Below are 72,089 nucleotides of genomic sequence, written 5' to 3' on the forward strand. Positions count from 1 at the left end.
CTGTTGCATCTGTAGGGAAGTCCCATCCGCTGAAGGGTGTATGTCTTCGGTGAAGAGGGCTTTTCAAGATGAGATGTAGTCATAGTCAAGATGAGACGATGTCGATCTTGAAGGAGGAAAATTCTGAAGAAAGGGTGATTGAGTGCCCGCTTATATAGGCCAACTTCGCACGTAAAGGGGCGGGTCTCAAAACACCATTGCCAATCACAGGATTGGCATTATTATGCAAGGGCTTTTATCACAATGTTGAGTGAACTGCAATCGAAAGGGAACTGCAGGTAAGGTTTTTTATAACATCGCTTCACTCTCTCTCTGGTGCAGCGATGTTATAAAACATTTTGAGTCAGCTTTTCAAATATTGATGCAGATACTTTTACACCTCATTCCCCATGTTTGTGTATGTGTGCAAATAGACTAGCTACAGTTCATTATAGCCTACTAGAAGGCTAATATGTGTGTGTATATATATATATATATATATATATATATATATATACATATATATATATATATACATATATATACACACACACACACACACACACTACCGTTCAAAAGTTTGGGGTGATCTTAAAAACCTTTTGATCTGAAGGCGTATGCTTAAATGTTTGAAATTAATTTTGTAAACAAAAATATAATTGCGCCAACATATACATTTATTTTAATTACAAAACTAAAATTTTATTTAGAAAAAAAAAAGTTTTTGAAATGGATGACTTGGACCGAATAATTAAGAAAAGCAGCCACTAAGTGCCCAACATAGATGGGAACTCCTTCAATACTGTTTAAAAAGCATTCCAGGGTGATACCTCAAGAAGTTGGTTGAGAAAATGTCAAGAGTACATGTCTGCAAATTCTAGGCAAAGGGTGACTACTTTGAAGATGCTAAAATATAACATAGTTTTGATTTATTTTGGATTTTAAAATAAATAAAACATAATTCCCATATTTCCATTTCCATTATTCCATAGTTGTGATGACTTTACTATTATTCCAAAATGTGAAAAAAAATAAATAAATAAAAATAAAATAAAGAATGAGTATATATATATATATATATATATATATATATATATACAGTTGAAGTCAGAAGCTAACATACACCTTAGCCAAATACATTTAAACTCAGTTTTTCACAATTCCTGACATTTAATCAAAGAATTAAATTAAATTCTTAATTTTAAGAATGTGAAATGTCAGAATAATAGTAGAGAGAATGGATTATTTCAGCTTTTCTTTCTTTCATCACATTCCCAGTGGGTCATAAGTTTACATACACTTTGTTAGTATTTGATAGCATTGCCTTTAAATTGTTTAATTTGGGTCAGATGTTTTGGGTAGCCTTCCACAAACTTTTCACAATAAGTTGCTGGAATTTTGGCCCATTCCTCCAGACAGAACTGGAGTAACTGAGTCAGGTTTGTAGGCCTTCTTGCTCGCACACGCTTTTTCAGTTCTGCCCACAAATTTTCTATCAGATTGAGGTCAGGGCTTTGTGATGGCCACTCCAATACCTTGACTTTGTTGTCCTTAAGCCATTTTGCCACAACTTTGGAGGTATGCTTATGCCTGACCCCTCTATCATATTCAGACTTAAGACTGCTTTACATGCAAATCACAATTATGGTGACAATAATCAAACACATCGAGTTAAAAAAATGAGCCTTAAATTATTGCTACATGACAAATAACTGAAATTGACAACACCATAAATAAAAGCAGCAAACAGTAAAAAAAGAAGAAGAAGAAAAAAAGAAAAGAAAATTAAGACAGCAACACTGCAATTTGCATAATTTATTAATGCCACAGTGCATGCTGGAAATCTGAATACGTGAGCGTGATGTGCATAGTTCTCTTGACTTATATATTTTTAATTTAGCTGAATAGTTTCAATAGTTCAATAACTTATCAAAATTTCAGCCAACAAAAAATAATAATATAATTGAGTTATCTCATTTTTTGAACTGGTTTTGGCAAATGCATTAAATTTAAAAGACACCATGTGTTAGTTGAGGAGTTTCTGCTTGTATTGAAACCGGTTTGATCTGAGTGAATGAGATCTGAGATGATTGATTCAAGTTTTGTTGTTAACACTTTGCTGATAATTTTGATGTCTGCAATCTCTACATTAATTAGACGGTAATTTGGCACATAATGCTGGGTCTTTGTTTGGCTTTAGAAGTACTGAAATGAGGGCAGTGTTCATATGTGGTGGTATGGACGTTTTTTATAATTTAATTGGCCATCCTTAAGAAGAGTGGTGAAATTGTATCCCAGAAGTGTTTATAGAATTCTGCAGGGTATCCATCTATGCCTGGTCCTTTGTTATTTGAGAGTTATTTGACATGTTTTAGCGCATGCTGATACTCATTCATTGTTAAGTGGGCATCTAGTATTTCTACCTGTTCTTTATTTAGTGTTGGAAGTGAGATTGTACCTAGAAACCTATTGATATCTGTTAAGTTATTGTTCTAATTTGGGGTATACAATTTGTTTTAGTATGCACTAAATATGTTGTTTATGGTGGATGGATGGGTGGTATTTACTGTTGAGTCTTAAATGGTACTGTAGATATGATTGATTTTACTTTATATAATGGTAACTAGTTAATCATGTTTGGCTACATAATGTCTGCACATTTCGCAATAATTACTAAAGTTGGGAGTTTGATTAAACAGATAGTAAAATGGTGTAAGGTATAACTTAAGTTTGTAGGTAGTAACACCAAATCTTGTGCAAACATTGCCCCTCTGTTAAACTGGCACCCCATGTGATCAGGATATTAATAAAACTATTTGAATTAGCTTGTTTGCACACACAAAATATTAAAATTATAAAAATTTTAAGCATAGGCCTTATGTCAGTGCCCCATTAATGCCCAAATTACATCATTTGTGCACATTTGGACGTTAATAGGATGCTGAGGCCCATGCTTAAAAATGTAAAGTTCAATTTCTCAAAAAATGATTGCCCTCACAAACGAACGATGCACAAACGAACCAAAATGGTTTAATTAATATCCTGATCATATGTGGTACCAACTTCACTGAGGTACAACTTACACTAAACTGGTATCCAGTACACTTATCTTTTTAGTCAAATATTATTTGAATTTTCAGATGAGTATGAGGGACTGGCTAACTAAAAAAAGAAAAGACAGTAGTGATCATGGAAGAGCTGTGGTCAATAAAGTAAACTAGGGATGCAAACTAGTCACCTTTAAAATTTATGAGGGGATGTATCTTTTGGGTGTTAATATATACAGTAAATGCTGGGTAGTTATGAGAAGGGAGTGAATAAATATGCTGAAGGCGAACATGACTAACCCATAACGATTCTAAGGTTGTTTTAAGCTATTTCGCCACATACAGGCATACAATAGGTTTTAGTGAGAAACACTTCACAATTTAAAGTCATTTTTCAGTAAAAGAAATCTTGAAGTCCATTCTGCAATGAAAGAAGCTTGAAAAAAGGTTGGGTAACACTTTACAATAAGGTTCCATTTGTTAACACAATGATGCTTTAGGTATCATGAACAAACAATTAACAATATACTTTATTTTTAACAGTATTTACTAATTTATGAACGAACATTGTTAGTTCATAGTGCATTGACTAATGTTAACTAATACAACTTTAAAAATTTTAAAATGTATTAGTATATTTTGAAATTAACATCAACTAAGATTAATTAATGCAGTTAAAGTATTGTTCATTGTTAGTTCATGTTAACTAATATTGTTAAATAATGTACACAAATGGAACCTTGTAAGTGTTACAAAAGGTTGTTCACAGTGGCACACATGGTTACATGAACATTTGCATTGTTTTAGTACTACTATCAAGAGGCACTATCCACTGTAATTGATTTGAAAAAAAAAAATGGACCGTGATATTCATTAAATCTAGGACTGTGAATCGAATAAACTTTTTTTATCAAATTAATTACATGATGTGCCAATTAATTAATAGAATTAATCGTTCATATACATGTAAATTAGGCTGCTTGAGCATTCAGTGTCGGATTAAGTTCTGAAAAGTAGTGCTGCATTCAAATTCGAATTTTACAAAAAGTGCAATGGAATGAATCTTGAAGTCAGAATTACAATTTGTAGGCTCATGCAGAAATTCTCAACCAAGATGCAGGGGCATGATGTCACACAAACATGTCGACACTCAGGGAGATATACAAAGTAATATCGATATATCAGCAGAGAAGGCTTTGCTGGCCCTGAGAATTCACCACTGCATTTAGCGAAAGTGTGAATCTCGTCAGACATGTTCTGAGGTCTAGCGCACCGGCCATTTTCTGACAAACAAGCGTGCAAAAGAGTTACCATGCGCGTCTTGAGCCGTTGCTATTACAAACGCTGTATGGGAGAATTCGTCGTTGAAGGTAAGAAAGCAAATTGGCCCCTTTGTCCTTATTGTCTTTTTCTGTATCGTTCTGGGAGAATGCACATAAATAAGGCAGTGGAAGAACGGCCTCTGCCTTTCTTTCTCTCCCCTCCCCGTTCGAAGTGCTCGCGGCAGAGGGGATCATGCATGGACTGGTGAGCATGGCCACAGAACGAGGGGGCTGGAATAAGAGAATATTCCCCAGCGAAGTGATGGCGAACCAATGCGCGAGCTCTTCGTCGGTGCCATTATTCTTTCGGGATGCTATCAGGAGATGTGAGGTATTTTAACTAGTTTTTTTTTTTTGTCTTTCACCCGTTCGTGGACCACGTGTTCATTCTGGCGAGACAAGAGACACCCACTGCTATCTACGAACCAGCAGAGGAGGAAGGACCATTGTGCAGGACGGAACCAGAGGAGGAGGAAGGGCTAGGGTACTGGACGGAACCAGGGAGTCCATGATGCTGGACGGAACCAGCGGAGTGGAGGGGCGAACAGAACCAGTCGAGTTGGAAGGGTACTCGGGGTGGGCACAAAGGCGGAAAACAACTCCGAGGGCTCAGCGAGAGCTGGCTCTGGGACGGACGAGGCTTGCAACGTTGGCTCTGGGATGGACAAGGCTTGCAACGCTGGCTCATTGGCCATGGCAGGCCAACTTTGGATTTGACAAACTATGCTACCTTGTTTATCCAAAATTCTGGAGAAGGTGGTTCTTGCTCAGCTGAATTCTTTTCTAGCCAGGAATAATGATACATTTCAATCTGATTTTAGGGCTGGCCATAGCACTGAGTCAGCACAGTTACGGGTTGCCAGTGACCTTTTACTCATTGGTGATTCGGGTAAACATGCTGCTTTAATTGTGTTGGATCTAACTGCAGCATTTGACACAATAGACCATGAGGTTCTCATTAGTCACTTAAGGCAGGTTGTGGGCTTCCAAGGTACAGTATTAGAGTGGTTTTCATCCTACCTTGAGGGCAGATCATTCTCCGTGAGGGTTGGGGATTTTTCTTCCTCATTAGAACACGTTAATTGTGGAATCCCCCAGGGATCTATGTTGGGACCTATTCTATTTTCATTGTATATGCTCCCCCTTGGTTTGATAAAAAAAAAAAATATGGTATGTTTTACAATTTTTATGCTGACGACACACAGATTTACCTTCCTCTGAAACCTGGAGACAAGAGTACTTTTACTTTTGTTATGTTTGGAAGAGGTTAAAAGCAGGATGGCACAAAATCATCTCCAGTTAAATGACAAGAAGACAGAGGCCATGATTTTTTGATCTTGTGGATGTCGAAGGGATATAATAAATGGCTTAGGTCCAAGGGCTGCTAATTTACAGATACAGTTAAAGAATCCTTGTAGTTTTTGATTCGGACCTTAAATTTGACAAGCAGATAAAGGCTGTTGTGAAAAGCTGCTTCTTCCAACTGAGAACTATTGCAAAAATTAAATACATTCTTTCAGTCAATGACCAGGAGAAGGTGATACATGCTTTTATTTCCTCCCGCCTGGACTACTGTAATGTCCTCGATTTGGCAACAAGTCAGGCATCTGTGTCATGGTGGCAGCTGGTCCAGAAGGTGGCAGCCAGGCTACTCACAAATTCCAAGAGGAGGGATCATATTTCACCTGTTATGGCTTCTCTACATTGGTTACCTGTTCAGTACAGGATTCAATATAAGGTCCTGTTATATGTTTATAAAGCAGTTCACAGGATGGCCCCTGGTTATGTTATGGAGCTTATTAATCTTCAATACTCATGTAGATCATTAAGATCAGATAATCAACTTCTTATGATCCCTTAAAACTTAAGGGCGATCGTGCATTTTCTGTTGCTGGTCTGAGGTTGTAGAATGGTCTTCCGCTTGATAATATATCCTCCTCTACCATCTCCAAATTTAAATCCCATTTAAAAACCTATCTGTTTTCTCTGGCTTTCAACATTTGATGGATACTGTGTGCTGTGATTTTATGTTGTTTTATTTGTTGTTTATATTTGATTGTTACACTGTGTGATGTGATCTTAATGTTTGCATTTTGCTTATTGTTTTACCTCTTATGTTCAGCACTTTGGTCTACAGTGTAGTTTTAAAGGGCTTTAGAAATAAAGGAGACTTGTTCGTTGAACTGTTAAAAAGCATATCACACTCGTAATCGTGCTGTATTGTTCATCTATCAGCATGTGCGATATTGCTTTATTAAATTTCAGATAATTTAAATAAATTACATAATATACTAAATATATTATTGCAACAAACAAGTAAAGCATTTAGCCACTACAAAAGGTGGTTTCAGAAATCAAAATATTGTTTTTTATTTTCATATCATTGAACAAAACCCTATTATTGGCCTAATTCCGTCTGTTCTATTTTTAATTGTTGGTCTATGTACTCACGTGTCAGATGGATGCTTTTGGAGAGTCTCACTTTTGTTGTGGCACGTCTCACTAGTTTGTAGCATCCCTAGTCATAAATACTGTTTTTAGGAAGCTGTGACATAGTTTGAAATGTTGAAAAACCTGTCTCGAGATCCCTGCATTCTGTTGACTTTGAGGGCAAAAGAGAGTCTTCTGTGAACTATCCCTTTAAAGATATTCATTTCTCTTATTCTGCAGGGGTAAAATCACAAACACCTTCACACTACTGCACTGCATGAGACTCCGTCAAAAATTTTCCATCATCACACCAGCTAAGAGGTAAGATTAATGACAGATAAGCACACAACAGGGAGAATGATGCTACTAAACAAGTACATTATTAAAGAATGAGATGATAAAAATGCAACAGTAAATTATTCAGTTTAGCTGTCGTTGTACATTAATATTTGACAAAAGAATGCTATGATTGACCACAATCAAGTATTTCAGTGAGCTGTATAATACTGCTATAATACTATAACAATAATATAATAAATAAATAAGTAGCTGATTTATAACCATTATTGATTGAACAGAGAATAAACAGTGTAAGTAATGTCTCTTGTCTCAGTATTGATATGAAGAGCTTCACTCGGGATCTCTCGGCATTGATGAGCTGTCCAGACGTGTCTAATAGAACGCAGAAAGAGATAAACAGGTGTGTCTTACTCTCTATATAAGATAGTTGTGTTGTACACCAGATAATACATTTAAATTTATGAAAGGGTAGTAAAATTATTCACCGATGTCACACACTCACTCCTCTTTCATGCTGTAAAAAGTGGTAGCCTGCAGTTGTTACCTTCGGGAGATATTTTTGCCTGACCTAACCCTTAAAATGAATTTTGGTGGTGTAACTTAATGTAGTCAGACTAATTCAGACATGTTAAATAAAATGTTTGACTTGAATCAAATCAGTTAATTAAGATTTTACCACATGAAGCACATTTTTAGGTAAATTATTTATTTATTTATTTTTTACAGTGTACATATGCATGCATTCAAGTTTTAAGAAATTAGAGAAATCATGTAATATGTCTTAGCAATTTTGTACTCTATATTTTGTCTCTCTACAGATTAAGACTGCATTTCAGTTGTAATGCTACAGGTTCTTTGTACCTGACAAAGCAGAACACAGCTGTGAATCAAATTATTCCATATGAAAAATCTAATTTGGGCTACAAAGTGAATGCTGCACTTCACAATATGCTGCCTGAGGTCAGTTTTCCACCATACATACTGAGGCATGTGCATGTGCTTATCTATGTGTTTTACACATGCATGTGTTTGAAATAAGAAAAGATAATACAATATAGAATTTATAGTATAGTGATAATATAGTTTAATAGAGATCATATAAAACTAATATAGATAATGTAGATTTATTGATACCCTGGGGGAATTGAAGCATTTCAGTATAAACTTAAAAAAATATTCTGGGTTTAACACAATTTAAGCTCAATCAACAGGATTTGTGGCATAATGTTGATTACCACAAAAAATAATTTTGACTCCTCCCTCCTTTTCTTTAAAAAAAACAAAAATCGAGGTCACAGTGAGGCACTTACAATGGAAGTGAATGGGGCCAATGTTTAGAGGGTTTAAAGGCAGAAATGTGAAGCTTATAATATTATAAAAGCACTTACATTAATTCTTCTGTTAAAACTCATGTATTATTTGAGCTGTAAAGTTATTTAAATCATCGTTTACTGGACATACAGGGTTTTTGGCGTTACGTTGTTATAGCAACAAAATTGTAAAATTGGATATAACTTCACACAGATGTGGTTAGCAAGTGATTTTATCACACTAAAATCAAGTTAACACACATATTGTTTACATATTGTGTTTATACTTTTGCAACTTTTGAGTGAGCATTTTAATGTTTATGGATTGGCCCCATTCACTTCCATTTTAAGTGCCTCAATGTAACCCAGATTTTTGCTTTTTCTTTTTTAAGAAAAGGTGGGACGAGATGAAATACATTTTTGTGGTAATTGACATTATGCCACAAATGCTGTTGATTGAGCTTAACTTGTACTGAACCCAGAATATTCTTTTAAAATACAAAGACAGAAAATATAGGTCTGAGTACATACCAAGAGGAAAAATATCCAATAAATTATGTCTTCGTATTGTACAAAATACAGTGTAATACAGTACAAAAATAATAATTAAAACAAAATTGGTTGATTAGCAAGTATTGTGCATTTACGTAGGATTGTGCTAATCAAAAAGATACCTTGTATATACAGGTTAAAGCATCTATAAATGCACAGATATGTGCATGTGATTAGAATGAAGTAAGTAAATTTAGCTCAGGGCATTTTTGTACATCTTGATAGCCACAGACAGAGTAGTCTGAGCCTCAGATGGCACACCCACGGACCACCCACAGTCCATGCACTAACCGTCTGATGCTTATAGCACACAAAACTGGAGCACGCTTTCTTGATCAATCAGCGCAAATCTGATTGGCTGGTTCGATGGAACTTCCACAAGTAGATGCACACAGGACGTTTTATCGGTCCGCCTGAAAGCTGAGTTGTGTTCACAAGGTTCCGCGTTGACACAATGAGCGCTTTTTATTTATTTATTTATTTTTATCCCCTTTTCTCCCAATTTGGAATACCCAATTCCCACCACTTAGTAGGTCCTCGTGGTGGCGCGGTTACTCACCTCAATTCGGGTGGTGGAGGACAAGTCTCAGTTGCCTCTGCTTCTGGGACAGTCAATCTGCGCATCTTATCACGTGGCTCATTGTGCATGACACTGCGGAGACTCACAGCATGTGGAGGCTCATGCTACTCTCCGCGATCCATGCACAACTTACCACGAGCCCCATTGAGAGCGGGAACCACTAATCACGACCACGAGGAGGTTACCCCATGTGACTTTACCCTCCCTAGCAACTGGGCCAATTTGGTTGCTTAGGAGACCTGGCTGGAGTCACTTGGCACACCCTGGATTCGAACTTGCGACTCCAGGGGTGGTAGACAGCGTCAATACTCACTAAGCTACACAGGCCCCCCCACAATGAACGCTTTTGAGGATGAAATAAGCAAAGATTTTGCCCAAGTTTGAGAGGTTAGTGACATCAAATCTTTTAAAGATATTCAGTTTAGTTTAAGGCACGAAGCAGAAAGTGAAGCGGATATCCACGAGCAGAGTTGCATTTTGTGCTTTGTTTACTTAGTTATGTCTGTGAATTTCTCTATAATTAAGTTTTCTGTGCTGTACTCACTACACATTTTATGCTCTTTTCCTTTGTGTTTTCTGTGCAATTGTCCGCAGAGATGCCTGCACAATTATATAAATTATTTATTTCCCCATGTCAGTCTTTTATTATGGTTTGATACATTTCTGATAACCCCGCCCCTAAACTCCCCGTAATGACAAAATAGACTGTGATTGGTCGCTTTACATGTCAGTTAGATAGCTTTTCCAGTCTAAATGGGTGGTTCTTGGCCAATTGAAGCGCTATAGACCCCAGACCTATGCCGCAGTCATAGCTCTGGCTACGTGAGAAAACAGACAGAGTAATATGATCTCACAGGAAATCAACATTTTGCTTCTGAATGTTTATGCACCCTGAAATCGACCCCATTCTGCCGAATTACTGACAAGCACCATAAGACATTTTTGCATCAACTTAAATGTGTCACCTTTCCCTGTAGTTACATTTCTATTCAAGTTATGAATTTAATGTATGTGCAAAATTGGAATATTGCAAAAACAGTTTGCAAATAAAGAATTGTTTCCAACCCATGTGTTTAAGAGAAAAAAATGGTCACTTCTGGAAAATTGGTACAAAATAGAAATGAAATGAAAGTTGAAGCCACTGTGGCTCTTTTATTAAATATAATGAATTACTTGCAGTTTAGACCGTGCAGACAAAACACTCTGACTCTCAGATGCTATGTGATGATATTGATAATATTTCTTTGAGCAAATTAAGTATTCACGTTTTAGTTTTTTTAGTTTTTTTTGGGCAAAGTCACATGACTTTTTCGGTGCACATGTTTTCTTATTGAATTAAAACATTATCACCCTCAATCAAGCATATTTTTATGTGCATTTTAGAGATTTGATTTACTGTACATAAAAATATGTGGATGCAAACCACAGCTTGTGGTCAATGTGTGAACAATCTCAGAGACATGGGTTCTGATCCAGACAATGGTAAATGCAATTCTGAGTTTGCTTTTTGTAATCTCTAAGATTCCATTTTTATTCCACTGGTGGTTAGGTTTAGGGTTTGAGTTTGGGTTAGGGGCTAGAGTTAAAAGAATTAAAAAATAATGCATTCCTGTTCACTGTATTATATAATTTACAACTAAAAATTCAACTCACTTTTGATGCCACCCTATAGTCAATTCACCTGAAGCTCAATGAAACTCACATGTGCCCATAATGTTCAAAAACTCTTCTGGCTTTAGCCACTGAGGGTGCCACAGTGCTTTGAATTTCAGTAAGCTCAGACCAGTTTGATCAGCAGAACATTTTTGTGCGTTGTTGTGGGAGTCATCACTGTAGATAGTTATAAAAAGTTAAAGCGGCTTATTTATTACCGGTTATTTATGTGTTATGAAGGACTTTCCCTGGAGAGGTCATGCTGGTCTTGGTCGATGTGCTGTGGTGGGGAGTGGAGGGATTCTCAAGAACAGCAGTTGTGGAAAAGAGATTGACAGCGCAGACTTTGTCATCAGGTAAACTTACTCTACCCACAATTCCATGCTTTCTCATCACATACACATATAACAGCTCACTGTCTGTAGACAGTGGAAACAGATGAGTACAGAACATGATGATTAAATTTGTATTCAATATTATGTCCAGGGTGTATTAGGAACTCCATTTCAATTTTAAAAGATGTATTTATTTATTTATTTTTTGCACTAATAAAAAATAAATAAATAAATAAATAAAAATAATAATAATTTTAACCAGACTAGAACCAATTAGTGTCTTTACAGAATAATACACTTTAAGAATCACACAAAGATGTTGCTTCTCCATCTTCTCACAAAGTTGTTTAAAACTATAGTAACAAAAATGTAACTCTTCTTCTGCTATCTTTTTTATTTGTGTGTAAAAATTAAGCATGGTTTGCCTTTGTTTCCAGTGTTATGTAATACAGTGTTTTCACTGTAACATTCAATATTACCTGAGTTCAAGCAGTTCTGAATCCTCAGCTGAGTTGTGTTAGCCAATCACAAAATAGTTTCTTATCTGGAGTCACCAGATTGTAACAACTGTTTGCTATTCAACACTTTGCTAACTATTTAGCTTTATGGCTTTAAAGCAAGAAAGAAACTATACTGGTCTATCGCTTTATACATTAAATGCAGAAAAGTTGCAATTAATTCAGTGGCGGTCAGTTGGTACGGCTATCCTTATGAGGACTCTCCATATACATAATGATTTTTATACTGTATGAACTATAGATTGTATCCCCTAACCCTAACCCTACCCCTAAACCTAACCCTCACAAAAAACTTTCTGCATTTTTACATTTTCAAAAAAACATTGTTTAGTATGTTTTTTATGTGATCTGAATTATGGGGGCACTAGAAATGACCTCATAAACCACATTTATAGCATAATACCCTTGTAATTACCAGTTTGTAACCAAAAAAAATGTCCTGGTAAACCACCAAAACCCGCCCACACACACACACACACACACACACACACACACACACACACACACACACACACAACAATGACGATCTGACATTAAACAAATAGGGTGTCAGAATTAAATTGAACAAATAAATTAACAATACATTAGACATGCTTAATTGAACATAAATTAATTTATACTAAATGCAATTAATAAAGCACTTTTATATGAGTCCAAAACATAGTGTTAAAGAGCTGCAATTACCTAAATATCTTGCTTTAAAAAAAAGAAGACACAGTGACTTCTACGCATGGGCTCAAGTGAATTGGTGAAAAAGTATTTGAACTAGTTCATTTACATGAAACCATTTGAACAAACCTATTCACTAAAATAAATTGGACTACCTGAAGGTATATATATGTGGATTTTAACCGGTTCACTTACATGAACCATGCAAACAAACCGATTTACTTTATTGTTTTTGACTTCTCATGAAAGAAAGACAGGACGATTTAAATAAGCTCATTGAATTAATATCTCATTCTGCTGCTGCGTGCGAAATACAATGTGACAAAAAGCAAAGTAGTTTTTGTCATAATACACCATTACTCATTGGAAAAAGTAGCTTGTGAAAGTAGTTAAACTACTGTCACTACTGTATAATGTAATAAAGTTAGTATCTAGTTAGTTATCTATTCAGCTTATTAGTTCAATAAAAGATATAGTTTTTTTTTTTTTTTTTCCTTTTCTCCCAATTTAGATTGCCCAATTACCACTACTTAGTAGGTCCTCGTGGTGGCGCGGTTACTCACCTCAATCTGGGTGGCGGAGGACAAGTCTCAGTTGCCTCCGCTTCTGAGACAGTCACACTGCACATCTTATCACACGGCTCGTTGTGCATGACACCGCAGAGACTCCGCATCATGCTACTCTCTGCGATCCACACACATCTTACCACGCACCCCATTGAGAGCGAGAACCACTAATTGCGACCATGAGGAGGTTACCCCATGTGACTCTACCCTCCCTAGCAACTGGGCCAATTTGGTTGCTTAGGAGACCTGGCTGGAGTCACTCAGCACACCCTGGATTTGAACTCGTGACTCCAGGGGTGGTAGTCAGCATCAATACTCGCTGAGCTACCCAGGCCCCCAATAAAAGATATAGTTAAATTAAAGCGTGTCTCTAAGCAGCTACTGGTTTTGATTTACTTTTTCACTTTATTTGGAGGCCTAAGAAAAATACTATCACAACAAATAACAAGAAAACACACACTAAATGCAAGCAAATTTCTTCAGTTCTTGAGTGAATCAAATTAACTAAGGATCAAAGTCACTTTTATTTACATGTGTAATACAGAACTGTTGTCACCAATGTAAATATGTATGGATTTGTCTTGATACAAGGAGCTAGCTGTCCAGCAAAGCCATTGTTGACATATTTTAGTATAGTAAATCTCATTTTTAAGATTTTTGGATTCATTTCAATCTTTTTATTTTTATTTTTTTCACTCTGCAATGCATCACAACTAAAAATGGGTTATCAATTCTGCTTCAAGTTGATTTTAAATCTCTGTATATATTTCAGGTTTAACTTGGCTCCCATTAATGACAGTGATGTTGGGTTAAAGACTGATCTAATGACCATCAACCCCACTCAGCTCTCCAAAAGGTTAGCATTAACACTCAGTCAATGTGTAAAATTAATATTTTACATGATGTGTTTGATATCATTCATGTTTCATATAATAGGTCTCATTGTTTAGAACTTGATGTTTTTAGAACTAAATTTCCTTTGGGTTCACAGTAGGTGAATACACACATAAATTTGTTCTGGTATCGTATCCTTACACTCTCTGAAGAGCACACTAGGCAAGATCTTCAAGTACAGCGTAGTGTGCCATTCTCAAAAAAAGCTGATAAACAAGTAACACCTATTATAAATACTTAGACTAAATGTGATCGGTAGCATTTTTGTGCAGATCTCAGATTGAGCTATATTTTGCATAGTTTTTGTTACTACAGGGATGTCCAAATTCCATTTTTTTGGAGACTGAGTACGAGTAGTGATACGATACCTAATTTTTGTTTTATTTTTTTGTATTGTTGCAATTTTCAAATACAATAGTTTGAGACTGATCATTTGAGGACAGCGTGTTTATTATGTTTCAGCAATTATTACTCAGAAGACTTAATTAAAAAAAGGAATTTTAGCTGTTACAAAATTATCAAAAATCACAATCAAATTTCACATAAAAAATGTATATGAAAGTAATCATTATAAACAGAACCAAGAGAGCTGACTTGCTGACTTGATTGGTTTCAGCAACTGTAACTGAATAGACATTATCCAAAAAAATTAAAAAAATTAAATAAATAAATACAGTTTTAGCTCTCACATTGTTAAAAATGGTAAAAAACTTACATTTCACAGAAAAGAAAAGCATATCATTATATTATAATATAATAATACATATAATAATAACCGATATGTAAAGGCTATCAATAAGAATTCTTGTGCAAATTTAAGGGGCAGTGTCTTTTTCATGAACAGAAGCAACACTGTGTTAACATAAATCTGTTTTTTATTTTTTTCCAAATTCTTTTAGATTTTTTTATAATTTCTGTTTTCATTTGATTTTTCCTGAATACTGTATTCGACAGTTTAATTCAATTTGATCTTAATAAATGAATTAATTAAAACTTGAATCAAATGGATATAGAGCAATTCATTTTTAACATTATATAAAATTGTTATAATATAAAGTATGTTTATACACATCCTCACAGCACAATCCAAAATACAACATTGGAGTTTCTATTTTATTTTATTTTTTTATTTTTTTTGTTAAGTGCTGCACGACAGAGCATCACAGATGTGAGATATTGCTTAAATATTATACAATTATTATTGATTTATTAGTATTATTATTAGTTTTATTAAAATTACAGTGAATGTTATATAAATACACAGTAGTGCTATATTTCTGTTGTATGTTTTTATTTTTTTCCAATTTAAATGGAGCTTTTATTTTGGTGGAAAACCAAGTGAAGGCCTTTCAGTTTGTATGTTTTTGACAGCAGCTTCTCACCTCCAGAAAAGCAGGTCTCTACATGACCCATTGTGATGATTAAACCTCAAAAATGTTTGATTTATTTCAATCTACATGTTTAATTAAATATGCAGTCTGTATGTGCTGCACACTTCAAGATGAATGTGCACTCTCCTCTCTATCATCTACTACACACAAGAGTGCACATGATGCTAATGATGAGGTGTTTTCAGTGACTGAGCAGTCGGCTTCACACATTCACTCTGAAACATGCAGATTTTATATTTAATTTATTCAATCGCAGCCTTTGCGGTTTAATAATCACACAAGGGGCCCTATTTAAGAGTGCACGCATTATGCGCAAGGCAATGCCTTAAGTCAGTGAATTAGAAGAATTAAAAATTACGTTCTTCTGTGCATTAACTGCGTCCTTGATGAATATCAGGCATATTTCTATGACAGCGACATCCTCCTTTTATATGCATGGAAAATGTGATTCTTGTCAGAATTTGGATGTATGCGCCGTTACATTAAGTAATTATTATTAATCATTTTCATCTACTGACAGACAAATCATGACTAGTATATACGGTGATTGTATCGGCACGCACTTCACATCAACCGGTCGACTTTTTGATTAATTTTATTAATTTATTGAAACAAAAATTAAACCAAAAATATTTCTAAATTCAAATTACACTTCAAATGAAATGAAAATATAATAAAAATAATGAAGTCGTCAAAAAAATCTATTTAAATCCAAACATTTTACTCTCCCAACTTGTTCCACCAGCCCCTTTTGCAGTGATGTGCATGCCCCCCTCCCCCGCCAGAACTGATGTCACTTTGCTTAAATGAGTTCACATTTACTATATAGTCTAGTCAAAAAAGAGTTAATAATGTTGACAAATTATAAAGATGTATAATTTTTCAACATTATGAACAATTTTGAACAGCACACTCTATAGTAAATGTGAACTCATTTAAGCAAAGTAAAGTCAAACCCATGCGTGGAGTCAATGAGCATCAACAGGTTAAAAATCACTCTAAGACAACTGGTGGAAAATTACTAGACAAAATTAAATAAAAAATACAACTGTAAATATACAAAAATAATAATACAGTGCATCCGGAAAGTATTCACAGCGCTTCACTTTTTCCACATTTTGTTATGTTACAGCCTTATTCCAAAGTGGATTAAATTCATAATTTTCCTCAAAATTCTACAAACAATACCCCATAATGACAACATGAATGAAGTTTGTTTGAAATCTTTGCAAATTTATTAAAAATAAAAAACGAAAAAGAAAAAAAAAATCACATGTACATTAGTATTCACAGCCTTTGCCATGACACTCAAAATTGAGCTCAGGTGCATCCTGTTTCCACTGATCATCCTTGAGATGTTTCTACAACTTGAGTGGTGTCCACCTGTGGTAAATTCAGTTGATTGGACATGATTTGGAAAGGCACACATCTGTCTATATAAGGTCCCACAGTTAACAGTGCATGTCAGAGCACAAACCAAGCCATGAAGTCCAAGGAATTGTCTGTAGACCTCCAAGACAGGATTGTATCGAGGCACAGATCTGGGGAAGGGTACAGAAAAATTTCTGCAGCATTGAAGGTCCCAATGAGCACAGTGGCCTCCATCATCCGTAAATGGAAGAAGTTTGGAACCACCAGGACTCTTCCTAGAGCTGGCCTCCTGGCCAAACTGAGCGATCGGGGGAGAAGGGCCTTAGGCAGGGAGGTGACCAAGAACCCGATGGTCACTCTGACAGAGCTCCAGCATTTCTCTGTGGAGAGAGGAGAACCTTCCACAAGAACAACCATCTCTGCAGCACTCCACCAATCAGGCCTGAATGGTAGGGTGGCCAGACGGAAGCCACTCCTCAGTAAAAGGCACATGACAGCCCACATGGAGTTTGCCAAAAGGCACCTGAAGGACTCTCAGACTATAAGAAACAAAGATTGAACTCTTTGGCCTGAATGGCAAGCGTCATGTCTGGAGGAAACCAGGCACCGCTCATCACCTGGCCAATACCATCCCTACAGTGAAGCATGGTGGTGGCAGCATCATGCTGTGGGGATGTTTTTCAGTGGCAGGAACTGGGAGACTAGTCAGGATCAAGGGAAAGATGAATGCAGCAATGTACAGAGACATCCTTGATGAAAACCTGCTCCAGAGCGCTCTGGACCTCAGACTGGGGCGAAGGTTCATCTTCCAACAGGACAACGACCCTAATCACACAGCCAAGATAACAAAGGAGTGGCTCCGGGACAACTCTGTGAATGTCCTTGAGTGGCCCAGCTGGAGCCCAGACTTGAACCCGATTGAACATCTCTGGAGAGATCTGAAAATGGCTGTGCACCGATGCTCCTCATCCAACCTGATGGAGCTTGAGAGGTCCTGCAATGAACAATGGGAGAAACTGCCCAAAAATAGGTGTGCCAACCTTGTAGCATCATACTCAAAAAGACTTGAGGCTGTAATTGGTGCCAAAGGTGCTTCAACAAAGTATTGAGCAAAGGCTGTGAATACTTATGTACATGTGATTTTTTTTTATTTTTAATAAATTTGCAAAGATTACAAACAAACTTATTTCACATTGTCATTATAGGGTATTGTTTGTAGAATTTTGAGGAAAATAATGAATTTAATCCATTTTGAAATAAGGCTGTAACATAACAAAATGTGGAAAAAGTGAAGCGCTGTGAATACTTTCCGGATGCACTGTAAAAATAATAATTGAAAAAATAGCTGAAAGAAGCAATTACGGGGCCATGTACCGAAATGGCAAGCATTGCACAACATTAACCACAATCCAAAGATGACATAATGCACAAACACACACAACATTACTTCAGGATGGATTTGAACGTATGACTTTCCATTTAACAGGTCACAGCACAGTCCACTGCACCACAACATTGACAGTCACCAAAGAGACATACCAACCATAGAGAAATTACAGCTAATCATCATAGTCACTATAATCAACTTCTTATTCATGTACCTTTACAACAAAATGAAAATCAAAATTTTATTGGAGAAAAGCCCAGCAACAATTTAGTAAGCACAGTACAAAGATCTCTGTAACAACAGAAATTTTAACTGCATGATTTGTCAAGGTTGGGATTCTACCATGAAACTATAAACCAGTGCTTTAACACACTGAGCCACTCAATTGACATGTCAGGCTGATGGCAAAGAGACATCGCAAGGTTAGAGTCAGCATGCAAGTGTGGATTATCTTTTATTTTATTATTATTATTATTATTATTTTTCATTTTCTCTCCTTTTCTCCCCAATTTGGAATGATCAATTCCCAATGCACTCTAAGTCCTCGTGATGGCATAGTGACTTGCCTCAATCCGGGTGGTGGAGGACGAATCTCAGTTGCCTCCACGTCTGAGACCATCAATCCGCGCATCTTTATCACGTGGCTTGTTGAGCGCATTACTCAGAGACGTAGCACATGTGGAGGCTTCACACTATTCTCCGCATCCATGCACAACTCACCACGTGCCCCACTGAGAGCGAGAACCACACATTATAGCTACCACGAGGAGGTTAACCCATGTAACTCTACCCTTCCTAGCAACCGGGCCAATTTGGTTGCTTAGGAGACCTGGGTGCAGTCACTCAGCATGCCCTGGATTCAAACTCGTGACTCCAGGGGTGGTAGTCAGCGTCAAGTGTGGATTATCTTTTGAACTATAGGTGGCTCTGTCTCAAAACTGCTCAGGTATTCTCAGGACATGATGTTTATGATGCATAAAAATGTTCTTTTAAACCTGACAATGCTTTTAAAAGATATATCGCTTTTTAATAAAATTCAATGTGGCATTACATGTGGGACATTATGGCTGACATGAGAAAATTGATATTTGAAATCCACATGACCTAAGGAATCCACAGACACCAACACCATGATTTTTGGACATACGGTTCAAAAGTTACTTTTAAACAAAAGTGAAAATCAAAATTATTTACTATAATTTCTGTGCGGCTCAGTCTGGAGATTATTTTGAGCCATTGTTTGAATAAATAGGACAAAGTTTGAAGAACATTAATCTTTTAAACTGTAAACATCCAGTGGCAAATTCTCAGGGCCAGCAAAGCCTTCTCTGCTGGCCTAACATGCCAAATAAATAAATATTTTTCATCCTTTCATTCTCAATCTCCTTTTTGCCTATGTATTTTTAATCGCTTTCTGCTCTTAATTAATCTACAAACAAATAGAGAAAAACGAAAAGTTTATCCAGTCAGAATCTATTCCTTGATGCTTACAAGCAAAGTGTGACAACTGTTTCACAAATCACATGCCCGAAGCAGCAAATGAGTCTGAGCTCTACACCGTCAGGCCTTCAGAATTTCTTCAGAATCCCTCAACAGTGCAAATGAATGGGCAACTAAAGTCAGACTGTCAGATTCATCAGCCAATCAGATTGATTTATTTGCTCTTTGTGGGTGTGATCTTTAGGATATGATCCTAAAGGTCGAGGCCTTCTAGCTGGCCTTGAGTGACGCAATCATGCTTTAAGTGATGTATGTACAGGTAATTTGAAAGCGAAGAGGGCGAGATCTTACTGACAGTTGGCTGTCATCACTGCTGGTATTGCCATTGAGAAAGAGATCCTTATGGATTTAAAAACCTAAGATGTTCTGCATGATCATGCAATTGATTAATTAAACAGGAAAGGAGGACTGATTTTCACCTCAAGCAAATTGGTACTGTAAGTGCTTTTTGCATTGTTATAGCAACATCAGGAATTTTCTAAATGTAAATTAGGCTGCTTGAACATTCAGTGTCAGATCAAGTTTTGAAAAGTAGTGCTGTGTTCCATTCAACTTGGAAAGTCGGATTTTACAACTTCCTACTAGGAAAGGTGCAATGGAATGCATCTTGAAGTCAGAATTACAACTTGTATGCTCATGCAGAAATTCTCAACTCCGATTTCACCGAGATGCAGGGGCATGATGTCACACAAACGTGTCGACACTCAGGGAGATATACAAAGTAAGTGATAAACATTCACTTTATTATGTAATATCAATAAATGAGTTAGTTTCCACATTACATGATATTAAAACTTGTTTAACAAACGCCTGCTGCAGAAACAGGTGTATAAAACATTATAATCTCTTTTGATAATTGTACACCTGTAGCACAAATGCTAGCGCTGCAGCATTGTTTATCAGTTGGGTTGCTAGGAGACATCTCTAAAGAGAGTCAAACCCCTGCTAAGCTAACGGGAGCATTGCAGTTTTGTTTCCTTAAACGTCATCTTCCGAATATCATGGAATGCATTTATGGTCGGAGATATCAAGTAGGAATATCCCACATCCAACTTGAATGGAATGCAGCATAACCATGTACCCTGATGAAACTAAATTTATTGCAAGCAACATTTAAATCACAAATATTATTAGATAGATTTTTCCAGGTAATATAGACCTCCTTGGTAGATTCATATGAAAAATTATGATTTTTGAATGTCTGTTTGGGAGATATTCATTTCACAGAACAGTCATGCTGCTGTTAAAATTAGGCTTGCTTGAGTATTAAATGTCGTTTCAAGTTCTGGCTTTCGTGTGTGGATGTGTTTTTAAAATGTCAATTGGTATTACTAGTTAGCTGCGACATAATGTATGATGCCCAAAGGCATAGGTTGTCTTATTCATTGTGAAACTGTGTTTTCTTAATGGCATGAATCACATTGAAGGCCTAGACTTAAAATGCACAGCCTGCCACTGTAAACATCATTATCCAAGGTGGCAGATACTGTAATGGGTGGAGTTATAATGTATGGGGTGTTCATTTGAATCATTAAGAGAGTAATCGGATAAAAAAAGAATTATGTTTCTAGGAAACACAGTTCAAAAGATACACGCAAAAGAAAATTGACTTTTTGGGCTGGTGGTGGCGCTATGGAGTGTTGGACCTCATGTATTCAGATAGAAGACAAAGGCAGACCTAACACAGTCGTAAAAACCTAACTCAGGCCCCCACATTCCAAGTCGTAAATTATACTGATAAAAATCGCGCCAAAAATCAAACAAAGGGAGTCCAAAACAGACTACAAATCCCATGAAGCCTTGCTCACTAAAGGATCGAACTCTCAACTCCTATTGGATGAGGCACACAACAGAATGCACCTCAAACCATGACATCATCAGGAGTTGAAATACCTCTGAAATGCATTCGGGATTTGCTTCCAGCAACTTTGCTTGCAGTGTGTAGACGCAGTTTCATCGCTACTCTCAGGTGCAACCTCGTGGCACAAGGAAGTAACGTCCAACTTGAAACTGTGGCCATACAATCTCCATCTCACTGGACGAGTTGAGATTACTCTGTGTTCAACCGAACACATCCGGATCCGAAGGAGACTGCCGAGCAATTCGCATCTTCATCTGTTTGCCTACAGAAGTGAAGAGGTTAAAGATTTCTCTTCCATCTTCAATCAAGTCGATATTTCTGAGTTCTCCACCAGCCCGCTGTACCGCCCGCCGACAGAGCGAGGAAACGGCCTCCCGTCATCACCCGAGCCTCAAGGAACCGGGTCAGAGTTAAAGGACGGAGGAAAACACATTCTACCTGTGTCCTCATGTGATTCAAGTAAGAGGTTTACGTCTGGGCAGAGATAGAATATTATAGTGTGTTATTCTTGTGTTTCAAGGTTTTTGCTTGTACAGTTTACGGACCGCCATGTCCGCTCGTTATTAATACTCAGGGTATTAATTATCATGAATTTGTTTTGCTGTATTGTGGTCCAACCAAATTGGACTGTTGTGCAATTTCACCATCGCGGGTGAGACAGCAACTGAGTTCATCCATTAAAGAGTCAAATAACGCGGGACTTTTACGAGCCGTCCACTGCGTCTCTGAGTGATAAACTAACAGCTGTTTTCTCTCCCACTATCGCGAAATCGGCTTTAGGGCTGTCACTTAATTCTCTCTCTCTCTCTCTCGTACTTACCACATACCCACACACACACACACCTTATGTGTTATAGGATTATTTTTATTTCCATATCTAATCATATCACTGTTTAGTTTGTAATTGTAAGTCGGAAGTTTATTGACTGCATTGTATTAATTATTAATTGATATTACTGCATAAATAAACTTTGTTTATATTACAAAGAGAAGAGGTTTGTTTTGCATACGCCTGTGTCATGCTGACGGGATGTCAGTGCTCGGATTCAAACCTTCATTCATTGTTCGGATGTCGATTTTCCTAAGAAAACAATCTAATATTGAGACTGTTTTACTATTTGGTTATTAGTCCCTGATTTCAGGGTGGTGCCCTGTCAATGTTAATCCTTATTAATATTCTATTGATTTTTGATAATTGATAATTATCTTTGATGATTGTTGAATTTGAATGATCAGTAAGCTAGTGTTGATTTTAATTAATGTTTCATCGATAATAACAATTAACGATTATCTTTGATAATTGTTGATTTAAAGGATTAAAAAACTAACATTGATTCTCATCAATGTTCTATTGATTTTAATAATTAATAATTATCTTTGATAATTATTAATTATTGCTAATAACCAAACTTGCTCCTAAACGTAGCACACTACATTTACTGGAGCCCCATATGTGGTTTTAATGAGTTAGATTCAATTGATTAATTTAAATATTAATTAATAACTACAGAAATAATTATTAATTATTTCTGATAGTAACACTGATCTAAACAACCAGTAAAGCCCTACAGGAGTTTGTCCTAGAGGTCCCACAATTGCTATAGGGACTATTCATGACCACCCCTATCAGTGTGCCAAATTTCATCATTTTCCTATGAACGGTTCTATGGGCTGCCATAGACTCCCTTTGGGAGGAAGAAGCAAAATAATAATAAGAAATAATAATAAGAAATATAGCTACAAGCTATATTTAACCATGCTACATTATTTATAAGTAATTCCAATTTCTTTTTATTTTCAAACACAAACATTTTTTTAATCAAGGCAGTCACCATAAGATCTCTGTAATGAGAGGGGTGTCAGGTTGTTCAGTCTATCCTGAGGCTTTTCTGCTCTCAGGTAGTCAAATCATAACTTGCTAACTGGAATTTACATAAGGTCCAAAATAAACTTTAAATATTATTCAACTAATTATAATATTTATAATTTATCATCAAATTATTTATAAAAAGCATATTCTTACAAGCCATGCAACTGAATTTTGCATAATTTTTTATTTAAATGTATTTTTGTCACTGTGGCAGTGGAATTATTTAGCTAATTTTTTCCTTGCAAATCAGTAACAAACAACAGGTTATAAATTCTGTCAGGAAAGTGAAACTGAAAAATATTGTAACTTCTGTTGTTTTTGCTTGGGGACTTGCTATTGGCTGTTGTGTTTGCATAATTAATTAGGTAGGTCTGTGGAGGTTTTGGGGACTGTTTTGGACTGTTTGCTTTTCTGTGGGCCCTTCTCAGAAGGATGCGTCTGTGTGAATAACTATGCAAAAGTTTTTTTTTTTTTTTTTCTTCTTATAAGAGGTTGTTGCATCCTTCAGTGGCAGTATCTGCTCAACTTGTCAAGTAATGAACCGTACATAGGAAAATGATTAACTTTGGCACAATGATAGGAGTGGGCACGAATAGCCCTTTTTCCAGATTTGGGGTCTCTAGGTCATACTCTATAGCGCCACCACCAGTTCAAAAATTAACTTGTGTATCTTTTGAACCATTTGTCCTAGAGACACCATTCTTTTTTGTCTGATTACTTTCCTCCTGCTGATTCAAATGGACCCCTTACGTTAAAACTCTGCCCATTACAGTGGCTGCAATCTTGCATTATAACATTTACAGTTTAAACTTTTCACATCCTTCAAACTTTGTCCAGTTTGTCCAAACTATGGCTCAAAATAATCTCCAGACTGAGCTGCACAGAACTGAAGAGAAATCATTTTAATTTGTGCTACCTTTCACAAATTATGCTAACGTGAATTTAACGAGGTAGACGTGAAAATGGATTTGAGAGTACTTTTTGATATGGTTATTACAAATACAGTAAATAACATACAACTTTTTTGTTCTACCTTTCCTATTTATTTTGCTATGCTAACTATGTATGATTACATAATTTTATGGTTATCATTTAATTATTTTGCATTTAGCATTGCTCTTTATGTGCTGTACACAACCCAGTCAGAAAAGACCTTGCAACCCATTTGAGAGAACCACTGACCTTAAGAATTGTCAGGTCCAAAACTCAAAAGTTGTTGACAGTTATTATTGTGTACTTGAGCAACACACATAACCTCAGGTTGGTACTGAAAGTGATTTTGTATTAAAGTGTTAGCTTAATGACATATTAGCCACACAAAATGAAATAACCTTCATAGTGCTGTAAGCAATTGTTTTTATTTATATGTTGTTGTTGTTTTGTTTCTGTTTTTGGTATGCATAAAATTCCCTGACAGATACAGTATCACTGAAATAGGTGTCCTGAGTTAATCTTCAGATTGTACTTTACTATTTATTCAGTTGTGTATCTTTCTTTTAGTATCTGTATCTCTGCCTCAGTGGTGATAACTGAAGTCTATTTTATACCATCCATCTTATCGGCCTTTCAAAATAGTATCTCGAGGAAGTGGTGTGTGACGTGGAGTTGGGTGGAGCTGACTAACTTATCTGCCTGATGATCTCATAGGTGACCTGACAATATTGATAGAGATTCATGTAATATATATAGAGCTACATGCAAAACCTTAAAAATGTGTTATCAATGACTTATGCCTCATTCTATGAGTAGAATTCACATGAGGTCAGTAAAAGAAGTTGTTTTAACCACTAGAACATTTTAATTTGTCTTATTTAAATTCTAAATTCATGATGCTAATGCCTTAATACGCTATATGCCTCCATAATATGCGCTGGTTACACTCTGTTATTGTAATTTATGATGACACTGATACTACTGCAAAAATGGATGTATGAAGGACTGTTAATGTGCAGAATACAGACAAAAGAATGATGATAGGCATATGTTACTTTGGGCAGATGTGTGAATGACTTTTCCTGCAGATGGCACATGAATGAATGGGCACTTGAGAGTATTTGAGTAGATTTGATTCCTTTTGTAGACTAATTAAACAAAAACTATTATGAACCACAGAAAGAAATGCAAAAACAACATCTTTTTGGCCAGATTTTGTTCTAAATGATGTCAAACCAGTTTGTACTTCCACTTTGTATGAAGTAAATCGGGGCCTTAACTATACTTCACAAACAGATCATCTTGAGATAATCTCACAGAATAAACCAGTGACAAAATTACACGTATTATAGGGTGTTCCCCTTCTGTCACTCACTCGACGTTGTGTCGATGTAGTGACACTAGGGGTCGATCTTGAGAGCCCGAGACATCTTCAGATCTTTGAGAAAAGGCCAATGAGAATTGGTGAGTAGCATTTGCATGCCACTCCCCCCGACATACGGGTATAAAAGGGAGGATGGAATGCGGATTCATTCAGATTTTGTCTTCCGAGCTGAGCGGTTGTATTTCAGCAAGCTGAATACTACTACTGATCCATTCACCTCTCCAGAAGCGTGTGTTTTTGGATACACAGCGCATTCCAGCGGCTTTCTCTCCACTCTGCACTCCACTGCAGACTACGCCCCTGGGCGCTTCAACAGCGCTTTAAAAGAGTTTATTTCCTCTAAAGAGTATATTTCCTCCATTAGAGCAGGCACAGTGACGTTGAACGTCTTTTTAAAGACGCATCTTTTTAAAGATGCCCTTCTGTCTCTGTGCAGTTTCTGGATACGGTCGTTACCTCTCCGCCTCTGATGGTCATGATCACTGCCTCACGTGCCTGGGCCAAAATCACATTGAGGAAGCATTCATGGATGGTTCATGTTCTCATTGCGAGAACATGACCATGGCAACGTTGCGGTCGCGCCTTTCCTTCTTTCGAGGGAAAGCCACTTCAGCTGTACCCCCCCTGCTGGTCCTTCTACCTACGGGTACGAGGCCGCCCTGGTTGAAGTTGAAGGCGATTCGGGGGCTTCAATGGGTACGGTTCCACTGGGTAAACCCCCACGGACCGCCCACTCCCCGGTACGCTCATTTGTACCCGTCCAGTTCTGGGATGAGACAGGCAGCTCGCCTCAGTGCCAGCCTAATGTTTCTATCAGAGCTCGTGAGCCGGATGAGATGTCGATCGCTGCATCGGAGAGCACCTTGGTGATGTCGGATGCCGAGAATTCGACCAGGCTGCCATCTTTGGGTGTGGCAGCCCAGTCTGAGGCCGCTGCGGAGCTGATCGCCATGCTTTCCTGCGCTGCTGCGAGTGTTGGGCTTGAGTGGAACCCTCCATCCGCCCCTGAGCACTTGCGGCTTGACGACTGGTGTCTGGGTTCGGCGCGCCGCTCGCAGCCACGCCCCCCTCCAGTCCCCTTCTTCCCGGAAGTGCATGACGAGCTGACGCAATCATGGAGGGCACCTTTCACTGCCTGAACCTTCAGTTTGTCTGCTCTCACTACCCTCGACGGTGGGGCGGCCGAGGGTTATGCTGCGATACCCCAGGTGGATAAGGCGATCGCGGCACACCTGTGCCCGCTGAGCGCCACCACCTGGCAGAGTTGCCCGGCACTCCCTTCCCGAGCCTGTAGGATGACATCGTCTCTGGCAACTAAAGCCTACACTACTGCCGGTCAGGCCGCCTCCACCCTGCACGTCATGACCCTCTTACAGGTCCATAAGGCCAAGGCTTTGAAAGAGCTACACGAGGGTAGTTCTGATCCCGGAGTGCTACAAGAGCTGCTCTCGGCAACCGATCTCGCCCTCCGTGCGACTAAGGTCTCAGCGCGCACACTCAGGCAGAGGATGTCCATGCTTGTGGTCCAGGAGCACCACCTGTGGCTGAACCTGGTCGAGATGAGGGACACGGACAAGGCGCGGTTCCTTAACGCGCCCAACTCCTAGGTTGGCCTCTTCGGCGACACCGTTTAGGATTTTGCCCAGCAGTTCTCGGCGGTGAAGCAACAGACGGAGGCCATTCAGCACATCACTCTGCTCACCGAGGGCATCCCCCTGAGGCAACACAAACTCAACCGGCTCCGCCCCAGCCCAAGCCCAACCCTCGGCTCCGGCGTAGAGCCCCCCGCAGGAGAGGGACACCCCCGCTTCTCAGCCGGCTGCAAAGACCCCCAGGAGGGCTCCCAAGCGCCCCTGAGACGGGACATCTGCGGGAACTCCGGAGCTGGTAGCCAGACCATTCCATCCCCCGGTGGAAGGCCGGGAGGAAAATCTTTTGTTCCCTTTTTCTTTTCTGTTCGCCGTACGGGCTGCAGTACCCACATTGTCAAAAAAAGATCAGTTCCTCTCTCCTCGGGTCACACCACCAGTGCTCACGCTCACCATCCCCCATGGCTACCGGACACCGAGTGCCTGCAGCCTGGGTCTCACAGACGTGGCCGGCCGGTGGTGACGAGTCTCGAGGATGGCCTGAGAGGCCCTCCTCCTCAGTCGCCGGCCCGCCTTATGCCGGGCGTGTAGAGCAAGGTAAGTGCTTCGAGGCTCCCATTAGTGTGGCTGCCTCGGGTCAGAGCACCGCTATCTGACGCGGCAGTCCCTGCTCCCCCCCGCTGTGAGGCCAGCGCCCCTTGCCTGGAGTTTGGACGCATGGCTATCGCTTTCCAACCCGTTGCGCTGGCTGGCAAGAACCTTCCGACTCAGCTATGCGATTCAATTCGGCAGGCGCCCGCCCCGGTTCCGCAGCGTTCTCTTCATGTCAGTGAAGGACAAGAGCACCGCCGTCCCGCGGGTTGAGATTGCGGTCCTCTTACAGAAGGGCGCGATAGAGCCTGTCCCTCCAGCCAAGGTGAGACAAGGGTTTTACAGCTCTTACTTCATCATTCCCAAGAAGGGCGGTGGGTTGCGGCCAATCTTGGACCTGCGAGTTCTGAACCGGGCCTTGCACAGACTCCCGTTCAAGATGCTGGAGCAAAAGCACATTTTGACATGCATCCAGCATCAAGATTGGTTCGCGGCGGTAGACCTGAAGGACGTGTACTTTCAAGTCTCGATTTCACCTTGACACAAACCCTTCCTACAGTTCGTGTGCGACGATCGGGCATATCAGTACAAGGTCCTCCCCTTCGGCTTGTCCCTGTCCCCTCACATCTTCATGAAGGTCGCAGAGGCAGCCCTTGCCCCATTAAGGGAAGTGGGCATTCGCATACTCAATTACCTCGATGACTGACTGATTATAAGCGCATTCTCGAGAGTTACTCTGTGCACACAGGGAACTGGTGTTCACGCACCTCAGCCATTTAGGGCTTCGGGTCAACTGGGAAAAGAGCAAGCTCTCCCAGGTTAAGAGCATCTCTTTTCTCAGCATGGAGTTAGACTCAGTGTCAATGATAGCATGCCTCACATGCGAGCGCGCGCAGTTGGTGCTGAACTGCCTGAACTTATCGAGGCGTGAAATGTTGGTCCCACTGAAGTAGTTTCAGAGGCTCCTAGGGCATATGGCATCCTCAGCGGCGGTCATGCCACTTGGGTTGATGCATATGAGACTGCTACAGCACTGGCTCCAGACTCCAGGTACGCATGGTGCCGCGGCACACATCATGTGGCTCTCACGCCCGCCTGCCGCTGCCTTTTCAGTCCTTGGACAGACCTTACATTCCTGCGGGCTGGAGTCCCCATACAGCAAGTGTCCAGGCGCATCGTGGTTATGACAGAGGCCTCCAAAACAAGCTGGGGCACCGTGTGCTATGGGCACGCAGCCGCTGACTCCTGGATAGGACCATGCTTGCATTGGCACATCAACTGCCTCGAGTTGCTGGCAGTACAGCTCGCCCTGCGGAGGCTATTGCCATTGATCCAGGGCAAACACGTGTTGGTCCGGACAGACAACATGACGACAGTGGCTTATATAAAATGTCAAGGCAGTTTACACTCTCGTCGCATGTCGCAACTCGCCTGTCACCTCCTCCTCTGGAGTCAGCGGTGACTCAGGTCGCTGCGGGCCACTCATATCCCTGGCAACCTCAACGCCACAGCAGATGCTCTGTCGTGGCAGGTGATGCTCAGGGGAGAGTGGAGACTCCACCCCCAGGTGGTCCAGCTGATTTGGAGTCGATTCGGCAAGGCACGGGGGAGTGGCATTCAAATTCTACTCGCCAGTTCTCATTGGCCTTTTCTCAAAGATCTGAAGGTGTCTCGGGTTCTCAAGATCGACCCCTAGTGTCACTACATTGACACAACGTCTCGTTCCCTCCATCAGGGAACGGAGGTTACGACAGTAACCGAGACGATTTGTCACATTGGAAAACGTATCTGAAACCTAGGATAATAAAAACAAACAAACAAGCAAACCATAAACAAAACAACAACAATCATTCTAGTTTTAAAGGATATATTATAAATGCTTTAATCTTTTTTTAAAACTTCTGTTTCGTTTCAATAGGACAAAGTAATGCAGAGATACAGCCTCAAATCCATTTTCACGTTGACCTCGTTAACTTCACATTTGCATAATTTCTGAACAGTAGCACAAATTCAAATTATTTCTGGTCAGTTCTGTGCGGCTCGGTCTGGAGATTATTTTGAGCCATTGTTTGGACAAAGTGGATAAAGTTTGAAGGATGTGAAAAGTTTAAACTGTAATTCCATAATTCAAGATGCCGGCCACTGTAATGCTGGTCCATTTGAATCATCAGGAGGAGAGTAATCAGACAAAAAAGAAAGGTGTTTCTAGGACAAAAGGTTCAAAAGATACACACAAAAGAAAAGTGCATTTTTGAACTGGTGGTGGCCAAATTTGGTATAGGGGCTATTCATGCCCACCCCTATCAGTGTGCCAAATTTCACCATTTTCCTATGTACGGTTCATAGGGCTTCCATAGACTCCCAGCCAGAATAATAATACCAACGGATACAATAGGGGCTACGCAGTTTGTTTACGCAATGACATTTGTACGTCAGACAGTATTGGCTTTTAATATCAGAGCATTTTTACAAATATGAGTACAAAAGTATGTGAGCGCAGTACCGGACCCGATACCGGTATCGGGACATCCCCAATATAATATTTAAATTAACACAGTCGATGTTTCTAAGGCTACCGGATGTCTGTAAGTTTTGTGAATTTGCAGTTTCATTTGGTTCTTAATTTAGACTGCAAAACTGCAAAATTATTGACAAATCTTGATTTTTGCATGAAAACTTTTGCACACCGGTTTTATTCACAAATACTTGCATATACACAGTTAGTGGATGACACATTTTGTGTAATAATGAAATGTATTTTTTATAGATTATGTTGAGTATGTGTTTATGTGTGTGTTTCTGCAGCTACAGAAATATGAAGGTGAATCCAGGTCCGTTAGTGCAGCGTGTAAGTGTGTATGGCAACGCCTCTCTCATCATTCCTGCCTTTGCATACCCATTCTGCACTGCAGTGTCAATCAACACCCTCAAAGTGCTCCAACCAGTCAGAACTCAGCAGCATGTGGTGTTCTTTAGCCCTGCCTACCTCAAGACATTGGACCATTTCTGGAAGAGGCGTGGCCTGAAAGAGATCCGCCTCTCCACAGGTTTTATGTTAGTTAATGTGGCACTAGAACTGTGTGATGATGTGCATATATACGGATTCTGGCCATTTGACATCGACCTGCTGCAGCAGCCACTTCCACATCATTACTACGACAACAAAGCGCCGCACCAGTTTATGCACGCCATGCCAGAGGAGTTCATCCGCTTGCTACAGCTCCACAGTCAGGGGGCGCTCACACTGCACATACAGCCCTGTTCATAACACCAGTGCTTGTGTTTGTTTGTCTGAATGTATGTGATAAGAATACTTTCTGATATGGTTATTACAAATACAGTAAATAACACAACTTTTCTTTTCTATCTTTCCTATTTATTTTGCTATGCAACTATGAATGATTACATAATTCATGGTTATCATTTAATTATTTTGCATTTAGCATATAATCCAATTATTTATTATCTTTTCTAAGGGGTACCAACAAATGTGTCCAGGCCATTTTAGAATATCTTTGTAGAATAAGCAATAATTCATCTCTTTTCACAGCTTCTTTGCTTTATTCTGTGACATACCAAAGGCATGCAAGTATACATGATAAAATAGCTTTTCATTTCATCACTTTTCAGGAGGAATGAAGCATAATTTCAATGAGCTGTAAGGGTACCAACAAATTTGAGCACGTCTGTACTGGGAATACCTCTTTTAAGAGCTTAGTTGGTATTGGATCTAACATGTTGTGGCTTTTGATATTTTGATAAGTTTTGTTAACTCTTCATGACCTATGACAGCAAAGGATTGAAGTTACTCATGAGCAAAATTATGAGACACTGTTTTCTGAGGTGCTGTGACAGTTGATTGCATAGTACCAATATTATTTCTGATTATTTCAATTTTATCAGTAAAGAAATGAATGAAGTCATTACTATTGTGCTGCGATGGAATATCTGGTTCAGTCGATGCTTTATTCCTAACCAATTTAGCCACAGTACTGAATAAACACCTAGGATTGTTGTGGTTATTTTCTATGAGTTTGCTCAAATATGCTGACCTGACAGCTTTTAGTGCCTGTCTGTAGCTACAGACACTATCCTTCCATGCACCGCAAAATACCTCTAATTTTGTATTCTTCCACTTACGTTTCATTTTCCAAGCTGCTCTGTGTGAGTGTGATCATTGTACCATGGTGCAAGACTTTTTTATTTTATTTTCTTTAATGGGGGGGGGGGAGAGCACACTATCAAGAGTGCTAGAGAAGAGTGTCAAGTTCTTCTAGACTTTTTGGCTTACTGAGTATGTGAGACAATTCTGGAAGATTATTAGTGAAGCTATCTTTAGTAGTTGAAAGAATAGTTCTACCTGAACGATAGTGTGGTGTAGATTGAGTGACATTAGCTGATTGCAACAAACAAGAGATGAGGTAATGATCTGAGATGTCATCGCTCTGCGGTAGAATTTCTATAGTATCAACATCAACTCCATATGACAGAATTAATTAAATCTAGCATATGATCATGGAGATGAGTTGGTCCTGTCACATTTTGTCTGACTCCAAGGGAGTTGAGAATATCAATAAATGCTAATCCGAATGTGTAATTTTCATTATATATGTGAATGTTGAAGTCACCAACAATTAAATCTCTATCTACATTAACTACTAGATCAGATAGAAAATTTGCTAATTCACCAAGGAAACCAGAGTAAGGCCTGGGTGATCTATGTACACTAGCAAGGGCAAAAGATGACAGATATTTTTTATTTATATCTGACGGTGTCATATTAGCCATTATTAGTTCAAAAGACTTAAACTTATATCCTGTTCTCTGAGCAACACCAAAAGCTTCACTGTAAATTGTAGCAACACCTCCTCCTCAACTCTTCAGATGAGGCTTATCTTTATAACAGTAACCTGGGGGAGTAGATTAATTTAAACTAATATATTAATCTAAGCCAGGTTTCAGTCAAACAGAGCGCATCCAAACTATGATCTGTAATAATTTAATTTACAATTAGTGCTTTGGTAGGAAGAGATCTAATGTTTAGTAGCCCTACCTCTTTATATGATGTTTATCGTCACTTTTTATTTTTTTTATTTTTTTTTTTTTACGTTTGACCTTAATCAAATTTTGTATAAATGATTTAGTGAGAGTTTTGTGTTTAGTAGTTCGGGGAACAGACACAGTCTCTATATGATATCTAGGTGATACAGTCTCTATGTGTTGTAGTTTATGTGACCTGTGTGACGTCTCAAGGCAGCTAGCAGACGTTCAGATTAACCAGTTTGTCTGTTTCCTGACCTGGGCCCCAGTTAGTCAAATACTATCATTATTAAGACAATGAGTCACATTACTAGAGAGGAGAGCGACACCTTCCCTGCAGCGATGGAGTACCTCTCTCTTTAGCAGGTCAGGTCTACCCCAAAACTCTTCCAATTGACTATAAATCCTATGCTATTCTCCAGACACCACTCAGCCATTCAGTGACACTAATCTACTATAAACCTTATCACCATGATGAGTAGGTAGGGGGCCCGAGCATATTACAGTGTCTGACATTGTTTTTACAAGTTCACACACCTCTTAACATTATCTCTAGTGATCTCTGACCGGCGAAGCTGGACATCATTAGTGCCGACATGAATAACAATTTTAGAAAATCTACGTTTAGCATTAGTCAGCACTTGACATGCTCTGGTACCCGAAATGCATTTAACAATAGAGGCTGGAGTCTCTATTTCCACGTTCCTTACAATAGAATCACCAATTATTAGGACTCTTTCAAAATGATTCTCAGTGGGTGCATCACTGAGTGGGAAGAATCGATTGGAAACCATAACAGGAACGGGAGAGTGGTGTCGCTTTGCTGAGCGAGTATGTCGCTGAGACGTCACCCAATCGGCGTGCTGCAGGGGCTCTAGAGCCGGAACCAAAGTGTGTGTGTTGGTTGCTGTTCTACCCTCATCCGAAACAGTATCTACCAGCTTCTCTTTTTCACTGACCTCCACTAGTGTTCGGATGCGTGCCTCTAACTCATTAACCTTGTCTGTGTAGCCTGACTAATTCCTTACATTTATCACATGTGAATCCCTCACTGCTGATGGAAGAAGCTATAGTAACATGTGGCATGCAATGCAGGAAGAAATAACATGAGCTGATGCCATGACTTACCACAATTGTTTGTTGTTGTTGTTGTTATGTTTGTTCTTGTGTGCCGAAGATTTGAGATTGATGTGGTTCCTAATCAGCAGATGTTTGAGATTGATGCAATAATCTGTGCAAAACACAGTGGAGAAAACGAATCCACACAGTCGAGACGTGAGGTGTAGATAAGCAGAAAAAAGAGGAAAAAAGAAAAATAACTTTATGCCTCATTCTATGAGTAGAATTCACATGAGGTCAGTAAAAGAAGTTGTTTTAACCACTCGATGATTGAAAGTAATATATATGCAGTAGAAAATGTTTAATTTGTCTTGTTTAGATTCTGAATTCATGACGCTAATGCCTTAACAAGCTACATGCGGCCATAATATGTGCCGATTACACTCTGTTATTGTAATTTATGATGACACTGATACTACTGCAAAGATGAATGTATAAAGGAGTGTTAATGTTCAGAATACAGACAAAAGAATGATGATAGGCATATCTTTGGGCAGATGTGTGAATGGCTTTTGCTGCAGATGGCACATGAGTGAATGGGCACAAAAGAGTATTTGAGTAGATTTTTTTTGTGATTAACATTTTTTGTGATTCATACAGTAAATAAAGAAACGCAAAACATATATACATAGAATCAACATTTAACCCCCACTATTAACCCTCGCCCCCCAATCCCCAACCCCGCCCTGACCCTCAACAAACATTCCTGTGGTCACACATGAGTATATACACAAAAAAACAAACACACACACACACACACACACACACACAAAAAATATATATATATATATTTATATATAATCACACACATTTATACCTATACCTCTCTCTCCACTGCCCCTCCTCGAGAGCCCTCCAAAAACTCCAAATAGTTGCCCCATTTCCCAACAAAACAAATCAAAGTTACCCAGCCTTCTAAATGACACATCCTCAAAAGCCGCCACCCTCCCCATCTCCGTGCACCACTCCTGAAATAGGGGCACTCCAGCTGACCTACATCCCCTTAAAACAGTTTTACTGGTAATCATTACACTGGTCAGAACCCAATTGTTTAGTGTTTATTCCCCACATTGATGACCACCCCATCGCCCAAAACACAGAGTCTGGGGCAAAACGAAATCCAAATGCCCAATATGTCACACATAAAACTCTGAACCTTCAAAAAAAAAATCTTGGATCTTAACACACCACCAGAAACATGGGTTGTGTCTCCATCTTCTGATTGGCATCGCCAGCAGGTGGGTGTGTCTTTAAGACCAAGCCTATACAATCTAGAGGGGGTCCAATAGAATTGATGTAAAATCTTGAATTGCATAAGGCGCACCCTTGCATTTCTAGATGCAGACTTCACGTTTTTTAGAATCCTAGCCCACACTCCCTCCTCCAATACCAAGTTTAAATCTTTCTCCCATAATCTCTTGATAGAAGTTAAAGCTCCGTCCCCAGACTCTGAATTAGCAGGGAGTAATACACTGATGCCTCATGACCTTTTCCAAAAGCAGTAATCACCATTCCCAGAGTATCTGCCGCTTTAGGGAGGTGTATGCTACTCCCAAAAATAGTACAGAGCAGGTGGCGCAGCTGTAAATACCTAAAAAACTGAGATTTGATAATCCCAAAATGTTGAATCAAATTTTCAAAAGATCTCAACACTCCACTCTCATATAGGTCACCGAGTGTATTAACCTCCCCCACAATCCACTCTGACCAGCAGAAAGGGGACTTATTAATACATAATTTTGGGTTCAGTCATATGCTTGAGGCAACATTTAAATAAATATCAGAATTAAACACTCTGGACACTTTTGTCCATACCGAGAGCAAATGTGAGATAACAGGGTGTAAATTCACTTCTCCTGTTAGTTTAATATAAAGGCTTTGCAGTGGCGAAATAGGGTCAAGAATTTCCTGTTCAATACAAAACCAGGGAGGGGCTCTCTCAGGTGGAAGAGACCAATGAGCCAAATGTCTGAGACCGAATGCATAATAATAAAACAAAATCTTGGGTAGGCCTTGCCAAACTTTCTCAATCGGCCTATGCAACTTACTGAAATGTAGTCTGGGACATTTACCATTCCAAATAAATGACTTTGCTATGCTATGAAATTGCTTGAAATAAGAAAGGGGGATATCTATAGGGAGAGACTGTAGCAGGTAGTTGAATTTTGGAATACAATTCATTTTAATAACATTAACCTTCCCAATCATAGATAAATGTAATGAAGCCCACCTGCCCACATCGCTCGAAAACTTTTTTTATTAAATGGTCAAAATTAACTAAATCACACAAATTTGCTGGTAATAAAATACCCAAATACTTAATGTCCTGTTTGGGCCACTGGAAGGCGCCTGGCGGAAAAGCTGTTACGGGCAGTACGCTGTTAGAGCCAAAGCTTTGGAATTAGACCAATTAAATCTGTATCCTGAGAATTTAGAAAAGGAATTAATAATTCTGTGGAGGCAAGGCATAGATCTAGTTGGGTCGGAGACGAATAATAAAATATCATCTGTGTAAACAAAAGCATATGCGCCACACCTCCCACCACCACCCCTGGAAAATCATCCTCCTTTGTTATTGCAGCTGCTAATAGTTCCAGGGCAAGGCAAAACAATAATGGGGAAATAGGGCAAACCTGCCAGATGCCCCTATCCAGAGTAAAATAATCTGAAATTAATCCATTTGTTTCTACCACCGCTACCGGGTGTCTATAAAGTAACTTAGTCCAACCAATAAAAGTATTCCCAAACCAGTACATTTCCAAAATCTTAAAAAGAAAATCCCATTCTACCATATCAAATGCCTTTTCGGCATCAAGTGAGATGACAGCAATCAGAGTCTGATCATTCGCCACTGACCACATGATACTGATGAAATGCCAAATGTTATCAGAAGAGCTACGGCCCCGAATAAACCCCACCGTTCACCGCGTCTCTGAGTGATAAACTAACAGCTGCTTTCTCTCCCACGATCGCGAAACCGGCTTTGGTGCTGCCACTTTATTCTCTCTCTCTCGTACTAACCACACACACACACGACCCCTCACAAACATTCCCGCACACACTTTTGGCTAGTAGATAACTTGGTGATAAAGCTCAGATTTGAGCAGAGACACGCGGTAAACGGGCAGACGCCATTGATTGGCTTCTCTCCGCCCACATTCGTGGCCATATTCTCTGGCCGGAAATCTCGCGTGACATACTCTCCACGAGAGTCACGTCCGCCATTTTGTGTGCGTCACTCCTTACACACACACACACACAAACACCCATTCACAAAAACACACACATACCTTCCTCTCATGTGTTATAGGCTTATTTTGGTTACCATATCTAATCATGTCACTGTTTAGTTTGTAGTTGTAAGTCGGAAGTTTATTGACTGCATTGTATTGATTATTAATTGATATTACTGCATCAATAAACTTTGTTATATTTCAAAGAGAAGTGTTTTGGCTTGTTTTGCATACACCTGTGTCAAGGGCTGGCAGGGGATGTCAGTGCTCGGATTCAAGCCTTCATTGTTTCTTGTTGAAGGTCGATGTTCTCCGGACGTCGATTTTCCTAAGAGAACAATCTAATATTGAGACTGTTATAATGTCTGGTTATTAGTCCCTGATTCCAGGGTGGTGCCCCGGTGATATGAATCCTTATTAATATTCTATTTATTTTTGATAATTGATAATTATCTTTGATGATTGTTGAATTTGAAGGATTAATAAGCTAGTGTTAATTCTAATCAATGTTTCATTGATTTTAATAATTAATGATTATCTTTGATAATAATTAATATTCTGTTGAATTTGATAATTGATGGTTATCTTTGTTGATTGTTGATTTAAAGGATTAAAAAGCTAACTTTGATTCTCATCAATGTTCTATTGATTTTAATAATTAATAATTATCTTTGATAATTATTGATTATTGCTAATAAACAAACCCGCTCCTGAACGTAGCGCACAACATTAATGGTGCCCCGTGTGAGACTTTAAGGAGTTAGATTCTATTATTTAATGTAAATATGAATTAATTACTAATAAGAAATAATTATTAATTATTTCTGATAGTAACACTGATCTAAACAATCAGTAGCACCTACACTGTATGATCCGGCCCCTAAGCACCGCCTTAAGTGCCTCCCAAGCCACGCCCACAGAGGATACTGAGGACCAGTTGGTCTCCATATAAACACTGATTTCAGCCTTTAACATTTGTTGGAATTCAGGATTTTGCAAAAGGGATACATTAAAGCGCCAACTATATGATTTCCTCTTCTCCATATGTGGCAACACCTCTAAACTCACCAGGGCGTGATCTGAGACTAAAATGTTTTCAATTGAGCAATCAACAACAGATGAAATGAGGGACTTAGAGATATATATATATATATATATATATATATATATATATATATATATATATATATACATAAATCTATTCTAGAATAAATCTTATGGACTGATGAAAAAAATTTATAATCCCTTCCAGATGGGTTCGAAAGTCTCCAAATATCTGTAAGACCAAGATTTTTACACATCCTGTGAAGCGTCAATGTTGCTCTAGGGGGCTTGCATACTTTTGCTTCACTATGATCAAGGACTGAGTCCATCAAAAGATTAAAGTCTCCTCCCAATATTATATCATGAGGGGTACCAGCGGCTTGCAACATCCCTTCCAGATCTATAAAAAAGCCCTGATCATCAGTGTTACGTGTGTAAATATTAGCCAAAATAAGACATTTCCCCTGAATTTCTATTTTATCTTTAATCTGTTTGAGAAATTTGAATTTTAGATGTTTATTTATCAATATAATGACCCACCTGTGCTTACTTGAGCCAGCACTAAAGAAAACATATCCACCCCATATCTTCCCAAATATTTCAGCTTCCTGTGGGGAAAGATGCGTTTCTTGAAGAAACACTATATCACATTTCTTACGCTTAAGAAGAGAAATAGCCTTCCTTCTTTTTATGGGATGCCCCAACCCATTCACATTCCATGTGGAGAGAGATAATCCACTCATATTAACAACTGATGTATTGATATAATAAAAAAAATTGTGTGTCAAAAGCAAGATTATACAGACCACATTTCCCATTAATGCAACAATCAAACCCTGAACTTCCCCCCGAACTAAACAAACAGAAAAAAGAAAAATGTGCGCATTAACCCCACGCACGACAGCGCCTTACCGGCGTCAATCCCTCTAAACTCAAAGAGTCCATGTACGCATGCGAGAACCCCCCGCAACAACTTTGTCATTGGATTACTCAAATACGGTGCTTCTGCACAGGTTTTGTGAGGCAAAATTACATAACAGAAAATACTTTGTAAAACAAACCCCAGCCAACAGGCAGAATAACACAAAGAACATGTAGATTCATTCACAGAACTGTCTTGAATGTGTGTTCCTTCACAAAACAAACTCCAGCTGATATAAAGCTGTTCAGTTTCCTTGGACAGACAGACAATTGTTCAGTGAGCCGGCTGTTATGAGTGCAGCAGATGACGTAATCATTCCAATGTTCATTAAAAATACTCCATAAAAACAAACTCCAGCCAACAGGAAGCATAAGCATAAAGAACGATCAGATTCATCCACAGCTGACCCAAAGGAGTATTATTCAACAAAACAAACTCCAGCTGCTAGGCGGAGCCAGCACATAAAGAAACAAAACAGGCATCCCGGTTCCTCGGATGATCAAGTGTGTATTGAACGAGTCAAATTCACTCGGAGGCCACATAAAAAAAATACATCGTGACTTACTCAGTCTGACAACTTTGTAAAAGACATCCTTTATGTGAGCATGTAGATATTTTGCGGTCATCCATAGTGTCCATTCTCAATCTGGCCGAGAATTTCAGTGTAAAAGCAATCTTCCGTCAATGCAAAAGTTTCTTGGAGTGTCATGCCTCAAAACAAACTCCAGACAATCGAGACACTGAACAGCGAGTCAGTTCACTCACATAAGAAATGCCCAGTGGTTTACTCACCCATAGCTTGTATGAAGGCCAGTGCCTTTTTGGGGCATAAAAATACTTTGCTGCCGTCCTTGGTGTCTATTCTCAGTTTGGCTGGAAACATCAGTGCAAAAGCGATCTTCCGTTGATGTAAGAGTTTCTTACATTCCTTGAACTGGGGGGGGGTCGTCAACAGGATCCAGCAGGTGGTGGTGAGCTAAGTCCCAGACCCTCTCGCTTTCTCTGAACCAATGGTCGACTGCTGGGACGTCAGATGGTTCACCGGACCAGGGGAAGAGAGGCGGTTGGTAACCGAGTATGCACTGGAAGGGTGTGAGGTTGGTGGAGGGTTGACGAAGGGAGTTCTGTGCATACTCAGCCCAGGACAGGAAGCGACTCCAGCGGTTCTAGCGGCGATGACAGAAGGTTCTAAGGAAACGGCTTACCTCTTGAATCTTCCTCTCTGTCTGCCCATTACTCTGCAGGTGGTAACCAGATGAGAGGCTGATGGACACTCCCAAGAGTGAGAAGAAGGCTCTCCAGACTCTGGAGATGAATTGGGGACCACAGTCGGAAACAATGTCTTCAGGGATCCCATAGTTCCGAAACGCGTGGTTGAAGAGGTACTCTGTGGTCTCCAGAGCGGTGGGCAGACCCTTGAGGGGGATCAGTTTGCAGGCTTTAGAGAAATGGTCTATAGCTACCAGCACGCAGGTATAACCCTCAGAGGGAGGAAGGTCAGTGATACAGTCATCCCCTAGATGTAAGCAGGATTGGCGAGGAACAGGCAGCGGAAGGAGTTTGCCAGCCGGTAGATGTCATGGTCAGGTGGCTCACCTGAGGACGGGGAGGTCGAGTGGGACACACAGAGATTACGTGTCCCTTACCACCACAGTACAGGCACAGACCCTGGCTCAGCTGGCGTTGGTGCTCTACAGTGGAAAGACAAAAAGCATCCGTCTGCTTGAGCTTGCTGCTAGGTTCTAGAGAGTGGAGAGGGGACCTCAGTGATGGGATAGGCAGGGACTGCAAGGTGGGTAATTCGTTGAGGCAGCTCTTCATCCAGATGGCTACTCTGATGGAGAATTGAATGAAGCGCTCCAGCCCCATGGTATTGTCATATGATGAGAGATGCAGCCACAGTTTGGGATCGAGTCCATGGCGATAAGTGGTCAGTAGAGCGGACTCATTCCAGCCAATAGATGCTGCCAGAATATGGAACTTTAGAGCATAGTCATTAATAGAGGACTGACCGTGACGAAGTTTGAGAAGCTGTTCAGCAGCTGATGTGTCACCCTCAGAACTTCCAAACACCTCCTTAAAGTGCTGAACAAAGCTATCAAGAGACTGTATTACTGGACTTTTCTGTTCCCAGAGTGAATTGGCCCATTGAAATGCTCTTCCAGACAGCAAGGAGGTGACGTAGGCCACCTTCGACCACTCAGTGGGGAATCGATGTGGCTGCATCTCAAGGGCAAGCGAACATTGGAGTAGGAAACCACAGCAGTCCTCCTCCATTCCTGAGAAGGGCGCTGGATTGACCACGGGACTGGCGGAGTAGACCGGTGAAGAAATTGCGGAAGTGCTGGGAGCGGGTGAAGACGAGGGATTTGTGGGTTCAGTGAGTGCACACCGTAGTGTGTCAACCAGCTCCTGGATGGGATCCGGACCTGCTGGGTTCATGATTCTTGTTGGTCTGGTCTTCTGTAACGTATACTCAGACTCGAGGATGATGTTTGAACCCAAGCAGGTATTTATTGACACACAAACAAAGACAGCAGGTAAGTGATGACGTGACAGTACTGGGTTGCAGTGGTGATAGTTTACGTGATGAAGACTAATGCTGACAGAGATGGTGACTTTCCTTAAGGTGGAGGGTTTGCAACAACGAAGCTTATGTTGAGGAGATGGACACTGGAGTCGCTGGAGAGGAAACGTTTGGAGTAGAAGAGATGCTGGAGAGGAGAGGAATCATTAATGCTGTAGATACAGGTAAGTAAGTCTGTACACAAAGTTGAGACCAGACACAGAATGGAAGGGGAGTGAGGTTTATATAGAGGGGTTGATTGATGCAATGATTGGAGGCAGGTGTGGGTGATCAGTACTCAGGAGAGTGAGAGGGTTGAGTGAAATTGGTAGGTGGGTCAGAAGGATCTGTGACAACTACTGAGAAATGTAGTTAAACTTATAGCTTCACTGTTTGTAGTAATGGAACTTCCCAACACTGGAAATAGAAATGTGTAAACATAATGACATTGACTTTGGCAAGATTGTTTTTTTACTGAGTGGTTGTTGAATTGACAAAATGTAGTTGATATTTCCAGCAGAACTGGCCTTTTTCACACACACACAAAACAAAAAAAAAAACCCTGAAATATGTGACTGCAGGGTACAGCTACTTCTGCTATGGGTTTGCAGCTATTACTGCTGGTCTGTTATCCAGAGTTTAATTGACATTATCCTACATGTCAAACATTAACTTTACTGCTCTCAGTTTTATGATGATGTCAGGAGTAGGAGTTGCAAAGATTAGTCGAACATAGTAACTAAAGTAGACAACACTGTAAACCTGAAGTCGCCTAGTTGCTTTCCACATGATTTAGAAAATGCGTCTGTAGGAAATACAGTAGGTGGCGGATTTCTGAAACGTAGGATGGCAAGGGAAGTCTAATTCATGTTAATGAAGTAAAGCTCTACCTGATTTGTTAGGTTTAGGGGTTATAAGTTCTCTGACCAATCAGGTAGTGCTTTCCTGATGAATATTACTTAATCGTCCAATCAGCTATTGGTTTACTCATGAATATAAATGACTCTTCCCCTGCTTTCTACATTTCGAAAACTTGTCAGCGGGTGTGGAGGGCGTTGGCTCTACATTGAAAGGGCGAAGTGGCTTAAATGCACTTTGATTAATATGCAGATTGATCTCACAGTGAAATCGGAAACAGTAGGTTGACTTTTCTTATTTTAAAATCGGTCTGTGCTTATCGAAATTTGAAACACTACCCCCCAGTGGCCAAAGCGGTAAGTACTGTTGGACGTATGGGGACGTGTGAGCATCATTTTCCAGGTCAAAAGTCCATGGAGGGGCGCCAAAAGCAAGTTGTAAAATGAGTTGTTTTCAGCTGTATAGGATGTAATATAGTAAAGAGGAATGCATATTTTATAAACTGTACCCCCAAACTTAAACCTAAACATCTGCCCAAATTGGCAAACCTATATTTAAGAAAGGGGACTGGAGAGTGTGTGCCAACTACCGGGGTATCACACTTCTCAGCATCCCCTGGAAAGTCTATGCTAGGGTGCTGGAAAGGAGACTCGGCTCGATAGTTGAACCTCAGATTGAAGAGGAACAATGCGGATTCCGTCCTGGCTGTGGAACAGTGGACCAGCTTTTCACCCTCTCACAGATAATTGAGGGGGCATGGGAGTTTGCCAATCCAATCTACATGTGTTTTGTGGACTTGGAGAAGGCCTACGACCGTGTTCCCCAAGAAATTCTGTGGGAGGTGCTTCGAGAGTATGGGGTGCCGGGGCCACTACTACTACAATTCTGAGTCCATGGTTCTCTCACAGAAAAGGATGACATGCCCCTTTCAGGTAAGGGGAGAAAAATTACCTCAGGTGGAGGAGTTTAAGTATCTTGGGGTCTTATTCACGAGTGAGGGGAGAAGGGAGCGTGAGATCAGCTGCAGACTGGGAACAGCGGCAGCAGTAATGCAGTCACTGTACCGGAGTGTAGTGGTAAAGGGGGAACTGAGCCATAAGGCAAAGCTCTCTATTTACTGGTCGGTCTACATCACTAACCTCACCTATGGTCATGAACTCTGGGTAATGACTGAAAGAATAAGATCATGGATACAAGTGGCTGAAATGAGTTTTCTCCACAGGGTGGCAGGCTCCGTGACGGGTGAGGAGTTCGGCCATCCGGGAGGAACTCAGAATAGAGCCGCTATTCCTCCGCATTGAGAGGAGCCAGTTGAGTGGTTCGGGCATCTGGTAAGGATGCCCCCTGGGCACCTCCTGTTGGAGGTGTTCCAGGCACAGCCAACTGGGACGAGACCCCGAGGTTGGCCCAGGTCCTGCTGGAGAGATTATATCTCCCAGTTGGCCTGGGAGTGGCTGGGGATCCCCCAGGTTGAGCTGGAGGAAGTTGCAGGGGACAGGGATGTCTGGGCCTCTCTGCTCTCCCTATTGCCACCGCGACCCTAATGGACTAAGCGGTAAAGAAAATTTGGATGGATGGATGATGCTGGAGTTAATATGTTGGTCAAATCCGCTGTCTTTGTGGCTTCTGTTCATTCTGGTGGTACTGAGGTTTGTGAAAAGCAAATGTCTAATATTGACTGTTTGTCCTCATACTGTCCTTTTATTACAGAAGGCTGCGTGTCTCTTGTTGGCAGTGATGAAGAAATTCCTGATAAGAACTTATGTGATACAGGAGCTATGGATTGGTAAAGCTCTTATCTGAATTGATGCAGGGTGAAATTGTCATGGGAGTGCATCCAGCATTACCAGTTGAGGGCGTTCATATTATTTTGGTAAATTAACTAGCCGGTGAACGTGTGTGGGCTAACTTGCCTGCATCTCCCATAGTTTCATCTAATGGTGCTCTAGTGTTTGAACAGTGCCCAGCGGTTGTAGACATTGTGTGTGTAGTAGGGTTGTGCGGTATACCGGTACTAACGAAATATCGCTATACCAAAAAATTTTAAACGGTACGATATCATCTTGTTAATTCCGGTACCATGCTGCCATTAGCAAATGTAATGTATTGTGAGAGTTTTGAGATGAAATTAAAGACTATTTGAAAATAATTATAAAAAGTCTCGATATGGCCAAGTGTGATCATTAAATAGCAGAAGGCTATCATTTAATAAAATAATATACAGTCACATGCGCACACACACACACAACACACACTACTACTTGATTTTCATGCAGTGTGTCCAATAGTATCCATCTGCAGAGCCGCAGAGCAGTGTGTTTAGTGTATAAACAGCTGTGTACTCTTAAAAGACCTTTTTCACCTGAGATTTCAGCTTGTGAGTCACGGGAAGTTTGTTATAATGAACCCTTCAAAAACAGGACATTTAACAGAAAAAGGCATAATTTTTATCTATAAGACTTTATTCAGTTCTTTTTGTCAATAATTTTCGGTGTAATTTCATTAAAAAATCAGAGTTTTTTTTTTTTTTTAATTTGTTGCCTAAGTATCGAGTTAGTATTGATACTGAGGTCCAGGGCTGGTATCATACCGAAGCCAAAATTTGGGTATCGGAGCAACACTAGTGTATAGCAACCTGTGCTGTGACTCAAAGCACTAAGAGTGAAATGGTTGATCAACCAAAAGTGCTGTTGAATAAACTGTGTATTCTTTGCCTATGCCTGATATACTGTATCTGCTTTGTCTATTCCTGTGTCTGCAGATGAGTTGGGTAAAGAGCAATGTTCTGATTCATCCTTGGCTGAGCTGTTTGGCAGTGCTGTCCTTGAGGATGAGGTACCTAACATTACTCGAAGGTATTTTTTGCAGGATGGGGTTTTGTTGTGGAAGTGGGTCCCCCATGGCAACGATTTTGTTGGGGATGCTATTGTTCAAGTAGTGGTTCCCACAAAATTCCGAATTAAATTGTTGGAAGTTGCGCACGATCAGTCTGGTCACCCTGGAGCGTGTAAGACTTATGATTGCATGTTACACCAGATATTTAAGTCTCTCATCCGTGCTTATTGTGTACAATTGGACAGGGACTGGGAGGAGGGTTTACCTTGGCTGTTATTGGCCTCACAAGAGGTGGTACAAGAAAGTACCGGGTTTAGTCCCAACATTCGTGGGCTTTTGGCTGTGCTGAGACTCATTTAAGCCAGAGTGTTTGCCAGAGTTAAACTCGAAAAACATCAAGAAGTTGTGAAATATTTGAATGATCGCACAGTCGAACGTCGTATTTTTGAACCGGGAGACCAAGTTCTTGTTTTGCGCCCTTTAGTTTGCTCTCCTTTTGAGGCTAAGTTTGATGGCCCATATGTCATGGAGCATAAAGTGAGTGATGAAAATTACATGATCACCACCCCATTACGGAAATATTTTGCCTTACAGGTAATGTATAGGGATATCCTTATTGTTTATGTTTGGCACATTGTGTTTTTTTTTTTTTGTTCACAAGGATTCTTGACAGAGCCCCTGTCTTATGAGGAGGGGTGTGACGGCCCTGTGTCTTGTTTGGTATGTGGTTTCCAGCACAGGCTAGATTGATTTCTCTGCCCAAATTGTCTCATTGCACACACCTGTGTTGGGCACCAGTACTTCTTTAAAAGGAACCATGGACTGGTCCACAGGAGAGACAGAGAAGGGGCTGCATATTTTGTTTGGACTTTTTCGTTTGCAAGTTTAATTTTGTACACTCACAACATCACTACAACACATTACATTTCCATGTATTCATATTGCATAACATCACTGACTTTACTGACAATTACACATAACATACGTTTTTGTTGTTTTTTTTTTTTTTTGTACTTTATCTTTTGTTAATAAATCCTTGAGTTTATTTTTGGCAAAACTTGTGTGTCCATCTCTTTTGTTGCATCCTTTTGAGCCATGGGTCGTAACAGTGAGTCAGTGGCGAGGCAAGAAATCTCCAAGTGGGAGGACCTTGGTGAGTGTACCACTATACTGTGCCTATTTCATTGTGAATATTATGAAGCATACCACTTTCATCAGCCTTTTTGAGTCAGTATTCACTCATTTACACAGCCTATGACATAGATGCACGATTACTGGTTCAAAAACAATAAATAGTTGATGAAGTTTATTTTTAGTGAGAAACCCCCCGGCTCAAGGCAGAGTAACATAAAATGGGGAGGTCACACATGGATTAATAAAAAAAATCAGAAATGTTTATTTAATATTCAAAGTAACATAATCAACTTTGTTGTAAGAAAAAAAAATAAAAATAAAAAGGATGAAGTAGAAAATAATAAATCATGAAAAATTAAGTACAATAGACAAACCCAGGTGCTAATCTTCCTCTTTTTCTCATGTAATTCATGAGAAATGTAATTTTCATCACTCACTTTATGCTCCATGACATATGGGCCATCAAACTTAGCCTCAAAAGGAGAGCAAGCCAACTAAAGGTGCATTACTGCCACTAACTGGACTGGATTTTGGAGCATCGAAGATAGGAAATAAAAAATAATAACCTAAATTCTGTAATATAAACTGGTTTCTTTTAGATATTACAACAGTGCAACATACACTATGGACTGACCAACAGAATATTGTGAAAGACTTTGCAAAGATATACTGAATACTTTGTTTCTTAAATTTTGTGTCAGCTTGTTTTTTTTCTGCATCACATGCTTTACAAGAGAGGAGAATGTTCAACAGTTTCTGGCTGGTTACAGTGTATACAGTTTCCTGACACTTTTCCTTATTATTCAAAGTGAACTGTTCAAACCAGAATGCCCTACAGGGACGGGTGATAATTATGTCTTCTCTCCTTGTCCTAAGGCTGCCTCTCCCAACCTGTTTTTGGATACCTTCCTTGCCAGATTTTGTTAGTGAACACACTTATCAGTCCCTTTAATTCAGCTGTACCAATGTCTAAATCTACCACTGGAGTACATAACGCTTGCTTTGCCTGATGATCAGCCTCTTTGTTCCCTTCTAACCCTGTGTGAACATTCACCCACAGGAAGCACAGGACAAATGCCTAAACTATTAATTCTAAATATGCTCTGAAGTATTTCACAAACTATATAATCTCTGAACAATGGCTGTCCACTTGCCAAACTTATCAGTGCTGAAAATGAGTTAGAGCAGATTAGTGCATTCTTTGGCTGGACTTCCTCAACCCATTGCAGAGCTATCATAATAGCCAATAATTCTGTGGGAAAAACTTATCTAAATGTGATCTGTTGTCCTTATAAACTCAGCAAAAAAAGAAATTTCCCTTTTTCAGGACACTGTATTTTAAAGATAATTTTGTAAAAATCCAAATAGCTTTACAGATCTTTATTGTAAAGGGTTTAAACAAAGTTTTCCATGCTTGTTCAATGAACCATAAACAATTAATGAACATGCACCTGTGGAATGGTCATTAAGACACTAACAGCTTACAGACAGTAGGCAATTAAGGTCACAGTTATAAAAACTTAGGATACTAAAGAGACCTTTCTATTGACTCAGGGTCCCTGCTCATCTGTGTGAACATGCCTTAGGCATGCTGCATGGAGGCATGAGGACTGCAGATGTTGCAATAAATTGCAATGTCCATACTGTGAGACACCTAAGACAGCGCTACAGGGAGACAGGAAGGACAGCTGATCGTCCTTGCAGTGGCAGACCACGTGTAACAACACCTGCACAGGATCGGTACATCCGAATATCACACCTGCGGGACAGGTACAGGATGGCAACAACAACTGCCCGAATTACACCAGGAATGCACAATCCCTCCATCAGTGCTCAGACTGTCCACAGTAGGCTGAGAGAGGCAGGACTGAGGGCTTGTAGGCCTGTTGTAAGGCAGGTCCTTACCAGATTTCACCGGCAACAATGTCGCATATGGGCACAAACCCATCTTCGCTGGAACAGACAGGACTGGCAAAAAAATGCTCTTCACTGACGAGTCGCGGTTTTGTCTCACCAGGGGTGATGGTCAGACTCATGTTTATCATCGAAGGAATGAGCGTTCCACTGAGGCCTGTACTCTGGAGCTGGATCGATTTGGAGGTGGAGGATCCATCATGGTCTGGGGCGGTGTGTCACATCAACATTGGACTGAGCTTGTTGTCATTGCAGGCAATCTCAATGCTCTGCGTTACAGGGAAGACATCTTCCTCCCTCATGTGGTACCCTTCCTGCAGGCTCATCCTGATATGACCCTTCTTTACCCATTACCTGTAAGGCTTCTTGTTCGGAGCCTGCGAAGATGATGAGCTCTCGAGTGCAGCATCGGAGAGTGGGCTTGTCCAGTCGGACGCAGAAGCCTCAGCTGGGCTTCCCCCTTCGGGGATGATTGCCCAGTCACAGGCCGATGCCGAAATGATGGACATGCTTTCCCGGGTGGCCACGAGCGTCGGGTTAGAGTGGAACCCTCCGCTCTCCCCTGAACCCTCACGGCTTGATGATTGGTTCCTGGGCTCGCGGCACCGCTCAAAGCAGCCATGCCCCGCTCCAGTGCCATTCTTCCCGGAAGTGCACGAGGAGCTGACGAAGTCGTGGGAGGCACCTTTTACTGCCCGGCCCCGAATCCGCAGTTCCCCCGGTCTCACTACACTCGATGGTGGGGCGGCCAGGGGCTATACGGCGATTCTCCCGGTGGATAAGGCGCTCGCGGTGCACCTATGCCCGCAGAGCGCTGCCACCTGGCATGGACTCCTTAAGCTCCCGTCCAAGCCCTGTAGGCTCACGTTGTCCCTGACGGCTAAAGCCTACAGCGCTGCTGGACAAGCCGCCTCTGCCCTGCATGAAATGGCTCTCCTGCAGGTCCACCAAGCCAAGGCATTGAAAGAACTGCACGAGGGTAGTTTTGCCCCAGATTTGATGCAGGAACTGTGCTCGGCGACCGACCTCGCTCTCCAAGTGACGAAGGTCACGGCGCGGTCTCTCGGGTGGTCTCTCCTAGACTCAGCATGGCCACAACGTGGTGTGGCACCTTGAGCTCCGCCCCGCCACGAGGCCTTACCTGCCAGTACATCTGACGACGTTGTCCCCTTGGTCCCCCTTGCGCGGAACTTGGACGCGTGGCTCGCGCTTTCCAAGCCGTCGCGATGGCTGATCCGGACCGTCCGACTCGGCTAAGCTATTCAGTTCGCCAGGTGCCCGCCCAGGTTCAGCGGTATTCACTTCACCTTGGTCAAGAGCGAAAACGCTGCCACCTTGCGTACAGAGATTGCTATCCTCCTACGGAAGGGCGTGATAGAACCTGTCCCTCCAGCAGAGATGAAGAAAGGGTTTTACAGCCCCTACTTCATCATACCGAAAAAAGGCGGTGGGTTGTGGCCAATCTTGGACCTGCGAGTACTGAACTGGGCTTTGCACAGACTCCCGTTCAAGATGCTGATGCAAAAACGCATTCTGGTGAGCGTCCGGCATCAAGATTGGTTCGCGGCAGTAGACCTGAAGGATGCGTACTTCCACGTCTCGATCCTTCCTCGACACAGACCCTTCTTGCGGTTTGCATTTGAGGGTCAGGCGTATCGGTACAAAGTCCTCCCTTTCAGCCTGTCCCTGTCTCCTCGCATCTTTATGAAGGTCGCAGAGGCTGCCTTTCCCCCGTTAAGGGAGGTGGGCATTCACATTCTCAACTATCTTGATGACTGGCTAATCCTAGCTCACTCTCGAGACATGTTGAGCGCACACAGGGACATGGAGCTCTCACACCTCAGCAGACTAGGGCTTCAGGTCAACTGTGAAAAGAGCAAGCTCCTCCCTGTTCAGAGCATCTCTTTTCTCAGTTTGGAGTTGGACTCAGTCGGTGTTGACCTGTTTGAAGGCATTCAAACAGAAAACAGCGGTTCCACTGAAACTTTTTCAGAGGCTTATGGCGTCCTCGGCGGTGGCCACCCCACCCGGGTTGATGCATATGAGGCCGCTTCAGCACTGGCTCCAGACTCGAGTCCCGAGATGGGCATGGTGCCACGGGACACATCGCGTGGCCATCACACCGGTCTGTCACCATCTTTTCAGCCCTTGGACCGACCTCTCGTTTCTACGGGCAGGTGTTCCTCTAGAACTGGTCTCCAGGCGCGTCGTGGTCACGACAGACGCCTCCAAAATGGGCTGGGGCGCTGTTTGCAACAGGCACGCAGCCGCTGGCCTCTGGACGTTTCCGCGACTGCATTGGCACATCAACTGCCTCGAGTTGTTGGCAATTCTGCTCACCCTGTGGAGGTTCTGGCCGTTGATCCAGGGAAAGCACATGTTAGTTCGGACAGACAACATGGCAACGGTAGCATATGTCAACTGCCAAGGCGGTCTGCGCTGTCATTGTATGTCACAACTCACCCGCCGTCTCCTCCTCTGGAGTCAGCAGCACTTCAAGTCGCTGTGAGCCACTCACATCCCGGGCAACCTCAACACTACAGCGGACGTGCTGTCATGGCAGGTTACACTCAGGGGAGAGTGGAGACTCCACCCTCAGATGGTCCAGCTGATTTGGAGTCGATTTGGACGGGCACAGGTTGACCTGTTCACCTCCCAAGAATCCTACCACTGCCCGCTCTGGTACGCCCTCACCGAGACTCCCCTCAGCATAGACATGCTGGCACACAGCTGGCCCCCTGGCCTACACAAATATGCGTTTCCCCCAGTGAGCCTGCTTGCACAGACCCTGTGCAAGGTCAGGGAGGTCGAGGAGCAGGTCATCCTGGTAGCACCCTACTGGCCCACCCAGACATGGTTCTCGGACCTCATGCTCCTTGTGACAACTCCCCCCTGGCGAATTCCCCTGAGGAAGGACCTTCTTTCTCAGGGACAGGGCACCATCTGGCACCCACGCCCAGACCTCTGGAATCTTCATGTCTGGCCCCTGGACAGGACCTGCGGTGGTAGACATGATCACTCAGGCTAGGGCCTCCTCTATGAGGTGCCTGTATGCCTTTAAGTGGCGTCTGTTTGCTAAGTGGTGTTCTTCCCGACGCGAAAACCCCCAGAGATGTGCAGTCGGATCAGTGCTTTCCTTCCTGCAGAAGAGGTTGGAAGAGAGGCTGTCCCCTTCCACCTTGAAGGTGTACGTTGCTGCCATAGCAGCACACCATGACGCAGTCGACGGTAAGTCCTTAGGGAAGCACGACCTGATCATCAGGTTCCTAAGAGGCGCCAGAAGGCTGAATCCCTCCAGACTGCACCTCATTCCCTCATGGGACCTCTCTGTAGTTCTTCAGGATCTACAGAGAGCCCCCATTTGAGCCTTTGCAGTCAGCCGAGCTTAAGGCACTTTCCTTGAAGACTGCCCTCCTGACTGCGCTCACTTCCATCAAGAGGGTAGGTGACCTGCAAGCGTTCTCTGTCAGCGAAACGTTCCTGGTGTTCGGTCCGGGTTACTCTCATGTGATCCTGAGACCCCGACCGGGCTATGTGCCCAAGATTCCCACCACCCCTTTTAGGGACCAGGTGGTGAACCTGCAAGCGTTGCCCCAGGAGGAGGCAGACCCAGCTCTGACGTCGCTGTGTCCGGTGCACGCTTTACGCATCTATTTGGATCACACGCAGAGCTTTAGAATCTCTGAGCAGCTCTCTGTCTGCTTTGGTGCACAGCGGAAAGGAAGCGCTGTCTCCAAGCAGAGGATCGCCCACTGGTTCATTGATGCCATAAGTATGGCATATGTCTCCCAGGACATGCTGCCTCCGGTAGGGCTATGAGCCCATTCTGCCAGGGGTGTAGCGGCTTCCTGGGCCCTGGCCAGGGGTGCCTCTCTAACAGACATTTGCAGGGCAGCGGGCTGGGCAACACCCAACAACTTTGCAAGGTTCTACAACCTCTGGGTGGAACCGGTTTCATCCCAGGTAGTGGCACGCAATACATGTGGATAAGCCCAGGATAGCCGGCCGGGTGTATCGCTTGCACATAGCGCCTTCCACCTCCTTTTGAGCTGAAGACATGCGCCATTAATTCCTAGTAGTGTTCACAAGTTTGTTCCCTGGTTGACTTCCTCCGAGCCCTGTGGCAGTCCAGTTTTCAGAGAGATTCACTGCCGGCCCAGTACACGCACTAACTAAGAGTCCTGTTCTGGGGTAGGTGCTCCTCATGTGGCGGTTCCCTGTAAGGCTAACCCCATGCGATATATATCTTCCGCTAATTTGTTTCCCTGTTGGCAAACTGCGTCTTGCTTGGGCAGAGCCCCTCTGCCCCAGTCTCCATGTTTGTAGTAACTCCTCCCCCATTGGGCAGGATCTACCTTGAAGACTCTCCACATGGTTGGAAAGACCATGTGACATATCCTTCCACTTAAATATCCCCCCCTCTCTTTGGGCGAGGTGTGGTCTCTGCTGTGTCTTCCCCTTGGGATGGATACCCCCCGACTAGACCTGGCGGCCCAGTCGGATAATCCCCCTTCTTTTTTAGGTAGTGGAAAAAAGAGAAGCGGAAAAGAGGCCATGACTGGGTTAAGCCTGTCTCTATCTTTTGGGTAGTCGACTTGTCCCCAAAAAGGGCCGTTCAACACTCATAACTATGTTGGGGGAGGTTACGTGTTGACCTGGTGTGCTGGCTATGAGGCACACAGTAGTCTGCCTACCACACACCGCCAATTCACGTAACACAGTTCAGCCAATTGTGGCGTTTCGTATAGGGACCCCTAGTGTCACTACATCGACACAACGTCGAGTGAGTGACAGATAGGGAACGGCATGGTTACTTGTGTAACCTCCGTTCCCTGATGGAGGGAACGAGATGTTGTGTCCCTCCTGCCACAACGCTGAACTACCCGCTGAAATGGCCGGACCTTATATCGGCTCCTCAGCATAAAACCTGAATGAGTGGTTGCATACCAGCTCCTTTTATACCCGTATGTCCGGGGGAGTGGCATGCAAATACCACTTGCCAATTTCATTGGCCTTTTATCAAAGACCAGAGGTGTCTCGGGCTCCCAAGAGTGACCCCTAGTGCCACTACACTGACACAACATCTCGTTCCCTCCATCAGGGAATGGAGGTTACACAAGTAACCATGATGTTGTTAATACAAAGCTAGGCGCTAGCTACAATTTTAATAACCACAAGTTCACTCACACTGTATGGAAACGTACGATGCATTCGTTCCAACTTGAACTTAACACTGAAATCATCATTGTGCCACATTGCCTTAATTATTTACAGGACATATTATTAGCTGATTACAACAGTTTTTTCAGTGTTACTACAAGATGCAAACGTGAGTGTGTTACACGCAGAGTTTTAGCGAATTACTCTTTGGCCAATTGAAAGCAAGCTACAAAATATCTGCAAATGGCAACAAAAGTTCACTTTCTTTGTCATCTTAGTTGTCACTTAGCTAGTTGTCTCTTAGAGTGTTGTCTCTCAGTTTTCAAAAACAGTTTCGAAAAACAAGTAGAACTGACACAACGTATCTTCATCTCGCTGAATTGTTTGTGCCAAATTTCACTGCCACTTTTCTGACACGTTTTACACAAAGGGAAACCATCTTCGAACCAACAATTCCTCTGCATTTTTATGGAACCCAGAATACTTCCACACTTTCTACTAAACCCTTTTGGACGTCAGATAAAAGGGTCTGCTGCGTTCCTCCTTCAGCCATGCGTCGTGAATCTTGATTTGTTGATGGAAAAAATACTGTGTGATCAGAAAAATCGAAACAAGTTGGTTAAAAGGTTATCTAGAATTATTTACGGTATTTTGAAGTGCCCATGATAACAATATTGTGCATGTTAGGCTACGTCCACACTAACAAGTTTTTGTTTGAAAACAAATCTTTTCTATGTTTTGGCCTTCCATACACACTGAGACAGCTTTTTTGTCAGCGAAAACTGAGCTTTTTGAAAATGCACTCCCAAGTGGATAATTTAAAAAAAAATCCATCTTCACATTGTAGTATGGACAGGGAAGAAGGAGATAACTGAAATCTATATTTTGTATTTGTTGTCATTTGACGCAGTCATGTGATCCATTCAACCAAAACAATCAAGATGGCGGCCTGCAATGTAGCGGTATTGTTGTGCCTGATATTCACTTTTATAGCATTGGTACATTACTTGAGTTTTCTGAAATGACAGGTGAAAACTTGTATAACAACATTTATTAGTCCACTTCTCCACTTTGTCAACTGCCTCCTGCATAGTTCTGACCACATGTTGGTTGTTTGAACCACGCTTCCATATAGCTCCATCATGTGCATAAAGAGATCTTTGCCAGTATCTGTGTTAATTTGTCCAAAAATATCATTAATCATTATGTTAAAAAAATATAGAGCTGCAGACACTAACTTGGGGAGTGCTATTTTCTATGTAATATATTTTTGGAGTATGTGGATCCCACTCCAACTTGTATTGTTCTATTATAAAGAAAGTCCATAATCCAGTTATACATTCTTCCCTTTATACCCATGGAATTAAGTTTAATTAGGAGCCCCTCTTTCTATTACATGTCATACACCTTCTCTATATAAAAAAATACTCCAATCACTACCTCTTTATTTACTTGCGCTTTCCTAATATCTGACTCCAAACATAAAATGGCATCCATTGGGTTTCAACCTCTTCTGAATCCACTTTGATGGATTCCACAAATAAATGTGTTGGTGTGCGTACTGTAGACTGCAATTCTTGTCCCCTCTACTTGCTCACAAGCTTATGGCAGAGCTTAATCTTCTTTTCAGTAAAATCATCAGCTAATTTAGGCAGCATGTGTAAAAAGTAAAATTTCTGCAGCTATTGCACTTGTGCTTCAGCATAGTCTTCGTCAAATGGAATGTAAATTTCAAGGTGTCTAGGAGGAAATCCAGATGACCAGCTTGCAGCTCTGTAGGCACAGAAACATCACGGTCAATTGGATCTGAAGAAGGATAAAATTTCCCTGCTGAAAATTTTTGATCAGTATAAGTTTACAATATATGACAGAACTGTGAAGCACTTTGGACCCTGGTTTCTTCCATTAGGGTAGCTGCTTGGATAGGAGGCCTTATAAAACATATTGCACTTCCTACAACTCTGCATTATGCCGTGTTCAGTATGGGAAATCTCTGATCCTGTTGTCTTAGATTTGCTGCTGTCCACATCTGCTCTAAACATTGCTGAAGAAGACAACGTGTCTATAGCTGAATCAGTGGGGCCATCACAGATGAATTTATGTGATTTATAAACTGTACATGTCCTAAAATATTTGGTGTTTGGGGTAAGTTGTGGTTTCTGGAGGTGATTTTGTTGGTCCTGGATAGGTGTGGCCTGGTCTTTGTTGATATACTTTGCCTCTCTCAGCCCAACATTCTTTCTCACACCTGAATTCCACTTCCTTTGGACATCTGCATTCTCTACCTGCATTGAAGATAATCTAATTGTTTAGTTTGTGTAATTTTGCAAAACAATGGTGAGAAACCAAGATGAGCTCAGGTGATAGTACTACTACAATGAATAAACACAACAAGACACAGCATTATTATGACAATAATAGTAATGACAACAACAGCAATAATACAAATAACAATCATATTCTCTTATCATTGTTACTTTACTCATCTTCCACATTATTGCAGCTGCGTGAATAGATGAGTGCCACTGTCCTGTGATACATTAACACCCCGTTGTCTCTATGACACCTGAAGTTGAAACTAAAACCCAAGCCTTATTATGTGAAATGTTCAGGTTTTGACTCAGCTCTATGTCTCCTTTTAGTACACAAGGTCATTTTCAACATCCTTAAAAACACACAACTTGCTGAGTTGAGCCTCCGGGATTTTCATATAACTCATTGCCTTGCTGTTGCAAGCAATGGAATCAACAAAGTAGATAAATATACTACTGTATGTTCCCCGAGGCCACTTCTTTAAATCATCCTCCCTTCCCTCTATAAAAGAAGGAACAGGTATCCAAATATTGTCCTTTTCAAGCTCCATCTGGTTGTGCTCCCACATCTCGTAAAATGAAAGACTGACGTATGCTGCATCGACAGCTGTGTTTACTTCTTGGCAGAAGTACCTCACACATTTCATGCAAAGCATCACGAGGCATAGGAAAAAGGTGAATAGCTACTGGGATTTGACTTATCCTTTTCTGTTTTTTTTAATTGGCCCTATGACTCCATGCTTCCAAGATGTAGGAATGTTTCTTAATTCCCATACTTTGTTAAAAAAAAAAAAAAAAAAAAATTAACACTATGTTGAGTGAATCATTATCTAACAAAAATTTTTCAGTCCTGGAGATATTTGTCTTATAGCCCCGAGGGCTCTCTTCAATTCAAACATTGTGAACTTCACATCTATTGTAAATTAGTTCTCTATTTACCTTAAATTCTTGTGAAATATCTTTATTACTATGAATACTGATAAATGTTTCCACAAAAATAATCTGCCTTTTCCATGACCATAACAGCTACCCTATTAACATTCTCCCTATACCCTATTCTCCTATTGATACAGAATTGACTTGATACAGTATTGCCAGAATTGTGGTCCATGTTACTTTTGCATGTGCTTTCTAATAACTAATTATGTCTGTAAAGGAAAATGACCTGCTAACTTTCCTGAATGCTTTATTTCTATCTGCGATTGCTTTGCTACATTCTTTTGTCCACCATGGAACAGCTTTCTTTTCCTCAACTCTTTCTTTTTTCCTATTACTTCTGCTACTGTTTTATACAGGATTTCACTCAATTTATTATTGAGTTCTTTTCAATTAATTTCTTCCATTGAATCATTCAGATAATTAATTCTCACCTCACATATATCTAAACTTTTCCCAATCTGCTGTATTAAATTTCTAACAGGGATTTCTGTTTTCTAACATCTGTGCTACGCAGAGATTTTTGAAATACATTAAAATTTATAATAAGGGATAATTAATACTATACCAACAACTTCTAAAGTCTGCATTTACTGCATTTTGAACAAACACAACTAGTGGTTGAACGATATATCGCAGAGGCCGATAAATCGGCTGATATTCTGACTTTTTTCATTATTGGCATCAGCCAATAGATTTTCCTGTCAGGCCGATGTTTTTTCTTGAAGGAGACGAAAATCGCCTGCTTGCATGTGAAGTGACTGAGACATGTAAAAGACCAGTCACAGTTCGTTTTGTTGTTACATGCAATTGTGTTACTACAGTAATAGACCGGTGTGCAACACAGTCTCATTTAACCGATCCTCATATCAGAGCCGCAGCAGACGCGTTTGAGCTCATAATGTTAAAGTGCTCACCTGTTTCATTCTCCCTCTCTCTCCTCAACAGTTCCCTGTAACTTTTAACCATCTTGTCTAATGAGAAAAAGGCAAATATCAATAAAACTAATATCATATACAGTATGCAAATATGCACATATCTCGTTTAAACAGATGTAATAAACCAACTTCACAAAACTTTAGCATGTCCAGCATCCTGTGGAGTGCTCATTTATTTACCTCTAAAGCACATATTCTATCAGCCTCTCCTTACCAATTCCCTGTCTCTTTAAACTTTCTTTTCTAATGATAAAAGGCAAATATCAATAAAACTTCTATTAAATACCATTTGAAAATATGCAGATATCTCATTTAAACAGATGTAATTCACGAACCTCATGAAAATCCAACGTTTTCTTCCCATCGAGCGCTCATCTAATATCTTCCTCTGAAGCGCATATTCCATCAGCCAGAATCAAAACTTCAGGATCAGGGTCAAAAGTTCCTGATTCACAAATCATGATGGTAATGACAATCATGACAATCCAACAGCGATCCAGGCTGTTTAAACTGTCAGGAGACTGCTGATGCTCACTGGATACGCACGAGCGTGTAAGTGCAACCAGAGTCTTTCTAGCAAGTCAGTTCACTGTCGGCCATGTTTGGACTGCTCTCGGGAGGCTATTTCCAGTCATGACAGTGCAGCTCCTATCAACTTGAATGGGGAAAGACCGCAATTTCCAAAACAGTTGGTCAAGATTAAGATCAAAGAACATATTTCAAAACAGCAGTAAAATGTGACAACACTGCTATCATAAAGGGTGCTTCTTTACCTCAGATTATGCAAAAAAAAAAAAAAAAGAAAAAAAAGGAATTTTCCCAGCTTTTATAGCTAACGTGCATGTGCATTCTTGAGTTGACTGACAGCCGATGACTGTATCTAAAAGGTGATTGGCTCTTTTACCTATAAGGCGTGACTTCCTATCTACATCCGTTGACCGTTGGCTGCTGTTGGGTGTTCTAATTTCTCCCATTCATTTTAATAGAAGTGGCCCATCTCTGCTAAATAGTCTCTGGTGCAACTTCAAAGTAAAAGAGCTTCACGTGTGCTATAAGTAAATGTCTTATTCACTATGCACTGTATGTAAAATTGGTTTGATTCTGTATTTTTGGAGAAAATGTGATTGCTAACGTGGACATGCCATCCATGGTTGCTGGACTACTGTGTGTACTGCTACTTCCTTCTTCCTAATATATTAACAATTTCTTCATGTGCAAATAAATTACTAAAATGTTATGACTAAACAGAAATCAAAAGAAACTGCTATCTACCATTTAAAATACAATATAATTTTTTTAGATTGTTTTTTACAAAGTTTTGTGTGAAATTGAGTAAATATAGTGTTAAATAAGAGTTTATTATTTTAGTTAGCAATTTTTAGTTTTTGTTATTGACTGTATTAAATTGTGTGATACATTGGCATTGTATTGGCCACCCAGATCTCTGGATATCGCATCGGCCATTAAAAAACCCATATTGGTTGACCACTAAACACCACTATGACACAATCACACAAGTAAAGAAAGGGTGTGGTGCTAAACTCACTATGCCTGAAATAATCATTTTAACAGGAATACTTGAATAACTTAAAATTATTCTAAGATTTTGGTACAGTATTTGGCATTATTTACTGTACTGAATTAGTGCTAGAGAGCTACCAGTGAGATACCTTCTGGATGCTGACCCCGTTGATGCTTGATCTGACTAAAATAAAGGAAAAAAGAAAGAAGGAAAGAAAGTACTAATATTGGTTTGTTTACATGGCATGGAGGTAAATTACCTACTCTAATGTATTTACGTTATATGGATGACTATTCACTTGTTAATTTTAAAAAATCCTAATCCCTGATTTAACTTAATCTTAATATTAGGAATAAATCACTTTTCTTTGTGAATTGGCGATAGATACTTATTGTTAGCCAGTTGCTAATTGATGACCAGTTATGTTCCCTTTCAGAATTTTCCCAAAAGAATAAAAGGAGAGCAAACTCTGTGTAAATCCAATGTCAGGGGCGGACTGGCCATAGGGAGAACCGGGTGTGCCGGTGTTGTGCCGAAATTGGAATCCCTGCCGGAATATGACTGCCCCTCACGTGATGTCAGTTGATGACAGCGGTGCAGTGAGTTTAGAACTCTTCCATCTAAAAAGCCATTTATAATCAATCATATGAGAGGTGATCATTCGGAACAACTTTGTATTGATTTGCTGAAAATGAAACTGAAAAGGTGGTGATTGGAAGAGATTGACCCTTCCCTCTAAGGGGACAAGTGGACCCAAACTATCAGGAAAATTCCTCCCACAGCATAACAGAGCAACCGGATCCCCTCATTTATTCAGGTTTTTCCTTTAATTTGTCACCCGTCTGTATCTTTAAAAAAAAACAAACTTATAAATGCAAATCTTTTTGCATCCTATTGCCACATCTTAGTCAATCGCCTTCCATATTATCAGAGAACAAAACTGAGAGCACTAAGAAGGATGAATGTTCACCGCCTTTTCAGTTTCTTTCCCCAAGCCTTATCTTTCACTAGAATGAAAATTCTGCTTATGGCAACATTCTGCATAAATATTTGTATTGCTTAATTTTTTCCACTTGTACTGCATGTACATTTCTGACAGGGGATTTTAATTTAATTTGCTTGCAATTAAACTATGTTTTGTGTCTTGCTTTTAATTGTCTTTTGTGTATGTCAGTAATGTGATTTCATACACACCAAGACAAATTGTATATTATAAAGGAGATAAATGAAGTTGCAATGTCTAAACAATAATGTGTGAAGCATGAAATGGAATTAAACTAATTTGTTCATATCTTCTTTGCAATCTTTACATTAAATTATGTAATCTATATATACATTACAGCCCATTGTTCAATCTGCTATCTTGGTATTTAATTGTTCTTGATCCCATTAAATGTCATTGACCAACTAAAACAAAGTGAAAATCATAAAAACTTATTTACATGTGTATGAATTTTCTTTTTTTTTTTTTTTACTAAACATTGTTTTCTGTTAACCTGTAGATTCTGTAGATTTTCAGTTTCATTAAACTTTCTGTTGGGCCTCATGTATTCAGATAGAAGACAAAGGCAGGCCTAACACAGTCGTAAAAACATAACTCAAGCCCCCACCTTCCAAGTCGTAAATCTTACTGATAAAAATTGCGCCAAAATCAAACAAAGGGAGTCCAAAACAGACTACAGATCCATGAAGCCTTTCTCACTAAAGGATCGAGCTCTCAACTCCTATTGGATGAGGCACACAACAGAACATCCCTTCCAGAATTCACTTCCAGCGACTTAGTTCACCGAATACGGACGTAGCTTTTTGCTGCTCTCCTGTGCAACCTCGTGGCACAAGGAAGTAATGTCCAACTTGAAACTGTAGCCATACAATCTCCATCTCGCTGGACGAGTTGAGATTACTCTGTGTTCAACCGAACACTCTAACGGATCCGAAGGAGACTGCCGAGCAATTCGCATCTTCATCCGTTTGCCTACAGAAGTGAAGAGATTAAAGATTTCTCTTCCATCTTCAATCAAGTCGACATTTCTGAGTTCTCCGCCAGCCTGCCGAGAATCAACAGATGTACCGCCCACCGACAGAGTGAGGAAACAGCCTCCCGTCATCACACGAGCTTCAAGGAACCGGGTCAAAGTTAAAGGATGGAGGAAAACACATTCTACCTGTGTCCTCATGCGATTCAAGTAAGAGGTTTACATCTGGGCAGAGATAGAATATTATAGTGTGTTATTCTTGTGTTTCAAGGTTTTTGCTTGTACAGTTTACGGACCGCCATGTACGCTCATTATTAATACTCAGGGTATTAATTATCACAAATTTGTTTTGCTGTATTGTGGTCCAACCAAATTGGATTGTGCAATTTCGCCATCGCGGGTGAGACAGAAACTGAGTTCATCCATTAGAGTCAAATAACGCAGGACTTTTACGAGCCCCGCTCATAAAACCGCGTCTCTGAGTGATGAGCACAGCTGCTTTCTCTCCCGTTATCGCGAAATCAGCTTCAGGGCTGTCACTTAATAATCTCTCTCTCTCTCTCTCTCTCTCTCTCTCACTAACCACACTGACACACACACACACACACACTGTCACACACACACCTTATGTGTTATAGGATTATTTTTATTTCCATATCTAATCATATGACTGTTTAGTTTGTAGTTGTAAGTCGGAAGTTTATTGACTTCATTGTATTAATTATTAATTGATATTACTGCATAAATAAACTTTGTTTATATTACAAAGAGAAGTGTTTTGGTTTGTTTTGCATATGCCTGTGTCATGCTGACGGGATGTCAGTGCTCGGATTCAAACCTTCATTCATTGTTTTTTTCCCGAAAATCGATATTCTTCGGATGTCGATTTTCCTAAGAAAACAATCTAATATTGAGACTGTTATACTATCTGGTTACTAGTCCCTGATTTCAGGGTGGTGCCCCGTCAATATTAATCCTTATTAATATTCTATTGATTTTTGATAATTGATAATTATCTTTGATGATTGTTGAATTTGAAAGATCAGTAAGCTAGTGTTCATTTTAATTAATGTTTCATCGATGTTAACAATTAACGATTATCTTTGATAATTGTTGATTTTAAAGGATTAAAAAAGCTAACATTGATACTCATCAATGTTCTATTGATTTTAATAATTAGTAATTATCTTTGATAATTATTAATTATTGCTAATAACCAAACTTGCTCCTAAACGTAGCGCACTACATTTACTGGAGTCCCATATGAGGTTTTAATGAGTTAGATCCAATTAATTAATTTAAATATTAATTAATAACTAAAGAAATAATTATTAATTATTTCTGATAGTAACACTGATCTAAACAACCGGTAAAGCCCTATATTTCAATAAAACTTTTTATTGGAAACTGTGCAGCTGGTGGCTGTCTCCTTTTACTCTGTGGTCTAAACAAGCAGACAACAACTTTTCAAGGTAAAAAAAAAAAAAAAATATCACATTCTAGTATTCAACAAAAAGAATGTATGTGTATATATATATATATATATATATATATATATATATATATATATATATATATATATATAGAACACCAAACAACACTTGAACATTTGAAAAGTATATAAACAGAAAATTAAACTGATTACCTCAAGAGCTCAGTAATACGTAAATTAACAAACCTTTGTCACCTTTGCTGATATATTGATACAGTCACAGTGGAACCACCGCAGGCACACATCACAGCAAATCTAAACATTGATACATACAGTTATTTAGGTTTCAATAAGCAGACTTGGCTATTTAGTCATTAATATAAACATGTTTTCCCATTAACTCCTGATATAAATTATGTTTGAAAACACCCAAAACAATCAATGTTAAAATGGGTAAAAACACAGGTCTTTCAGATCATCTAGAAAACAATGATGTTAGAGTATTACAGTAAATACAGTGATATGTTATAGCAAGACAACAATGTATTTAAAAGCAACAATAACTTGAAGAGATTTTACAGTTACTACATACAGTCGTATGCAAAAATGTGGACACCTTGAGCCAAATTACATGTTATGTTGATTTTCCAAGTAAGAAAAAGACCATACAATCTTTGTGTGTCCACATATTTCTGCAAATTGATTTGCACAATTTTTTGTTATGTATTTGCTTCCTTTAACATATGAAATCTACTGAAATCTCTGGATAGATCTAAAACATGCAGTGCATGCAGACACTCTAAGAATATTGCTGAACTAGAAGCATTCTGTAAGGAAGAGTGAGGGAGAATTCCTAAAGAAAGAATAGAAATACTGTTAGCAGGCTACATAAAACATTTGGAAGCTGTGGTTTCTGTCAAAGGTGGTGTTACTAAGTACTGACTGAAAGGGTTTCCAAACTTTTTCTTCTGTCACATATATACAGTTTTAATTTCTTTTTAATCTGTTAAATTATGCAATTAAATAATAAATGTGCTCAACAGTTTGAAGAAATATGTATATTTTAAGTGTGTAACTTTTGCATACAACTGTAATTACAAACTGCAAGACCAGTATTGTTACCAGTGTTCTGTAGGAGGGAAGTTGCTATCACCATCCTTAGATCAAATCAAATCAAATCAAATCACTTTTATTGTCACACAGCCATATACACAAGTGCAATGGTGTGTGAAATTCTTGGGTGCAGTTCCGAGCAACATAGCAGTCGTGACAGTGATGAGACATATACCAATTTACAATAACATCAAATTAACACAGCACAATTTAAAGTCTAATATACACATAATTACACACAACACAATATACAAATAATAACATACACTGTACAGTATACAATATACACAATATAGATACACATTATTCAATAAAGAAGTATATATAGTATATATAGAATGTACAGTAGGTTGTATTGTACTGTATTGACATTCAGGCTGTCGGTTGATAGTAAGTTGTTAAGAGAGAAAATAATATAATAATAATATAATTTATGACAGTCCAGTGTGAGATACACTATATTGCCAAAAGTATTCGCTCACCCATCCAAATAATTGAATTCAGGTGTTCCAATCACTTCCATGGCCACAGGTGTATAAAATGAAGCACCTAGGCATGCAGACTGCTTCTACAAACATTTGTGAAAGAATGGGCCGCTCTCAGGAGCTCAGTGAATTCCAGCGTGGTACTGTGATAGGATGCCACCTGTGCAACAAGTCCAGTCGTGAAATTTCCTTGCTACTAAATATTCCACAGTCAACTGTCAGTGGTATTATAACAAAGTGGAAGCGATTGGGAATGACAGCAACTCAGCCACGAAGTGGTAGGCCACGTAAAATGACAGAGCGGGGTCAGCGGATGCTGAGGCGCATAGTGCGCAGATGTCGCCAACTTTCTGCAGAGTCAATCGCTACAGACCTCCAAAGTTCATGTGGCCTTCAGATTAGCTCAAGAACAGTGCGTAGAGAGCTTCATGGAATGGGTTTCCATGGCCGAGCAGCTGCATCCAAGCCATACATCACCAAGTGCAATGCAAAGCGTCGGATGCAGTGGTGTAAAGCACTCCGCCACTGGACTCTATAGCAGTGGAGACGCGTTCTCTGGAGTGATAAATCACGCTTCTCCATCTGGCAATCTGATGGACGAGTCTGGGTTTGGTGGTTGCCAGGAGAACGGTACTTGTCTGACTGCATTGTGCCAACTGTGAAGTTTGGTGGAGGGGGGATTATGGTGTGGGGTTGTTTTTCAGGAGCTGGGCTTGGCACCTTAGTTCCAGTGAAAGGAACTCTGAATGCTTCAGCATACCAAGAGATTTTGGACAATTCCATGCTCCCAACTTTGTGGGAAAAGTTTGGGGATGGCCCCTTCCTGTTCCAACATGACTGCGCACCAGTGCACAAAGCAAGGTCCATAATGACATGGATGAGCGAGTTTGGTGTGGAAGAACTTGACTGGCCTGCACAGAGTCCTGACCTCAACCCGATAGAGCACCTTTGGGATGAATTAGAGCGAAGACTGCGAGCCAGGCCTTCTCGTCCAACATCAGTGTCTGACCTCACAAATTCGCTTCTGGAAGAATGGTCAAGAATTCCCATAAACACACTCCTAAACCTTGTGGAAAGCCTTCCCAGAAGAGTTGAAGCTGTTATAGCTGCAAAGGGTGGGCCGATGTCATATTAAACCCTATGGATTAAGAATGGGATGTCACTTAAGTTCATATGCATCTAAAGGCAGATGAGCGAATACTTTTGGCAATATAGTGTATAAGAGTAAGAGTAATAAAGTGCAGTGCTGATGTATTTTGATCGTGGGAGATCAACAGTTCAAAAGTCTGATTGCTTGGGGGAAGAAGCTATCATGGAGTCGGCTGGTGCAGGTCCTGATGCTGCGATACTGCCTGCCTGATGGCAGCAGTAAGAACAGCCCATGGCTTGGGTGGCTAGAGTCTCTGATGATCCTCCGAGCTTTTTTCACACACCGCCTGGTATATATGTCCTGGAGGGAGGGAAGCTCACCTCCGATGATGTGTCTGGCAGTTCGCACCACCCTTTGCAGTGCTTTGCGGTTGTGGGCCGTGCTATTGCCGTACCAGGCGGAGATGCAGCCAGTCAGGATGCTCTCTACAGTGCAGGTGTAGAACCGTGTGAGGATGTGGCGGTTCATTCCAAACTTCCTCAGCCGTCTCAGGAAGTAGAGGCGCTGATGAGCCTTCTTCACAACGACTTCAGTGTGGATGGACCATGTGAGTTCCTCAGTGATGTGGACACCCAGGAACTTGAAGCTGCTGACTCTCTCCACTGGTGCTCCATTGATGGTGATGGGACTGTGTCTTTTCTTCTGAAGTCCACCACAAGCTCCTTTGTCTTATTGACGTTGAGGGAGAGGTTGTGCTCCTGACACCAGTGTGTCAGAGTGTGCACCTCCTCTCTGTAGGCTGTTTCATCACTGTCAGTGATCAGACCTACCACCATCATGTCATCAGCAAACTTAATGATGGCATTGGAGCTATGTGTTGCCACACAGTCATGTGTGTACAAGGAATACAAGAGTGGGCTGAGAACACAGCCCTGTGGGGCTCCAGTGTTGAGGGTCAGTGATGAGGAGATGTTACTGCCCATTCTATACACCTGGTGTCTGCTTGACAGGAAGTCCAGAATCCAGCTGCACAGCGAGGTGTTTAAGCCCAGATCCCAGAGTTCTCATCAAGCTTGGAGGGCACTATGGTGTTGAATGCTGAGCTGTAGTCTACAAACAGCATTCTCACATAAGTGTTCCTTTTTTCCTGGTGGGAGAGAGCAGTGTGTATTGTAGATGCAATGGCATCATCAGTGGAGCGGTTGTTGCGGTAAGCAAACTGCAATGGCAGCTGGATTCTGGACTTCTGGACCTCGCTGTGCAGCTGGATTCTGGACTTCCTGTCAAGCAGACACCAGTGATGGAGGCAGCACAGAGCAGATGTAATCTCTGATTAGTCTCTCAAAGCATTTGCTGATGATGGGGGTCAGAGCAACAGGACGCCAGTCATTTAAGCAAGTGATTTTTGATTGCTTTGGAACAGGCACAATGGTGGATGTTTTAAAGCATGTGGGGACTACAGACAAAGAGAGGGAAAGGTTGAAAATGTCCATAAAAACACCAGCCAGCTGGTTCGCGCATGCTCTGATGACACAGCCCGGAATGCCGTCTGGGCCCGCGGCTTTGCGGATATTCACCTGGCGGAAGGATCGGGTTACATCCGCTACAGAGACGGAGAGTGTACTAACCTCTGTAGCTCCGGCCGCGGGAGCTCTCTCCGCGAGGGCGGTGTTATTTCCCTCAAAATGAGCATAAAAAGTATTTAGCTCATCCGGGAGAGAGGCAGTGGTGTTCATGGTGGAGTTTTTATTCCCTTTAAAGTCTGTGATGATGTTAATTCCCTGCCACATGCTTCTAGAGTTGGTGGTGTTAAACTGTCCTTCAATCTTGTTCCTGTACTGGCGTTTTGCTGTTCTGGGCATAACTGGCTTGTTTATGCTCCTCCGCATTCCCGGAATTATAAGCGGAGGTCTGCACATTAAGTGCCGCACGAACATTGCTATTAATCCATGGCTTCTGGTTCGGATAGATCCATGTTGTTCTGGTCGGATCAACGTCCTCTATGCACTTTCTGATGAAACACATTACGCTATCAGCGTAAAGCTCGATGTCGTCATTAGAGGCGGACCGGAACATCTCCCAGTCCGTGTGATCAAAACAGTCCTGTAGCGTAGAGGCTGATTGGTCCGACCAGCACTGGATTGTTCTGAGGGTGGGTGCTTCCTGTTTCAGTTTCCGCCTGTAAGCGGGCAGAAGCAGAATGGAGGAGTGGTCCGATTTTCCAAATGGTGGGCGGGGGAGGGATTTGTAGCCATCCCGGAAGGGACAGTAGCAATGATCCAAAACCCGGTCCCCTCGTGTGTTGAAACTAATGTGCTGGTGGTATTTTGGTGCGACTGATTTGAAACTGGCTTTATTAAAGTCCCCGGTCACAATGAACGTGGCCTCAGGGTGCACGGTTTCCTGCTTGCTTATAATCCCATACAGTTCCTTGAGTGCCCGGTCTGTGTCGGCTTGTGGGGGGATGTACACAGCAGTGATAATGACCGCTGTGAATTCCCTCGGTAGCCAGAATGGTCGACACAGAAGCATGAGAAATTCTAGATCAGGAGAGCAGAAAAAGACTTGATAGAATGTACGTTCCTCTGATCACACCAGGATTTGATGATCATAAAACATACACCACCACCTCTGCTTTTACCCGAGAGGTCTTTCGCTCTGTGCGCTCGGTGCACGGAGAACCCCGCGGGTTCAATGGCTGAGTCTGAAATCTCCGTGGACATCCAAGTTTCCGTAAAGCAGATAATGCAGCAGTCCCTTGTCTCTCGTTGGAAAGAGATCCGCGCTTTCAGCTCGCAGAGCTTGTTATCCAGAGACTGAACATTTGCCAGTAGAATACTGGGTAGCGGGGGTCGATTTGTGCGGCGTCTTACTCTGATGAGAATGCCGGCTCTGTTTCCCCTTTTCCTCCTGCATTTCCGTGGCCGTGCAGCACAGACAAAGGGCTCCGCTTGCGTGTTTGTAAACAGCGGGTTGGCATTGAGGAATTTGAAGTCCGGTTTACGGTATGAAATTGCTGAACCAATGTCCAAAATTGTTTGTCTGTCGTAGACAATAAGGCAGACAACATCCAAGACAAAAAACATAAGAATTTCTTTCTTCAACACCACTAGCGAATGTGGACAATTGTATTGGCTTGTCATTTAAGATGCATTCTGCAAACTAAAAAGGAAATCAATTAACGAATAATGATGTGGTTTTAAGGCAAAAAGTTGTGTCCATCAGAGATAAAGCTTGCAGTTTAGACTGATAAATCACAGTTTAAGCTTATCAAAATTCCATGATTCATCATTAGTCCTAAACTACTTACTTTCAGGACAAAGGCACCACAGGAACTGTTGTCACTTTGGCGTGGGTGTGACAGTGTATCATATGTCCATCTGGATATGTGCACTCCCTTTTGTCTTGTAGGGCTTTACTGGTTGTTTAGATCAGTGTTACTATCAGAAATAATTAATAATTATTTCTTTAGTTATTAATTAATATTTAAATTAATTAATTGAATCTAACTCATTAAAACCTCATATGGGGCTCTAGTAAATGTAGTGCGCTACGTTTAGGAGCAGGTTTGTTATTAGCAATAATTGATAATGATCAAAGACAATTATTAATTATTAAAATCAATAGAACATTGATGAGAATCAATGTTAGCTTTTTCTAATCCTTTAAATCAACAATTATCAAAGATAATCGTTAATTGTTAACATCGATGAAACATTAATTAAGATTAACACTAGCTTATTGATCATTCAAATTCAACAGTCATCAAAGATAATTATCAATTATCAAAAATCAATAGAATATTAATAAGGATTAACATTGATGGGGCGCCACCCTGGAATCAGGGACTAATAACCAGATAGTATAACAGTCTCAATATTAGATTGTTTTCTTAGGAAAATCGACATCCGAAGAATATTGATTTTCGGGAAAAAAAAACAATGAATGAAGGTTTGAATCCGAGCACTGACATCCCGTCAGCATGACACAGGCGTATGCAAAACAAACCAAAACACTTCTCTTTGTAATACAAACAAAGTTTATTTATGCAGTAATATCAATTAATAATTAATACAATGCAGTCAATAAACTTCCGACTTACAACTACAAACTAAACAGCGATATGATTAGATATGGAAATCAAAATAATCCTATAACACATGAGGGTGTGTGTGTGTGAGAGAGCGAGTGTGTGTGTGTGTGTGTGTGTAAGGAGGGACACGCACAAAATGGCGGACGTGACTCTTGTGGAGAGTATGTCACGCGAGACTTCCGGCCAGGGAATATGGCCGCGAATGTGGGAGAAGAGAAACTAGTCAATGGCGTCTACCAGTTACCGCGTGTATCCGCTTGTACGATAGCTTAGGGACAAAGCTGAGCTTTAGCACAAAGCTATCTATGAGCCAAAAATGTGTGCCAGAATGTTTGTGAGGGGTCGTGCGTGTGTGTGTGTGTGTGTGGTTAGTACGGGAGAGAGAGAGAATTAAGTGACGGCCCCAAAGCCGATTTCGCAATCGTGGGAGAGAAAGCAGCTGTTAGTTTATCACTCAGAGACGCGGTGGACGGCTCGTAAACAGTCCTGCGTTCTTTGACTCTTTAATGGATAAACTCAGTTTGCCCGCGATGGCAAAAATGCACAACAGTCCAATTTGGTTGGACCACAATACAGCAAATCAAATTTGTGATAATTAATACCCTGAGTATTAATAATGAGCGGACATAGCGGTCCGTAAACTGTACAAGCAAAAACCTTGAAACACAAGAATAACACACTATAATATTCCATCTCTGCCCAGACGTAAACCTCTTACTTGAATCGCATGAGGATGCATAATGTGTGTTCATCCGTCCTTTAATTCGGACTCGGTTCCTCGAGGCTCGGGTGATGACGGGAGGCCGTTTCCTCGCTCTGTCGGCGGGCACAGCTGCTGATTCTCGGCGGGCTGGTGGAGAAATCAGAAATGTCAACTTGATTGAAGATGGAAGAGAAATCTTTAATCTCTTCACTTCTGCAGGCAAACGGATGAAGATGCGGATTGCTCGGGGGTCTCTTTCGGATCCATTAGAGTGTTCGGTTGTACACAGAGTAATCTCAACTCGTCCAGCGAGATGGAGATTGTATGGCCACAGTTTCAAGTTGGACGTTACTTCCTTGTGCCACGAGACTGCACCTGAGAGCAGCGATGAGCTGCATCTACCCACTGCAAGCAAAGTTGCTGGAAGCAAATCCCGGATGCATTTCAGAGGTATTTCTACTCCTGATGATGTCATGTTTGAGGGACGTTCTGTTGTGTGCCTCATCCAATAGGAGTTGAGAGTTCGATCCTTTAGTGAGCAAGGCTTCATGGGATTTGTAGTCTGTTTTGGACTCCCTTTGTTTGATTTTGGTGTGATTTTTATCAGTAAGATTTATGACCTGGTATGTGGGGGCCGAGTTAAGTTTTACGACTGTGTTAGGCCTGCCTTTGTCTTCTATCTGAATACATGAGGTTCAACAGTCTCATGAATGATCTGTAATACATTAAAATAATCAAAAGTGTGAAAGTGCTTCGCAAAACACTTTGTCTATTTCATGTTTATTCATCATGTTCCCTTTCAAAAGACTTGCTGAGAAGGTTGGCTTATCATCTTGTCACATCCTGACATCTCTTTAAATTTGCTTGGCTCTCCCCCATAGGATCCAAGAATAGAGCCCTCTTCTCTTGTGGAATCATGACGTGAACATTTTTCATTGTTGGAATATTAGAACTCACTTTCACAAAAGCAAAGTTTAAATTGGTTATGCTTCTTATATTTATATTACCGTTAGAGTACAGTGATGACAGTCATTAATGATTCCCAAGATGTATTTGTAGATCTAGGGATCCATCTGAAAATGCAAGTTACATTTAATCTAAAATGCTTGTAAAGAGGTGGAATTACCACCTCCTCTTTTGCCTAATTATGTGTTGAACATATTTGACCTATCTAGTATCTTTATAGGTGTTGTGCTTAACAGTTAATTGTGATTTTAAAGCCAGATTTATAATACAAATGATTTTTTTTTTCAGTTTTCCTATAAAAGCATTTTTAAATATCAGAGAAATTGATTAGTTACAAAAACAAACAAACAAACAAAAAAAAAAAATACATTTTCAAGATGCAGAAAAGTGCTTGCATTCTTAAATTCAAGACTTCATTATTGAAATGTTTTTTTTTAAGGATGCCCTAAAGTCACAAAAAATAAAGCTGCAGCTTTTAAAAAAAGCAGCAGAACCAAGATAATATGATCATAGCTATCTAAGTTTATCAGAGCAACACTGACCATTGTCAGGAGTTGGCAAACCTGGTTTCCAATTATTGAAACAAGATTGGAGGTCTGAGTTAGAGCTACTTTGACTCATAAATAGCACTCAGTTATTTTGAGTTTGCTATTCACAAAAAGTATC

General features: G+C 40.7%; 1 protein-coding gene across 1 annotated transcript; it reads left to right on the plus strand.

Annotated features, from left to right (window-relative positions):
• Positions 1-7,031: 7,031 nt before the first annotated feature.
• LOC127419808 (alpha-2,8-sialyltransferase 8E-like) lies at positions 7,032-31,300 on the plus strand. Its single transcript, XM_051661559.1, has 6 exons — positions 7,032-7,099; positions 7,392-7,478; positions 7,897-8,038; positions 11,414-11,529; positions 14,034-14,117; positions 30,838-31,300. The coding sequence occupies exons 1-6, from the start codon at positions 7,056-7,058 to the stop codon at positions 31,298-31,300; spliced, it is 936 nt and encodes a 311-aa protein (XP_051517519.1). The 5' UTR covers positions 7,032-7,055.
• Positions 31,301-72,089: the final 40,789 nt, after the last annotated feature.

This window comes from Myxocyprinus asiaticus, chromosome 29 (assembly GCF_019703515.2).
Source record: "Myxocyprinus asiaticus isolate MX2 ecotype Aquarium Trade chromosome 29, UBuf_Myxa_2, whole genome shotgun sequence".
Classification (NCBI taxonomy): domain Eukaryota; kingdom Metazoa; phylum Chordata; class Actinopteri; order Cypriniformes; family Catostomidae; genus Myxocyprinus; species Myxocyprinus asiaticus.

Coding starts and splice junctions, on each gene's coding strand:
- LOC127419808 (XM_051661559.1), top strand. CDS start 7,056: ATGAGACTCCGTCAAAAATTTTCCATCATCACACCAGCTAAGAG. Junction 7,100..7,391: donor ATCATCACACCAGCTAAGAG/GTAAGATTAATG, acceptor CTCTTGTCTCAG/TATTGATATGAAGAGCTTCA. Junction 7,479..7,896: donor ACGCAGAAAGAGATAAACAG/GTGTGTCTTACT, acceptor GTCTCTCTACAG/ATTAAGACTGCATTTCAGTT.